At 30.1% G+C, this 72,089-nt stretch overlaps 3 protein-coding genes and 1 long non-coding RNA gene across 4 annotated transcripts; 2 read left to right on the top strand and 2 right to left on the bottom strand.

Annotated features, from left to right (window-relative positions):
* Positions 1-5,720: 5,720 nt before the first annotated feature.
* Positions 5,721-6,738, bottom strand: LOC101217391 (osmotin-like protein). The gene has a single exon (XM_004150133.3). It carries the CDS (start codon positions 6,686-6,688, stop codon positions 5,921-5,923), a length of 768 nt encoding a protein of 255 aa, XP_004150181.1. The 5' UTR covers positions 6,689-6,738; the 3' UTR covers positions 5,721-5,920.
* A 5,056-nt stretch (positions 6,739-11,794) lies between these two features.
* Positions 11,795-13,492, top strand: LOC116402686. Its single transcript, XR_004215184.1, has 3 exons — positions 11,795-12,419; positions 12,511-12,638; positions 13,429-13,492. It is a non-coding gene; the product is annotated as an uncharacterized LOC116402686 (long non-coding RNA).
* Positions 13,493-39,405: 25,913 nt separating this feature from the next.
* On the top strand, positions 39,406-45,628 carry LOC101217152 (ubiquitin-conjugating enzyme E2 7). The gene is made up of 6 exons (XM_011659756.2): positions 39,406-39,580; positions 39,717-39,819; positions 40,128-40,225; positions 40,314-40,414; positions 42,145-42,222; positions 45,081-45,628. The coding sequence occupies exons 1-6, from the start codon at positions 39,535-39,537 to the stop codon at positions 45,156-45,158; spliced, it is 504 nt and encodes a 167-aa protein (XP_011658058.1). The 5' UTR covers positions 39,406-39,534; the 3' UTR covers positions 45,159-45,628.
* A 742-nt stretch (positions 45,629-46,370) lies between these two features.
* LOC101219035 lies at positions 46,371-51,287 on the bottom strand. Its single transcript, XM_004150140.3, has 3 exons — positions 50,707-51,287; positions 48,715-48,882; positions 46,371-48,176 (listed from the first exon to the last, which is right to left on the bottom strand). Exons 1-3 carry the CDS (start codon positions 51,220-51,222, stop codon positions 46,464-46,466), a joined length of 2,397 nt encoding a protein of 798 aa, XP_004150188.1. The 5' UTR covers positions 51,223-51,287; the 3' UTR covers positions 46,371-46,463.
* Between the last annotated feature and the right edge of the window lie 20,802 nt (positions 51,288-72,089).

Genomic DNA, 72,089 nt, shown 5'->3' with positions numbered 1-72,089 from the left:
TTATGCAATACTTTCTTACAAGACTCTAATGGAAAGTTAACAGACATGTAGCGAGACTAATAGCAGGTCCTTTACTGAGTAAAAATTTATACTCATTCTTTTCTATATTTAATTTTTCAAACAAAGGTAGAGGTAAAAGCAAGAATGATAAGAAGTGATCGTGGTTCACCATAGGAAAAATTTTTAGTTTTCTTTCGCAATTAGGTTTTCAATGTTATAAATTTTTGAACTCATGTTTACTTTTAGATATTTCTTTTATTTTGTTTGATTTTATTATGTTTGTAATAGGGCCCAAACTAATAGTCTATTTATTTACGTTTCTTTTTTTATACTTAATTATTAATTTTTAAATGAATATTTGAAATGTTTTCTTTAACTTTAGTAATTTCTTTTATTTTAGATGAAAATTCTCTATTTATTTTAATGGTAATGACCTCAGCTTAGGATGTGGTTCAAGGACAAACCAAGTAAAAGTTGGGTGGGCATGTAATACCCAAGATTAGGAGGGAGACATGAATGAACCGAGATCACATTTGAATGAGAGAGATCCTGAGGACATGAAAGTAATGTTAAGAAAGACTTAAAAGAATTAAAAGTTAATACCTATACCAATAAGATGCACCATCTTTTTCGGTGACTCGATCATAGAAACTCCAAAGTTAAGCGTGCTTACCTTAGAGCAATTCTATGTTGGATCACCTTCTGAAAATTTTCCTAGGATGCATGTGAGTGAGAACACAGCATGCTGAAAGGACTCGTGTTGGTTTGTAGGAAGAACTTTCACTCTAATAAGCCTTTAATGATAGTAATGATGGTGTGTCAAGGTTGCAAGGGATGCAAGAGAATATCGGGAATCCGAATTCCAAATCTTGGTCTGAATCTTGGGCTTAGAGCGTTACATGAGAAAATAGGCAAATGTAGATATGTTTATATCTTCATACACGCATCGTCACCCCTCGATCAGGCATGGAGAGGAGGAATAATAATATATATATTTTTGCTAAACTATTTTCTTATTAGAAACATTTTTGGTAAATTAAACACTTTCCAAAACCAAAATCGTTTCAAAATAAATAGTATTATTTCAATCGGTTTTTTTTCTCTTTAATAATGTGACCGTTGGTCTCTCCACGCTCACTATATATTTATATCAGTCTCATATGCTTTCTACAAGATAGAACATAAGAACAATTTCTCTCCCAAAAATTCTCTTATTAGCATTTCAGGCATTTGAGTGTTTATCTCAATATGTTGTGAATTTCAATTAGTTACTCCAGTGCAAAGCTAATCGAGGAACGAGACTTTCTTATTCTAGGGACAATGAGGCTATTGAAACTGTTTTGCACAAAGGAGCAGAACTGCAAAATGTCTTAAAGAGAACGAGCTAGATCAGCGATTCAACCACTTCTTAACCAGTTTCTATTTTGTAGTACACGTTTTGATTAGGCGACTTGATCAGGTGAATTAACAAATTGGCGTTTTGATCAATAGGCAAACTATTTAGTAGGCAATTTGGTCAGTTGGCGATATAATCATTACGCGAGCTGACCATAAAACGTGTTTTGACGAGACAAGATACCTATACTTTATGCGAGACACAAGGCAAGGAAACACATTTTTCTAGGCGTTAAAGCTAAACAACACATCACGCCTTCTAGGCAATTTGCAATAACAGTGTATCACCCTAACACGATGGGGTTGTCCTTATCGCGATATATATTCTCTTTTCTTAAACAAAAATAAATTGCGATAAAAATGGTCTATCATGTTATGATGATGCACATGGTTATTCCTAGTTCGATACGTTAAAAAAAAGAGCTGCAAGTGAGTTATGACATATGCAAAATGTTATAAAAATACAAGTCTTTGAGAGTTGGGTCTCATCAATCATAAATACCATCTACACAAGGTGAACAATATACAATTTTTCCTAAATCATCGCGTCATTTCTCTCTTAATGACGCAATTACATATTGTCTAATTTGAGATTATGAAAGTCAACGTGTATCTCAAATTGAAATTGAAGACAAAATTGTGATAGATCCACATTTTCAAGACATCAAACAAGTCCTAGGTTGATTCAAAATACAAGATACAAGCAAAAGACCAATTCAACAAATCAAAGTCGGTCTAGCATTCAAGGTCAACCGAGTCAAAGGTCGATTCAACGTATAAGGACAAATCAAGGGTCGATCTACTATATACAAGATCAACAAACCAAGTTTTCTTGTATAAACCCTTTAACCTTTGAGTCAGGTATACATAAAGCCAAAGAATCAAAGGCTAAATATTAGATCAAGTTCACACCCACACAAAAATCAATAAAACTAGAGTTCAATCCCAAAGTATGTATAAAATATTGTACTTTAAGTAAAAAAATGCTTATGAACTTTCTAAATTTTCTGGACACCTTTGAATTTTCAAAAAGAGTTTAAAAGTAAATTAAAATTAATGTAATAAAAATTCAAAAATACCCTTCCTATCTTAAACGGAATTGTTATGGATAGAAAAGAAAAGGACAAAATATAGAAAAAGAAAAAAACAACTTTAATAAAATAGGAAGAGTTTTATAAATTTTGTTATATTTTTTTGAGTAGTTTCAATATTTTGTTATTTTTTAAAAGCTCACGTATGAACAAAAAAAACCTATAAATAACTCATTGTAAAAGAGAAAATTGCATCAAATGACAAAAACGTTAAAAATAAAATAGCTCATGACACATCTTTTTTGTATACTACGAATATGACAAATATGACAATTAATTAGTGATATCAGACGGCTATCGAAGGGTTGTCACATGACTATCAGAAGGTTACAGATTTTAAATTTGCTACTCTTGTAATTTAGAAAATGTAGACACGAACCCTATTATTATAATTTTTTTGCTATTTTTGTAAACGCCCGTTGTAAAAATCCTTTAAACTTTTCAAAGTTGTATTAGTACAATGACCTTAAATAAAGGTAAAAATGTTATTAGTATTTATCTACGTTCGTGTCTCTCTTCCATTTCCTACTTCAATATATGATCTAACACTTTTTCTACTTTCTCTATTTTTTCTACCTGTTGCTCTTTTTCTTTATAAAAAATTATGTAAACTTTTTAAACTTTTGATTTTATGCTTTTTGTTTTAAAAAAATTGGTGAAAGAATTGAACAAATGGAAGAAATACGAGAGTTTCTATAATGAGAAGAGAGAATGAAAGAAATAAAATGCCTATAATTTGTTTTGAAATTGAAACTTGAGAAAACTTGAAAGTAATTAAATGGCTATACTTAGGTAGACACATTTTTAAACTTTTTTTTTTTTTTTTTTTGTAAAGTAGTATTAATACAACACTTTTTGAATATTTAAGGATACTTTTGAATTGAGTTATTAATTGTTTGTGTTATGTACTATTGCTAAATTTATTTTTAAAGCTAAGAGTACTTTTTTAAGTGAAATTTGAATTCTCTTTAGGAATGTTTTCAAAAATTTTGAAAATTGAAAAATGTATTAAAATAAAGAGTTGATCACTTTTTTTCTACCCATAATACAAAAATCAATTTACGTAAATAATACTAAAATTGTTGTAAAAACAAGGCACAACCCATATCGAAAAAATATAGTATTAAAATAAAATAATACTAAAAAATTAGAAAAAATAATTAAGTAATTAGAAATTCTCAAAATTTTCAATTTCTTCCAAATTATTTGGATTTCTTCAACGTTGGTGGGTACAAATCCACCAAAGCTCTCTATTTAATTTATAGGAAAAGTGACAAGCACTAGGAAGTTACATAGTCATTAAAAAGTTTATGTTTAAATGACATATAACATAAGTGTTAAATGATTAATGGGTTAACTAAGGATACTAATGAAAATCTATATCTATATATTAATAGTATAACAAAAGAAAATATTATGTTACAAACATATTTTTTTTCATGTTATTAACAAATAAAGAAAAAAAATACTCAAAATATATTCTAAAGTCAGTTCATCTCCTATAAATGTATGAATTTAATAGGTTATAAAATGCAATTGTACATGTAGCATGTGAGCATAACGTTAATCTTTCGAAGATTCAACCTCCCGTTTATAATTCTAAAACAAGTAGAATGTGTGAATCAAATAACATATATAATAACTAATAATATATATATAAGTTATTAACAAATTTAATTTATTATATGTTTTTTGAAATCTTAGTCACCTAACATTTGTTTAGAAATTATTACGATTATTTTATACAAATCAGTAGAAGTTTTCAAATAAATAAACAATTTAATATTGCATTTCACAAAAATTAAAAACATCAGCCTGAAATTAAAAACAAAATATGACCATACTATACTTGGTTTATTGGTCGTATACAGATTAAAATTTAATATTTAAAAAGTAAATATACTAACATGGAATAAGATCCAATATTTCAAAATAAAAGAAAATGAGAAAAACTATTGTAAATGATTTTATTTGTTTAGTTAGTTTTGACATTGATAAAATATAATAGATAATCTCTGGGATGACGGTAGTTAGAAAGACATATTTTGTTACTTTTTAAACGAAAAAGGATTTAAGACCGGATAGGTAATGCGAAAAAGAATACACATATCATATATATAATCATCAAACATATTAAACAACGAAAAACCTATTTTTATAATAAAATATTGATTGAATTGATAAAAAAAAACTTACAAATTAAAGAGCGGTTCTACAATTGTTTAAATTTGATTTTTTGGTTATCAATTAGAAAGACAACGAAACTATACAAAAAAACAAATAGTATGAGAATATATTATTGTTCGTTGTATATATATATAACATAAAATCAGAAAAATAGACTTGTTCGTCTTTTTTTTAATAGTCACGAAATCTACTAATATAAAATAAAAAACTTGTGAAATTATATGCAAATAATTTAGAAAAGAATGAATTTAACGAAAATAAATACTACACCTGGTAGTGGGAAGATACAGGCGAGTTCAAGAATATTTTTATATAAGAAGTGAAATATGAAAATCCATTCACCGTTATTATTATTATTATATTTTATAATTGGGCGAGACTCGCCCTTTCTTTCTTTTCTATTTCTTTTTAAAAACATGTAGTTTTGATAATAAGTTTTTAAAAGTATTAGTTTTGATAATGTATGGATAAAAGCAAAAGAAAAGAGGACAGCTTCGCAGAATAGGTGGCAGTAAATCACGTGATACACAAGTGATGGATTAATGGAAATAATTTGATTAGCCGGCAAAGTTTTTCATTGGTGCAAATGACTGTCATCCTATGCACCTTTCCCTAACGCACTCTCTCTCTCTCTCTCTCTGCTCTTCCCCCACCTTCCCCCACCTTCCCCCCTTTCCCCATCTTCATTTTCCTCATTTCTATCCTCAAAAATTGTCCAAATCAAACTTTCTTCAAATAAAAATCTTATATTATATATTAAAATCTCTTTGTTATTCTACCAATAAGTTAAGAATACAAATATTGATCTCACGTGATATCAAACCTATTTAAACGTGGAAAATATAAACGCAAACTTTCACCTTAAGACAAATATGCAAGCAACAACACAACAGAACTCAAAAATTATATCCAAATTCCAAGAAGAAAACAACAAGTCTTTTAAACACAATATTCGAATTCCAATGTAGTAGTAGGTATAAAATCTGGCATGCATCAACACAATCACTTTTTCAAAAAGCAAAAGACCAAACATAAAAATAATAAAAGTAATGATTAATAATTTAAATTCACTTTATTTTAATTAAAAGTAACGGATAGATAGTACATACTTTTTTCCATAGAAAAGACATCTAAAATTTTCAAACCCACTAGAAAAATCTACATACCATACAACAACAACAACCACGAAGACACGTCAACAAAGTTAGACCCAGGAAAGCAGACGTGGGATATCCACGTAAGCAATATTAGTGGCAGAAAATAACTTTAAGCTCACGTGGCGCAGCACACTCATGCATAAGCGAAGGAGTATCGTGAGCATAAGTAAAAGTGGAAGGACAAGCGTCCTTGAAGAAACGCGAAAACGACGACGCATTGCAAGTCTGTGGGCTATTATAATGCCCTCTACAGCAAAACGCGTCGCTATTAAACGCTTCACACCCGCTCTTACAAGCTATAACTCCGCCGTATCGGCCCGGCGCGTGGACTTGAAGCTCGCGTGGGCAAGTCAGGAGGAGGTTGGCTTTACAGCCTACGACCGGACACACGCCTTGGCCTTCGTGTGGGGTTATGGTTAAGGGGATATTGAAGCCGTCGACGAGGCTGACGCCGTAAGAGGAGAAGTCTTTGTGGCCATGGTGGAGGCTGAACTGCGCGAGTGTGGCTGGGGTTTTACCGCCGGCGCCGTTACATTCTAATTTACCGCCGCAGTCGCCGGTTGCGCAGGTTAAGTGGTTGTGGTGACCGGTGCAGCCGGTTCGAGCCCAGACGCGGCCGGACCAGTGTTGGTAGGGAGCAGGGAAGGATCGGTGGGAGAGGGAGGGGAGGTAGAAGCCTCCGCGTTCAGGGACGGGATGGCCGGCGTTGGGTTGGATGGCGGGCCAGATCGGGTAGGGGCAGTTGTTGACGAGGGTCATGATGAGGCCGCTGCCCGGATATGTTGCGGCGGAGAGAGAGGAGAGGGAAAGGAAAGTGAGGAGGAGAGGGAGAAAGAAAGAGAGGGAGATGGTGGCCATTATAGAGGAAATGTAAGGTGTGGAAGAGTGAAGGTGGAGGAATGGAGGAGGGTTTGGTTAGGGTTTTATAGGGGAAGAGGGGAAGAGAGAAAGGATGGGGTAATGTGGAAAGACGATATTGTCCTTGGAATCTGGGGGTGTGACGTGGAGGGATTGGATGGGAAGTGTGTGTTATTTGTGGGTTGAAATGAGGAAATTGTATTTGACTGAGAGAGGTTCAAAATAAACTACTAACCTAAATACAAATGAAAAATGGTCTCTCTCTCTCTAACAAACAACTAACAAGTTATCGCTCACACAACTTGTAAATAAATATTCCGTCACTTTATACATAGATAAATGTAGTTTAAAATGCATTGGTTTATATGTACATTTCTTAGTGGATTTCATCACACAACTTATATGAACCTACAATTTTAATGCGCTAATAAAGCTTATCAGATATTAAATTTAGATTAAGTATTCACCTTATATTAAACTCCTAGTTTTATTGATAAGTATTTACATGTGATCTAATAGATCAGTTAGTTTCTAACCATCTTAAATTTATTTAAGAGTCGTTGATACTTTTTGAAACTCTAACAGCTAAACTTATATTTTATGGCAAGTGCATTTTTTGTCATTGAAGTTTTAAAAGTAACATTTGAGTTTTCGAACTTTGAAAAATAATTCTAAATGAATTTTATGTTAAAGTTGACTATTAGTTGACTAACAGAAAAATGACATGGCAAGATGAAAATCTATCAACATGGAGGAGAAGAAACCTTTGGGTCAAAGAACTAGAGGACGAAAAATAAAGCAATAGAAATAAATTTAATATTATTAAAATGCAGTGTTTTTGTATAGCTAACTAACTATCACTTTAACATAGGAACCATTTAAAATTATTTTCTAAAGATCGAAAACTCAAATGTTATTTTTGAAACTTCAAAAACCAAAAAAATAATAATATCAACCCTCGGTAATCAAAAGTGCATTTTACCCTACATTATTTTAATATATACTGTTAGTACTCTTAAAAGTATAGTTTCACAAATCTAATTAAACAACTAAACACAATATATGGTTATTGAAAAAGATGGTGATTTTAAATTTATTTAATAGAATAGGATGATTTTGTTTACTTTAAAGTTGTTCTTTAAAGTTTCAATAGCTTTATTTGACTCACATACAAATTGCTTTCATTTTTTTTACAAAACCATTCTCTTTATTTTAAGAAAATAATTATTAATTATCATATTATATCATATATTTTCTTTCCACATTTTTAGCAATATTAAATTTAATTAAAGGATAATATTTATTTAAACCTTTCATTTGTAAAGTAATAAACTATTATATATAAATAAAAGAACATAACCAACTTATATTTATCCATATTACAAAATAGCTAAAAAAATTTATCAAATTAATATTTTATATAGAGTTTTAACCCCTATGACTTCATACATTTGTTAGAAAGATTATTGAAATGTCATGAAGATTATTATCACAATAAATAGAAACTCATACATAAATTATAGATTTAAGCCTAACGAATTCATGTTGTTTTCTTAAGATAAATTTACTCACTCTAGTGTTTGAATATTGAGAGTAATTGTCTCCCAAGATAGAACAGATCAACTTTATTCCAAGTGTAGCACTCCGTACAGAAAATCAACGAACGAAACCTTGTGGATCAGCTACTGAACGTCAAGATTGTAGATACGAAGAGAAATTCGTTTTTAGAAGACAAAAGATTATTGATATTTTTTCTCTCAACCAAAAAGACTTATTTATAGACTTATTCGTGGCTATTCGAAAAGCTATGTCCTTTCTATAATTTAGTTATTAATACTTTTCATGAAATTATGCATTCATTCATAAAGAATCACAAATAATAATATATCGTTTATTTCAACAATTCCCTCGTAAATGTTAATTAACAAATAGAAGAAAATAAGTGTTCGGTATATATTTTTCATTAGAGAACCTGCATGAGGATAAGTTGTATAAACTTTGAACTTTCCCTAGTGAACATCAATTGAGTTTACTTGGTTAATCGGTAGACATGATGCCTTGAACAGTCAACCGTTCTACAGTAAACTAAAACAATAGATATCATACAACTTCTCATTATAACAAAGTTTGTTCTCATGGTTGTGTTTGTTTTGGCCTTGAACACCGTCCGATCTCATGAGTGTTTTAGAGAATTTTACCTTAAAATTCTCACAGAAGCAACCCCTTCACACTCACATAGGTGATTCCTGTACAGAACATCGTATATGCTCTTTTTATTAATAAATATCACTTATAGAAATCATTATAAGCATAAAGCTTACCCTAAAACCATAATAGCACTACCACATCATTCGTAGAATTGGTGAAATCTTTTTAATGTAGTGCTCGTTATGTTATCTAGAGATCAATTTTTTCGTTGAATCTAGATCTTGGGACCTCCAGTCAACTAGGTTGGGTTGCCTCTTTGGATTACTTCATATTATAGTCTTTAATCCTATTCTTTTTTCTTTCTTTCTTTTTATGAATTTTCAACTCTCTAGTTAGGCCTTTAGTAAGTGGATTCGCTATATTATCTTTTGACCTCACAAAGTCAATTGTGATAATTCCTCTAGAGAGTAGTTACCTGATTGTATAGTGTCTATGTAGTATATGTCGATACTTACCATTATACATAATATTTTGTGTCCTTCCAATAGGACGCCTAGCTGTCACTATGTATACATATTGCAGGCACTGATTTAGACCAGTTGGAAATATCTTCCAAAAAATTTCGAAGTCATTCTGCTTCATTTTCAACCTTGTCTACAACTATAAATTCAGATTTCATTGTGAGTCTTTAGTGCTTGATATCAAATTGACATCACTATAACCTTCAAGTACAGCAGGATATCAAGTATAGCGTAATACATAATTTTTAGTATGCTTTAAGTATTCCAAAATTCTCAAGATAGATTTCCAATGATCTTGACCTGGATTACTTGTATAGCGACTTAACTTGCTTACAACATACGCTATATCAGAACGTGTACAACTCATGTTGTACATCAAACTACCAATAATGCGAGAGTATTCTAATTAGACTATATTATCTCCATTATTTTTACCTAAATGAAAACTAGCATCAATAGGGGTCTTTGCAATCACACAATATCATGTTTTGTATATTTCTTCAATATTTTATCAACATAATCTGATTGAGACAACACTAATCCTTGTGGGGTTCTAGAAATTTTAATACCTAGAATAATATATGCAACATCCATGTCTTTTATCTCAAATTTATTGGCCAAAATTTGTTTGGCTGCCTTAATAATGTTGATATTGCTACCTATAATTAGCATATCATCAACATATAGGCACATAATGACATGGTCATTTTCATTGCTTTTGACATATACACATTTGTCACATTCATTGATTTTAAATCTAGTGGCCATCATTACACTGTCAAATTTTTCATGTCATTATTTTGATGCTTGTTTTAGTCCATAAAGAGACCTAATTAATTTGCAAACTTTCTTTTTTTGACTAGAAAAAACAAACCTTCCAGGTTGTTGCATGTAGATCTCTTCATTTAACTCACCATTTAAAAATGTTGTCATGACATCCATCTGATGTATCTCAAATCCATGTAGAGTTGATATTGCTATGAGCATGTGAATAGAAGTAATTCGAGTAAATGGTGAGTATGTATCAAAATAGTCAAATCCTTATTGTTGCTTGTAACATTTGGCGACAAGTCTTGCCTTATATTTATCTATTGACCCATCGGTCTTCATTTTTCGTTTGAAAATCCATTTGCAACCAAGTGGTTTACTTCTTAATGGAAGATCAACTAGCTCCCAAGTATGGTTATGCATAATGGACTCAATTTCATTATTCACAACCTCTTTCCAATATGGAGCTTCAGGAGAGGACATGACCTCTTTAAATATTTGAGGTTCATTTTATAACAAATATGTTAAAAAATCAGGCCCAAATGATTGTGAGATCTTCATCCTTTTACTTCATTTGAGTTCCTTATCCTTGTTTAACTCAACATTTGATCTATTAAGAGATTCACTCGTTATAGCATCAAAAGAACATTTTTGTAACCTTGCTTCACAAGACATTTTATGTGGAAAAACATTCTCAAAGAATGTTGCATTTCTTGATTCCATTATTATATTAACATTTATATCTGAAATATCTTATTTATGAACTAGAAATTGATATGCACAACTGTTACTAGCATAACCAATGATTATTCAATCAACAGTTTTTGGTCTTATTTTAACCATTTTAGGTTTAGGCACGACAACCTTTGCTACACCCCTACACTTTTAAGAATTTGTATGAAGGTTGTCTTTCTTTTCATTTTTCATAAGTAGTATTTTGTGACTTCTTACGAGGTACTTTGTTTAATAAATAATTTGCTGTCAACAAAGCTTCTCCCCACAAATTTTGTAGTAAACATGAACTTATAAGCATTGCGTTCATCATTTTCTTAAGTGTTTAGTTTTTTCGTTTATCAATTCCATTGGATTGAGGTGAGTAAGAGTCAGTAGTTTGGTGAATAATGTCATGTTCTGAACAAAATTGTTCAAAAGGAGGACCATATTCACCACTTTGATCACTTCTTATTGCCTTAATTTTTGTGTTAAGTTGATTTTCAACCTCTTTTTTTATAAAGCTTAAACACTTCAATTGCCCCATCTTTGCTTTTCAACAAATAAACGTAACAATATCTTGTGCAATCATCGATAAAAGTAAAAAAGTACTTTTTTCCACCTATAGTTTGCACAAATTTCAAGTCCCAAATATCACTATGAATTAACTCTAAAGGTTTGGTAATTCTCAGAGTTGAATGAAAATGTACTTTAGTCATTTTTTATTCCACACACCTCACATCTATGATTTGTGTCAAAAGTAAATTTTGGAATCAAGTTCATATTAATTAGTCTTCGCAAAGAATGGAAATTAACATGTATTAATCTATTATGTCTGTAAAGTCCCAAAGGTAAAAATATATATATATATACATTTTTTTAATTTTTATATATTTTATATATTTTATTTAATATTAACAAAATATATATATATATATATATTTTTTTTTCTTTTCTTTTCTTTTTTCTTTTCTTTTCTCTCTTCTCCTTCCTTCCCGTGCGACCCTCCTTCCCTTCTCTCCGTTCGTGCAGCAACCGCCCCAACCGTCCTCTTCTCCTTCCGTTCATGGCCAGCCGCAGCCCAGCCGCAACCACCACCTCTATCTTCTTCTTCTCGTCCCGCCGCAGCCAACCGCAGCCAGCCGCCGATCCTTTCCTTCCATTTTCTTCTTCCGTCTGCAGCCCCGCCGCGAAGCAAGACCGCGCCGCTGCCAGTCCAGATCTGCGGCGCCGTTGCCCAACCGTCTCAGCCGGTTCTGTCTCCGTCGAAGCCAAGGCCGCCGCGTGAACCTGTAACCGCCGTGTCTCTCCGCGCCGTTGTCCAGATCTGCAACGCCGGGTCCCCACCGGTAGCCCCGTCCCAATTGTTTTGCCGACGCTTATCGTTCAGATACGAGCCGTGTAGCATCCAACAGTTGTGCATCGTGAAGTCCTCATCTATTGCGCAACTCCTCGTTTTCCAGTCGCGGGTCCGACGTCCATCTTTATTGTAGTGCATATCTGTTTTGCACGCATCAGTTTCATTCGATTGTCGCTGATTCTGTTCTGTCGTCAATCGTCAAAGCTATGTTGTGATTTCATTGGTAAGGAGGAATTGTGGATTTAGTAGTATTGTTCTGGGCTAGCGTAAGTTTTGAAATTGATTAATTGATTTGGGTATTGCTTGATTTTAAGGTGATATTGGAGAGCTGTGCTTGGATATTTAAGTTTCGAAGTGAACTTCATTGGAATTGTTGCCTCATTCTACTTGGAATTTAATTTATTGGATTTAGTACGATTGAAGAACTTTACGTAAACTCGAGGTAAGGGATTTTCTACTAGACTCACCTAAAGTTTTGAGTTGTGTTGGACTGTATGGATGATGATTAAGATGTACATGTTTGATTGCAGACTAAATGTTTAGTATATGTTGTATTTGACTGGAAACATATATATATACATTGATGTGTGAATTGATGTGGATTGCCGAAAGTATACATGTGAATGACTGAAATTATGCTTATGTGTACATGATGATATTAATAGATTGTGCTGTATAAAGATTGGATGTGAACTAGTGAATTTGTTTCGGTTGGATGTGATTATACTGAACTGTGGTTTGTGCTGGTGAACTGAGGGGTGTATTGACTTGACTGTATAGTGGATTGACTGATGTATTAGCATATTATTGACAGACATATGATTGTAGTAAAATAAGTTGACTGTTAGGATGTTGAAAGAAAGGACTTTGTGATTTGAAGTAACTGAAAGATGGGTTGAATGGAATGAGGGGATAAATTGTTAGGTTGTATTGGGATGTTTACCTTGTAGGTGTCCCACGGGATCACCAATTTATTTTGCACCTTCGGGAGCATTTGACTGATATGTGTTTCTGTAGAACACTTGACTGATATGTACGTCCCTCGGGGCGTTAGACTGATATGTACGTCCCTCGGGACGTTAGACTGAAATGTGTATCCTTCGGGATCACAAAACTGCGACTGTACAGGGTGTCCCAATAGAACTTTAACAATTTATTTTCCCCTGACGAGACCAGTAGAGGGTCTCTTACTGAGTATTGTTATACTCACCCTTCTTATGTTTAATTTTCAGGCAAAGGAAATAAAGGTGGCAAACCGGCGAGGGGTAGGAAGGAAGCGTGATTGCCATAGGGAATGTGTTATTTTGCTTCCGCTTATGATTTCTTTTAAGGTTTAAGATGTACTAAAACTTAATTTACAAACTTTTATTTGTAAATAGTGTTATTGTTAAGTTTTCTTGAATATTTGAAAATCAGGCCTGACATGTTTTGTTTTTAAATTGACTTATGTTTCAATTTGTATCAACCAAAGTCTTTTGTCAAAAATTAACGACCTCTACTTACCCAGAAAAGTTGGGTCGTTACAATGTCAAACAAATGACTCAACAATATAAGCAAAAGTAGATACTTTATTAATAATATTTTTTTGGTACAACTGTGAGTACATTTAATTTAAAGAGGCCATCATTAAAATAACTCTTTCCAATCTACGTCCCATTCTTGGAAAGTACAAACTTATCAGATACAAACACCAACTTAAAATCATTATTACTAAGCAATGAACCAGAAAGTAAGTTATTCCGAATGTCAGGAACATGAAGCACCTTGTTGAAAGTGAGTTCCTTGCCAGATGTCATCTTAATTAAGAATCACTTTGTCTTGTCCCTCAACCTTTGAAGTATATGCGTTACCCATAAATAGTTGTTCTCCACCAGAGACTGGCACATATGATGTCAACATATACTTGTTGGCACAAATATGACGAGTAGCCCCAGTGTCTACCCACCATTCCTTGGAGTTATCCACCTTGTTGCATTCTAAAATAACTACACAAAGGTCAATATCTGCAACACCATTTGATACTTCATCAACTTCTGTGATATGAGCTTGAGCATGTTTTTTCTTAAGGTTCTTTGGCTTACGACAATCTTTTGATTGATGTCCCATTTTGTTGTAGTTGTAACACTTGCCATTGAACCTTTTTGTGAATCAGGTTTTTTATTTGAACCTTCACCAGAAAACTTCATTTTCTTGTTATTTTATGGTCTATTTTTCACAATGTTGGCCTTTGGATCATTATACTATCCATAGTACACTTTTTCGCATTTTGATTATTCTCTTCAATCCCAAGTCGGACCATAAGTTCCTCAAGTTTTATATCTTTGCGTTTATGCTTGAGATAACTTTTGAAGTCATTCCATGAGGTTGACAATTTTTCAATTATTGATACTACCTGAAAAGACTCACTTAAAGTCATATTCTCAACATGTATATCATGTAGAGTTACTTGGATTTCTTGAGCCTCACTGATTATAGTTTTGGAGTCTACCATTTTGTAATCCATAAATTTTTCAACGATAAATTTCTTTGCACCATCAACTTCAGTTTTATACTTCTCTAAAAATGTCCATAGATTTTTGGCCGAATCAATACTATTATACACATTGTACAATGTGTTGTCCAACCCATTCAAAGTGTTATTCTTGCAAAGATATTTTGCATGTCCACGCATCAACTGCAAGTTACTTTTCTTTGTCAATTTCTTCCTCAGGTAAAATTGAGAGCATTCTCTATAACAATCTTAAGACAAAAAAAAAAAAAAATGTGTGTTTTAATTTATTTTATTTGGCAACACTTGCACAGTGGCAATTGCATGTATTTTTATTTTGCAATAAAAAAATTAAATGTTTAATATTAATTAACATTTTGATAATCTTTATTACAATCTTAAGACAAATTTACTCACCCTAGTGTTTGAATATTGAGAGTAATTGCCTTCTAGAATAGAACATATCACCTTTCTTTTAAGTGTAGCATTCCGTATAGAAGATCAACGAAAGAAACCTTGTGGATCAGCTATCGAACATCAAGATTGTGAATAAGGAGAGAAATTCGTTTTTAGAAGACAAAATACTATTGATATTTTTTCTTTCAACCAAAAAGACTTATTCGTGGCTATTTGAAAAGTTATGTCCTTTCTATAATTTAGTTATTAATATTTTCCATTCATGAAGAATTACAAATAATAACCGTTTGTTCCTACGACATTTTCGTTGCTCAATTATAACATATTGTATGTTTATCTTTCAATTTTACTTTAAAGGATTGTTAAAAACTTTTTATATTTACCCATAACAAAAGTTTAGAATTTTAACTCATTAATTTACTAGCGGTATGACAAAATACCAAAATGGATAATTATTTTTCTTTATCTATTTGGCTAAATATAAATTGGTCACTATGTTATATATTAAAAAGACATCTTTATTTATGTATAACAATTTATTAGTTTACAAATAAAGTGTTTAAATAAGTAATATTTTTTTAATTAAATTTTATATTACTAAAAAAATATGAAAAGAAAATGTATAGTATAACATGACAAACAAGTATATGTATATATAAAAAAAGTGATAATATATACATGGGTCTTTAAAAGCAAATGGTTTTATAAAAATATGATACTAATTACACGTGAGTCCCACCTTAAATAAGCATTCCAACTTTTCGAAACAACTAATTCACTTAAACAAAAAAACAAAATCACCATATTCTCCTAAATAAGTTTTAAACCTTTCATTTTCATCAAAAAAAAAAAAAAAATCTCGAAAAACCATCTCATTTACCAATTAATTTACAATATATAAATTATTCTTTATGGAGCTACTTGACATGATTAGTTGGTATAAGTTACATAAATAATTTAAAATTATTAGCTTGTCCGAATTAGAGTTGAGATCAACAAGGCTAAATTAGTCCATTTTTCATAAGCTTGTTTTATTCTCTAGACATAGTATCTTGTTCACATTTAATGTCATCTCCTTTAACACAAACATCACCCCATACTCTCATCATATATATATATATATATATGACATATGAGTACAACATATATTGGAATGTGTGTGTATTACCCTAAAACAAATGCATGCAATACATGATGCTCAACAAAAGCACAAAACTAGAAGTCAATTGTCAAATCTCCCAAATCATGAATTACCTATATGAAACCAAACACTTTAGGAGTGCTCATCAACAAGCATGCTCTTACTCATCCTTTTTTATGCCCAATGTCCCCTCCTCAACCAATGATGCAACAAAACGTCATTCATAAATTTGGTTTTATATATACAACTTTTGATTCTTTTGAAGTTATTAAAGTAGTTTGCCAAAATAAGAAAAAGAATTTAAAAAATTATGTGATGCGTTAGATGGAGATAGACATAGTTAAGGCTACTAATCATTAGTCTTTGCAAAATAGGATGTATTACTTATTTTTGAATGCCAGATAATGTTTCAACCGTATAGAAGATAATTGGAGGAAATATAGTCTGTGTTTAGAAAAAAAAAATGTATTATGCTTCATCCTAAAATTAAAAAATTTGACTAAAATTCTTCATATAACAAACTAGGAATCAAACCTAAAATAACAAAGATATAAATTATAAATTATGAGATTGATAGTATTGATGACCTAAAGAATAAAAAAGAAGAAATTAAACTTTGGATTAACGCTCTCACGCAATCATCAAAATATAACATAAGAATTAATTGTTGTACAACCAATTTTCATCCATCCATTAATCATTTGATGAGCTTATACTCACCATTCAAAACTATATCTTTAAGAATTTTAGAGGTCGGAGTATTTTTTTAAATCTAAAATACCAAATAAACACCAAATAATTTAAAGTTCTTAAAATTTATTCCACCTAAAATATATTTTTTAATTCCACCCTCTAGACTTCATCCAAGAAACTTGATAAGCATATATATATATATATACACACACACGCGCGATCATAATATATACACACACTCATACTTCTCATTAGTTTCACATTAATAATTTAAAAAGGAAAAAGAAAATTATTATTAGTCATGATCAATGTTCTTGGTTGAGTACTGCTTTCAAATACATCTTTATCCACATGCAATTCTAAATGTGTGTATATATTCAAAGGCAAATACTTTCAAAAGAGAAAAAGAAAAAGTTAGACATCAACTTTCTACATGTCAAATATACCCTTGGAAAGAAAGAGGGAAGCCTCAAAAAGTAGAACTAGTTAATATTGATTTGAACTAAATTTTGTTTGGTTTAATAACGTATTCATCTCGGTTTCTTATTCTTTAAGGATTGATATCTTATTTGACCCTAAAATAATGAAAAATTTATTGTATAATAATGAAATGGTTAAAAGCTCTAAAAAAGACTATGCATCTAGATTTAAATCATTTAAGCCGAGTTAGAAACACTTTAAATTTTATTGTGTTAATTCTAATAAAAATTTTATTTTTTAGCTTCACAATGTAAAAATAGTTTGAGGTAGAACAAAAGCTTTGAAATTTTTTTCTTATAATTTGGAATAAAAGAAAGAATTATTCAATTTTCGAGTAATGAATTTGTTTAATTTTTAGTGCGGGGATTATTATTATTATTATTATTGTAGTTTTTGTGCTTTCTACATAAATTATTTTATTTCTTAATTTTGTTGTTTTCTTTTCATTTCTCTCAATTACTTTTGTTTATCTCCCTGCAATAGAAATGGGATGTTTTTCAATAGTTCTTATTCACGTTTCTTGAAAAAATGTAATAAATTTATTTAATAACTATTTATTATTTTATAGTCTAGAGTTCTTAATACAAAAATAAATAAAAAAAAAGAGATATTGTAAAAAATAGTAAATCTACTAAAATATTTACAAAAATAAATTTCTACAAATGTTTAGTGAAATTTTGTTATATTTTTGTAAATTTTTCGGTTTGATTTTTAACCATTATTTAACAATTATTTGAAAAGTTATAGTAATCGGAAATGAAGCTTAATATCACTAATTACAACTAAATACATTAGGTTCAGGGGCAATTATATTTGCAAAACGGGGAGCTCAATAGAAAGAAATTAGAGTTGTTTTGTTTTCCAAATCTCTTCAACCACCACTTACAAAATGCTACATTATTTCATTCCTAAATTTTACTAACGATTTTTGTTATTTTACTTCTTATAATGAGAAGGGAATTAAGTTATTGTAAATCATAAAATTTAGGGTCGTGAATGAGTTGAGTTGGGTTGACGGATTATTTAGTTATTTTCTTTGTTTATAGTATTTTTTTTATTAACTTAAAATATTTAAATTTGTCTATAACACATATTAATAATTAAACTTTCACGAAACTCAAATGTTAAATATCAAAATCCAAAATATCGGTTAGATTTTGTTAGAAAAATGGAGGTTGGGTTAGGTCAACCTGGTTTTTTAAAATGTGATCCAAACCCAATTCAATCCGAAAAAAAAACATAAAAAAATTCGACATAGTCAAATCCAAAATAAAAACTAAACTCAACCAAATCCAACTCTTACAATTTGGATTTGGTAGTCTAGGTTATAATGTTGAGTTATTTAAACATTCCTAACAAAATTGGTGAAAATATTTATCAAATATAACAAAATTTTAGATTCTATTAGTGATAACCATTGGTAAGTTTCTGTCAATATCTATCTGAGTCATTTTTTTTTTCAAACATGCTTTTTTCTATTTGTTTGCTTGTTTCTAATTCAATTTGAGGCAATGGCTATCAATATTTATTAGTGATAGAATCTAAATTTTTTTATATTTTATAAATATTTTGATTCATTTTACTATATTTAGAAGCGTTACTATAATAAAAATGGATGAAAAATCCACGTTGTACATAGAAAGTAGGCTATTGGGTTTTGAAGCAAAACAACATACTAATTTCTTTTGTTTGATGGCTTGATATGTTTCATGGAAAAATGCTTTTTTGTTTTTGTAAGTTCTAAGAAAAAAAATATATAAACCCGGAAAACATGTGTTATGTAGCCTAAATTTTTCTATAAAAAAAAAAAAAGAAAAAATTCAGTAAATAACATAAAATTTTATAAATATATCATTTTAGGAAAAGAAAACAAATCAATTTACTTTAAAATAAATCTTTTAATATTATGAGCAAGAAATTTTGACCAATTAGATTTCGTCACGTTATCACATAAAATTGTGATATTCATAATTTTATTGTGTTTGGGTAGTCACGTTTTCTCATATCCAATTCAATTCAAGCCCCCAATATAAAAATTAAACAAAAAAAAGGATGAATAGACTCAAATCCAAATCCACCAAACAGATGAGTCCAAGTCCAAGCACAATAAGCAAATGGGCTCAAGCCCACCTAAAGCCTATGAATATTCTCTATAAATAGAGACATTCTCATTCATTTTGGGAGATCTTTGGTTGAATGAATAATTGAACCACTAAAGTTTTATAGATGTTTGAATCCAAACTTCTATAAAGCTCTCAAAACGTACAAGTTCTTATCAACTTCGAGATCAAAGATTGAAGACTTGGAAGATCAAACTTTCCTTAAATTTCAGAAGACTGAAACTCAAATAGACTTGCAACTACAACATCCTAAAGACCGAAGATCAAGAAATTCTAAAATTTTAAGTTGTATTTGAGAGAAAGCATCAAATGAGTAAATATTAGAGACTATATTCACTATAAAAATCAATATATAAAAAATTCAATTTCACGAATTATATTTTCCCAAAATCTCGTGTGAAGAGTTTGTCACGCCTAGTGGTACCATCCCTACCTTTCATCTCTTTCTCTTTTAAAGAACATCTAAAGAAATCATGACATCCCAAGGCAACACTTCCAAAGCTCCAAGCGACTTCGACAAGTAGCTAAATACTCGCAGCTGCTCAAGGGAAACTCAATTTTATGAGGAAATGTCATCCTTTGAGGTCGCAAAGGATATTTGGGAGCAAATGTCCAAGCCACCAAAAGGTGGAATTGTAACAAAAAAAAATCTTGTGATTGGCGAACACAACTCGTCCTCTAAACGTTCAAATAAGGAGATGCATCATCCAAATATTATGTCAGCTATGGTGACTGACGTGGATACAAGCGAAGACAAAATAGAAGAGCTTGAAAAGAAAATCAACATGCTCATGAAGGCCGTTGAAGAGAGAGATAACGAGATTACATCTCTCAAGAGTCACATTGAGAGTCGTGATGCTGCTAAATCAAGCTATACACACACTACTACAAAATTGACCTTTTTTTATGTGCAAAACACGTCAAAAAATGTCTACCTTGATGGTCTTTGCCCATCAAGTAGGCAGACATAAAGAAAGCCCGACCATCAAGAAAACAGTTTTCTTGATGGTCAAAACATGTCATCAAAAACTCTTTTACGATGGTATTGGCCATCAAGAAAGGAAACTTTGATGTTTTTTGCCCATCAAGAAAACTGAAAAGTCCATCAGGAAGTCAATTTACTTGATGACCAAAACATGTCATCAAAAATCTTTACTCCCCCTTTTTCTTTTCTCACACTCACCTTACCTCCGTACTAATTAGGGTCTTCATGATCTTGATATTGATTTCCTCCTCAATGATTCTTGTACTAAGAATTGTAACGTTGAAATCTAAATTTATAATTTGAAACCGAAACTTCTAATTTCCAGGTACATACAGGTGCCAGTTGAGCTGAACTCATATTGTCCAACTTTTACAGCTTCTACAAATTTTAAAAATCCTAAATTACAAACTTTCAATTCAACTCATTAAATTTGAACACAAAAACTAATTTGATTTTATAAAGTCATTTATTTCAATCTAATTATAATTACAACCGTTAACTTTTAAAAATGTAATATTTTATTATTGATGAATAGAAAGTAATAATTGGAAAAAATAGTAAATATTTAAGAATATTATTGATGAATATGGTGTTTTCTGAGATCATTAACGAGGGTTCGGATTTCGTGCTTAGTGAAAAATAGTTTTTTTTATGGGCAATTTTTCTTCATGGGCCTTGTCCACGATCTTATCATAAATCCAAAATTATATATATATAAAAAAATTGATGGGCAATGTCCATCAAAATATCATTTTTCTTGATGGACCTTGCACGTGATCTTTTTTTTATCTTTGTCCATCAAGAAAATCTAGACCCATCAAGAAAATTCTAAACCCATAAAGAAATCCAAAACAAATGTCTTAATTTTTTTGATGATGACCATTGCAAATCAAGAAAATTCATCCTTTGATGGTCCATGTCCATCAAGAAAACCTAACTCACTTGATGAGCATTGCAAATCAACTTATAGATTATTTTTTATGTTTATTGTCCATCGAGAAATAGTTTTCTTGACGTTTGTGAACCATCAACAAAACTAGGGAATCTTTGCCCATCAAGGAAAACAAGAATCCATATTTTTTAAAAATGTTTTTTCGTACTTTTCAACAAAATAAGGGGACTTTTCTTGACGTACACTACTACAAAATCTACTTTACTTGACACTAGGTACTTTTACATACTTGACGTTTTTATTAAAAAACTGTCAAGTATTGACCATTTTAAAGAAAAAACGTCAAGTATAGTTTTTAAAAAGTGGAGTTTTCACGGAATTTTTCAAACTATTTTAAGTTAGCTTTTATTTGACGTTTTTTTTTTTCGTTAAGTATAAGGGAGATTTTACTTAACGTTTTATTTGCGCCAAGTATAATGAACTTTTACTTGACACGAACAAAACATCAAGTATAGTTTAAAGAAAGCAAAATTTTCATGAATTTTTTTAATTATCTTACATTAGCTTTTACTTCATATTTTTTTTCCATGTCAAGTATAGTGTCGAATTTACTTGACGGTGTTTTAGTGTCAAGTATAGTTCAACTTTTACTTGACATTTTTTTCACGTCAAACATAGTTAATGTTTACTTGATGCAGAAATAACGTCAAGTATAGTTAACATTTTTATTTTATCAAGTATAAAAATATAAAAATACTTTTTATTTCCCTCCTTTCATTAAATAATTAATTAAAATAAAATTATTACAATAAACTTATTAAAATATCAAAAGTAATATATATTTCTCTATTTTCTAAAAAAAAAAAAAAACTTTTCCCTTTTTTTTCCAATTATTTTTTTCATCCCAAAATTCTAAAACTTTTTTCTCTCTTTTTTTTCTCTATTTCTAAAAAAACCCTAACTTATTTCCCAAATTTTTTCCCCTCCCCTTTCCCTCTTTTCATTTTCCCTCCTTTTTCCTATTTTCTCTCACATGTTGCCTCTCTTCCCTTATCACACGCAACCTTCCGATTTTTTTCACACTAAAAAGCCCCCTCTTATTTTCTTCACGTCAGACGACCCTCCACCAAATTTCTTTTCTCGCCCCCCTCTTCTCACCGAACGTGTCCCCCTTCCCTTCCGATTTTCTTCTCACCGAAAAGCCCCCTTCCCATTTGATTTTCTTCACGTGGAATGGCCCCCACCGAATTTCTTCACCACCGGAGTTCTTCTCGATCTCCCTTCTTCTCTCTGGACACGCCCCTTCTGATTTTCTTCTCACCGAAAAGCCGCCCCCCTCTGATTTTCTTCCTTTTTTCGTTCACTACTGAATGTTAGAGGATGAGAGTTTTTCTTTTTTGTTTTTTGAGTTCAATGTATCTGTTTTCTTTGATTGATTTCGTTGGTTTTTTATTCAGGGTGGTGAGAGTTCATCGATGATTTGGTTTCATTCAAAGAATTTGTTTTGATTTGCAGAATGGTAGGTGGAATTTCCAGGTGAACAATATACACATTTCTATTCAATAATCTTCAAAATATTTGGTGTATAATTATTTTGTTCTTTTTGTCTTGAACCCAGATTCTCTGCAATAAATAGGTAAGCAATAGTGTTCTCTTCGTTTATTAGTGATTTAGTGGAGCTTGATAAATGTGAATGTTGTAAGAAGATCAAAGGAAGTTCGTTTTTTGTCTCTCCCTTTAGTCTTGTAATGTTTTTCTTTGCAGATGCCAGGGGAGGTGTTGAAGCACTTAACTCAGTTGAATAGGTACTCTTATGTATTTATGATTTGGGAAAACTTGCTTAAGTTATACGGTATTCTTTTAAGTTAATTTTTAACTGTTTTTGAGCATTAACAATATTTATTTAGTGTAGGTTTTCTAATCTATGTTTGTACTTAGTTTCATATAGGTTTAAATATTCATGTTTAGGTTTACAATATCCTCCCTTACAATGTAGAATTTTTTTACAAGGCGATTATTCTTTTATGATGGAAATAAGTTACTTATCTGATTAATTTTTATTTTTAACAAAATGTCTACTTGATTTTTTATGTTTTATTAGACTGATACAAGAAGTTTCTACTCACAGCTTGAATTGGATGAAGATTGAGCGGAGTGGGCTGAATTTTTAGCTTTGTACATATGATAGACATCTCTTAGATGTGATCTTATTAATTTTGTGAATGACTAATATATGGGAATGCCCATAACTTTTTTTTTTTTTTTTTTTGTAAATGTTTCGTTCATAGCTATTATGCTTATGTACATGCAATAGATGTAAAGGGGATAGATTTTAGTTTTGGTATACCACACATGTTTTTGGTTATATAAGATAATTATTTTGTTGATTTTGGAATAGGCCACCTATAGGAAATTTTAGTTGACTATATTGGATTGGAATTGTGTAATTGTTGACGATGCTGTTGAGAGTAATAAAATTATTGTTGGTTTACTTATACTAAATTATTTGTTGTGTAACTACTAGTTGGAGAGTTTATTTTGTCGATGAATATGTTTTATTGAAATGAATGTACGTAATGCAGAAAACAGGAAATGAAATTTTTTATATATTTAATATATTAATAAATGGTATACATGACGTTAGATACATGTCAAGTATATCATCTTAGTTGACGGATACATAGTGCCAAGTATACAATTTTACTTGACGTGCAAAAATTGACAAGTATACGACTTTACTTGACATGTAAAAGGCGTCATGTGTACGATCTTACTTGACACGTAATAAACATCAAGTATGATATAATACTTGACGTTAATACAGTCTCAAGTAAACGTATACTTGACAATATTTTAGTGTCAAGTAATGTGACTATACTTGACAGTCGATTACTTGATGTTAATACAGTGTTAAGTAAACGTATACTTGACAGTTTTTTAGTGTCAAGTAATGTAACTATACTTGACAGTCGATTACTTGACGCTTTTAAAAACGTCAAGTATGTTGGCTTTTTGGCCCTTAATCTCAAATTAATTTATTTTAATTATTCAATTAATTTATGTTTTGATGATAACAAATCTGATTTTTTTTATTGACAATTTTATTAATTTGAATAGACCATATCGTAGAGCTTGGAAAAATGATTCTAACGCCTCTTGAATCACCCAAATCGAAGTTCAAATGAAGAAAATATTGCTAAAAGAAGCTTAACGAAAAAATACCCGAGATGGTGACGTGGCGACCAAGCATTCAATTTGAACCAATTAGAGAAAGCCACTTGGAGCAATGAAGGAGTAACAAATGTGGCTTTTTGTTATGTTTTATTGGCTTTTATAAAGAAAATGAATTTAAAAGAAAAATGATTTTAATATTATTATTTTTTCTTGTGTCTAACGGCTAGTTTTTTTAAAAGAGGGTGAAGTTGCTTTATTGATTTCTTTTTAAACAAAATATTTTGAAAAGACATATTATTATATTATTATTTGTATTGTGTCTAACGGCTAATTAAGTTTAAATCTCAACCATTCATTTTTCTTTTACTTATATCTAATGACCCAAATGATTTTGAATTTATCTTTCCTCTCTTTTTAAATACTTCACATTTACACAAGATCACAACATCTTTACAATCCTCAAGCAAAAAGCCAACATTGTTATTCTCTCTAAAGCTTCCAATTTTTATTCTTTTCATCTTATTCTTGAGAGCTTCTTATTGTATTGTGAGGATTAAATTTGTGAGCTTCAAATTGTATACTCACTCTTTTAGAGAGTTTTCTTTTGTGTGATTTAAAAATTTCAACATATTGTAACGGTTGGATCCTAACCCGTGGAAAGGATCGGGTTTGCTCTTGAACCCGAAAAAGGAGCAAGAATCGGTTCGGCTCAAATCCGTGGAAAGAGTCCAAAGAAGATTTTCAATCAAAATCCCAAGGGGTGCTTGGGAAAGTGGATGTAGGTTGAGTTTAACCGAACCACTATAAAATTACGGTGTCTTCTTCTCTAACTCTTTTCTAATTATTTTTTAATTTAATTTTAGTTACATATTCTTATTGGTTGAGTTTGATTGCATACTTCCATTCATATCTTTTTATCAATCTTGTTATTTAACAAAGTTTACAAAGTTCTTTATTTAAATTTTAGAAAATATCTAATTAGTTGATTTTACTTTTTATTTGTCAAAAAGTTTATTTAAACCCTATTCACCCCCCTCTAGGGTTGCCATACCGATCCAACAATTGGTATCAGAGCGAGGTTGCTCATCTTGAAATTTTAATTTCTTGATAAACTTTATTGTTAGAGCATTATGGCAAACCTATTGGCAAATGGTATTGTTGAAGGTCAATCTACTTCTAGACCTCCTTATTTTGATGGTTCAAATTATGCATATTGGAAAGCTAGAATGAAAATTTATTTGCAATCTATTGACTATAATTTGTGGTTAATTGTTGCTAAAGGTCCTTATGTACCCATGAAAAATGTTGATAATGTTGATACGCCTAAATTAGAAGAAGAGTATGATGAAAATGAAATGAAAAAGTGTTCATTTAATGCTAAGGCTATTAACTGTTTGTATTGTGCCTTGAGTAAAGATGAATTTAATAGAATATCCATGTGTTCTTCCGCTCAAGAAATTTGGAATACTCTTGAAATTACTCATGAAGGAACAAATCAAGTTAAAGAGTCTAAAATTAGCATGTTTGTTCATAATTATGAATTGTTTAAGATGGATGCTAATGAGACTATCACCGATATGTTTACTAGATTTACTAACATCATAAATGCTTTGAAGGGTCTTGGTAAAGTTTATACAACTTCCGAAAATGTTAGAAAAATTCTAAGGTCTCTACCTAAGACTTGGGAAGCTAAGGTAACGGCGATTCAAGAAGCAAAGGATCTCACCAAACTTCCACTAGAGGAGCTTATTGGCTCACTCATGACTCATGAGATCATCATGAAGGAGCACTTGGAGGATGAGTCCAAAAAGAAGAAGAGCATTGCATTAAAGACTATCTCCTTGGAAGTTGATCCCGAAGATGAGGATGGCCTTGATGAAGATGACATTGCTTATTTCTCACGTAAGTACAAAAATTTCATAAAAAGAAAGAAATATTTCAAGAAACACCTATCAACCCAAAAAGAGTCAAAAGGTGAGAAAAGCAAAAAGGATGAGGTGATTTGTTATGAATGCAAAAGATCGGGTCATATAAGAACGGATTGTCCTCTCCTCAAATCATCTAAGAAATCCAAGAAGAAGGCAATGAAGGCTACATGGGATGATAGTAGTGAAAGTGAAAGTGAAGTTGAAGAAATGGCAAATCTTGGTCTCATGGCTCATAGTGACAAAGATGATGAACATGATGATAAGGTAACTCTAGAACCTCTTTCTATTGATGAATTATTTGAAAATTTTGAAAGCATGCAAAATGACCTAGAAAAACTTAGTTCTAAGTATGTTGTGCTTAAGAAGAAATACAATGTTTTAATTAGTGAAAATAAGTCTTTACTTGATACAATTGCTTGCTTTAAAGAGAATGAAAATTTTGAGCAAATTGAAGAATTGAATGTCTCTAGTGATAAGCATGTTTGTATTGAGAAAGATGCTTTGCTTGATAAAGTTAGATTTCTTGAGCATGATAGTTGTGAAAAAGATAACTTGATTAAAGTGGCTTAAAGAAAATGAACTAAGTGTTTTACAAGAACTTGATAAAGCTAAAGAAACTATTAAAAAGTTGACAATAGGTGCTCAAAGATTGGACAAAAATTATTGAAGTAGGAAAATCTTATGGTGATAAGAGAGGTTTAGGCTATATTGATGAATCATCTACTCCTTCAAGTTCTAAAACTACATTCGTTAAAGCATCACCTATTGTGCCTAAGTTTAACATGTCTAATCATGTGTCTAATCATGTTAAATCTAGTTTTGTACCCATATGTCATAATTGTGGTGTTGAAGGTCACATTAGACCTAAATGCTTTAAATTGAAGTATGCTCAAAATACTTATTCAAGAAGAAATTTTTCGCAAAGAGCAAAGTTTTACATTGCTCCAAGGAAGAATTTCTCCAATAAAAGTAGAGTACATAAATTTGTTATGAAAAATAAATCTTTGCAATAATGTTGTTTGTTTTTCTTGTGGCAAGTATGGACATAAAGCTTATTCTTGTTACCTATCTAGATCTAGTGCTTGTAATGTTTATGAAAAAATGAAATGGATCCCTAAATATGTAAATGCTAACATTCTAGGACCCAAACAAGTATGGGTACCAAAGGATCAAACTTGAAATTAGTTGTTTTTAGGTTTGTTTGAAAGCCTCCAAGAAAAACAAATGGTACTTGGATAGTGGTTGCTCAAGACACATGACGGGAGACCGATCCAAGCTTATCTCTTTCTCCAAAAAGAATGGAGGCATGGTAACCTTTGGTGACAACAAGAAAGGTAAAATAATTGGTAAGGGTAATATAGGAAATGATTCATCTACTTTGATTGAAAATGTTCATTTGGTTGATGGTTTAAAGCATGATTTGCTTAGTATTAGTCAATTGTGTGATAAAGGATTTAGAGTAATATTTGATAAAAGAAATTGCATAATTGAAAATGTTAGTGATAGAAAAGTTTTGTTTGTTGGAAATAGGGATGAAAATGTGTACACTCTTGATTTGAATGATTATCCTATTATTGATAAATGTCTTTCGGTTTTGCATAATGATTCTTGGTTATGGCATAGAAGACTAGGACATGCTAGCATGCACTTAATTTCAAATATTTCTAAAAATTGTTTGGTTAGAGGTCTTCCTAGTTTTAAATTTGAAAAAGACAAAGTTTGTGATGCTTGTCAAATGGGTAAGCAAACTAAGTCCTCTTTCAAATCTAAAAATGTGATCTCTACTACTAGACCCTTACAACTATTACACATGGACTTATTTGGCCCTTCTAGAATTGCTAGCTATGGAGGAAATTATTATGCTTTTGTGATAGTTGATGATTTTTCTAGATTTACTTGGGTTTTGATGATAAAACATAAGGATGATGCTTTGAAAAGTTTTATTAGTTTTGCAAAAAGAGTACAAAATGAAAAAGGATTTTTTATTTCCAAAATTAGGAGTGATCACGGAGGAGAATTTGATAATGATGCTTTTAAAGCTTTTTGTGAAGAAAATGGTTTTTCCCATAATTTTTCCTCTCCAAGAACTCCTCAACAAAATGGTGTAGTTGAAAGGAAAAATCGTACTTTGCAAGAATTTGCTAGATCAATGTTGAATGAGTATGGTTTACCTAAATATTTTTGGGCGGAAGCCGTTAACACCGCTTGCTATGTTTCAAATAGAGTTTTAGTTAGACCATCTTTAGATAAAACTCCTTATGAACTTTGGCATGGAAAAATTCCAAATATTGGGTATTTCAAAGTTTTCGGTTGTAAATGTTTTATTTTGAATAACAAAGAAAAACTTGGAAAATTTGATTCTAAGACGGATGTTGGTATTTTTCTAGGATATTCCTCTACTAGTAAAGCTTATAGAGTTTTCAATAAGAAAACTTTAGTTATTGAGGAATCTATTCATGTTGTATTTGATGAATCTTGGAATAATGTTTCTAATGAGTCTATTTGTAGTGATGATTTAGAAAAAGATTTTGGAGATTTACTTGTTAATGACAAAGGCAAAGAAATTGTTCCAAGTATGCAAGATGTGAACATCATAGAGAAGAAAGAAGAGGGTTCTTCATCCTTGCCTAAAGAGTGGAGATATGCTCTATCCCATCCCAAGGATCTAATTCTTGGCAATCCCGAACAAGGTGTCAAAACTCGTTCTTCTCTTAATTTATTTAGTAATCTTGCTTTTGTGTCTCAAATTGAACCTAGAAGTTTTAAAGATGCCGAATGTGATGAGTTTTGGATTTTAGCTATGCAAGAAGAATTAAATCAATTTGAAAGAAACAAAGTTTGGAAATTAGTCCCTAGGCCTTCTAATGCATCTATAATCGGAACTAAATGGGTTTTTAGAAATAAGATGGATGAAAATGGAAATATCATTAGAAATAAAGCTAGACTTGTAGCTCAAGGTTATTGTCAAGAAGAAGGTATAGATTATGAAGAAACTTTTGCACCGGTTGCTAGATTAGAAGCTATTAGAATGTTGCTTGCTTTTGCTTCTTATAAAAATTTCATTTTGTATCAAATGGATGTAAAAAGTGCTTTTTTAAACGGTTATATTGTGGAGGAAGTTTACGTAGAACAACCTCCGGGCTTTGAAAGTTTTGATTTACCTAATCATGTTTATAAGTTGAAAAAGGCTCTTTATGGCTTAAAACAAGCTCCAAGAGCTTGGTATGATAGACTTAGCAAGTTTTTACTTGAGAATGACTTTAAGATGGGAAAAATTGATAATACTCTATTTATTAAAGTTAAAAATAATGACATGCTTATAGTACAAATTTATGTGGATGATATTATATTTGGTTCTACTAATTCATCTTTGTGTGAAGAATTTTCCAAGTGTATGCATAATGAGTTTGAGATGAGTATGATGGGAGAACTTAGTTTCTTCCTTGGTCTTCAAATCAAACAACTCAAGGATGGCATCTTCATAAGTCAAGAAAAATACACAAGGGATTTGCTCAAGAAATTCAAATTAAATGAAGGTAAAGTTGCAAAAACTCCTATGAGCACTACCACTAAGCTTGACAAAGATGAAAAAGGTAAGTGTGTGGATATAAAGACTTATCGAGGTATGATTGGATCTTTACTTTATTTGACCGCTAGTAGACCCGATATCATGTTTAGTGTATGTCTTTGTGCTAGATTTCAATCTTGTCCTAAAGAATCACATTTCCATGCTGTTAAAAGGATACTTAAATATTTGCTTGGAACTATTGATGTTGGATTATGGTATCCTAGAAATGTTGAGTTTAATTTGGTAGGATATTCCGATGCGGACTTTGCCGGTAGTTTACTTGACCGTAAAAGTACTAGTGGGACTTGTCAATTTCTTGGTAGTTCCTTAGTATCTTGGTTTAGTAAAAAGCAAAATTCGGTTGCCTTATCCACTACCGAAGCGGAATATATTGCGGTTGCTAGTTGTTGTGCACAAATTCTTTGGATGAAACAAACTCTTTGTGATTTTGGATTAAAATTTGATAATGTGCCTATATTTTGTGATAATACTAGTGCCATAAATTTGACTAAGAATCCTATTCATCATTCTAGAACTAAGCATATAGATATTAGGCATCACTTTATTAGAGAGCATGTACAAAATGGTCATATTACTCTTGAGTTTGTAAGTTCCAATAATCAATTAGCGGATATATTTACCAAACCTTTGAGTGAAGAAAGCTTTTGTAAAAATAGGCTTGAGCTTGGAATTATTCGTTGTGATGCATCTTGATTTTATATCTTACTTGATATTGTTACCGTAATGCATATTGATAGGGGGAGAATTAGACATTTTGTATGTGTTCATATATTTTTTGGGAGAGCTAACTTCATTGGTATTGTTTTTGATGATTCCAAAGGGGGAGAAGTATAAGAAAAATATGTTTTTATCAATAATTGTTTCTATTGAATAATGCATATTTTTTTTAGAGAAAAAAATTAATTAAGGACAAAGAAGGTTCTTCTTATCAATTGTTTTCAAGTATGTTCTTTGTGGTGAAATATTTACATGAGCTTTTATGGTTATACATCTTGATAATAGAATTACTTGTTGATCATGTGTGTTTCAAGTTATTTTTCTTCAATGATTTGTCATCATCAAAAAGGGGGAGATTGTTGGCTTTTTGGCCCTTAATCTCAAATTAATTTATTTTAATTATTCAATTAATTTATGTTTTGATGATAACAAATCTGATTTTTTTTATTGACAATTTTATTAATTTGAATAGACCATATCGTAGAGCTTGGAAAAATGATTCTAACGCCTCTTGAATCACCCAAATCGAAGTTCAAATGAAGAAAATATTGCTAAAAGAAGCTTAACGAAAAAATACCCGAGATGGTGACGTGGCGACCAAGCATTCAATTTGAACCAATTAGAGAAAGCCACTTGGAGCAATGAAGGAGTAACAAATGTGGCTTTTTGTTATGTTTTATTGGCTTTTATAAAGAAAATGAATTTAAAAGGAAAATGATTTTAATATTATTATTATTTCTTGTGTCTAACGGCTAGTTTTTTTAAAAAGAGGGTGAAGTTGCTTTATTGATTTCTTTTTAAACAAAATATTTTGAAAAGACATATTATTATATATTATTATTTGTATTGTGTCTAACGGCTAATTAAGTTTAAATCTCAACCATTCATTTTTCTTTTACCTATATCTAATGACCCAAATGATTTTGAATTTATCTTTCCTCTCTTTTTAAATACTTCACATTTACACAAGATCACAACATTTTTACAATCCTCAAGCAAAAAGCCAACATTGTTATTCTCTCTAAAGCTTCCAATTTTTATTCTTTTCATCTTATTCTTGAGAGCTTCTTATTGTATTGTGAGGATTAAATTTGTGAGCTTCAAATTGTATACTCACTCTTTTAGAGAGTTTTCTTTTGTGTGATTTAAAAATTTCATCATATTGTAACGGTTGGATCCTAACCCGTGGAAAGGATCGGGTTTGCTCTTGAACCCGAAAAAGGAGCAAGAATCGGTTCGGCTCAAATCCGTGGAAAGAGTCCAAAGAAGATTTTCAATCAAAATCCCAAGGGGTGCTTGGGAAAGTGGATGTAGGTTGAGTTTAACCGAACCACTATAAAATTACGGTGTCTTCTTCTCTAACTCTTTTCTAATTATTTTTTAATTTAATTTTAGTTACATATTCTTATTGGTTGAGTTTGATTGCATACTTCCATTCATATCTTTTTATCAATCTTGTTATTTAACAAAGTTTACAAAGTTCTTTATTTAAATTTTAGAAAATATCTAATTAGTTGATTTTACTTTTTATTTGTCAAAAAGTTTATTTAAACCCTATTCACCCCCCTCTAGGGTTGCCATACCGATCCAACAAAGTATACATTTACTTGACATTGTATTAACGTCAAGTAAACCAATTTCTGTAGTAGTGGTACTTGACCGTCAAGATAAACATTGTATCAAATTAAAATTTGTGTGCATCAAGAAAAACCAAATTTGTAGTAGTGACATACTGTCAAGAATATTTACAAAGGGAAGACAATTATGCAAGAAAGTCAACCACAAAATTCGACTTCAATTGCATCGATGTCTGTTCAGCAGTTGCAACTGCAAGAGATGATTGCAAACTCCATCAAAACTCAATATGGTGGACCTGCTCAAACTCTCTCTTTGTATTCCAAACCATATATGAAGAGGATTAACAATCTTCAAATGCCGAATGGATACCAACCACCCAAGTTCCAACAATTTAATGGTAGAGGCAGCCCAAAACATGTTGCTCATTTCATCGAGACATGTGAAACTACTGGTACACGGGAAGATTTATTGGTAAAACAGTTTGTCAAAACTCTCAAATGAAATGGCTTTGATTGGTACAGACTTGGAGTCGGAATCCATCGATAGTTGGGAGCAGCTTGAGAGAGACTTTTTCCACCGTTTCTACATCAATCATCATATTGTCAGCATGATAGAGCTAACGGCCACCAAGCAACAAAAGGGTGAGCCAGTCATCGATTACATAAATCGACGGGGAGCTCTAAGTTTGGATTGCAAAGACAAGCTCATAGAATTGTCTACATTGGAGATGTGTACCCAAGATATGCAATAGGGACTTCGCTATATTTTGCACGGAATAAAGCCACACACGTTTGAAGAGTTGGTGACTCGTGCCCATGATATGGAATTGAGTATCGCCAATAGAGGATCAAAAGATTTCTTGGTTCCAAAAATGAGGAGTGACAAGAATGAAATTAAAATTGATGACACTAAAAATGTCACAAATAGTGTCATAAAAGAGTGTATGATTGTTCATGCAACTCCTACAAAGTCTTTTTCTAAAAGAAAAGAAACAAAAATTGAAGGAAATCATGATGGCGACAAAAAGCGACGTCCAACTCTTAGAGAAAGATAAGAAAAAGTTTATCCATTTCCTGACTCTAATGTTGTAGACATGTTAGAGAGCTGCTAAAGAAGTAACGTATTCAACTGCCAAAATGCAAACGACCGAAACAAGCAGGAAAAGTATATAGTCCTAAATACTATAAGTACCATAAGGTCATTAGTCACCCTGTTGAAAAGTGTTTTGAATTGAAAGAGTTGATTCTAAAGTTGGCTCATGAAAAGAAGATCGAGTCAGATATTGATGAAGTAGCTCAGACAAATCATGTTGCGGTCGAGATGACTTCAAGTGTTCCACCATTAATACAACTTCATGATCAAAGGAAGAGTTTAATTCAGTTTGGGACTTTTAAACCTATAATTGTCCAATTCCAATAAAGGATCATGATGACAGACTCCCAAAACAAAGAAGAGCCTACTGAAGATGATGACGAAGGATGGATAATGGCGACTTGTCGAAAAGGGAGACAATCAAATTCTATTCAAAAGAAGTCGTTATTCCATCAAAAGCATGCAAAAGGAAGCATCTCCCATAAAAAGAAGGAGAAAATAAACAAGAAGATGTGGAAGTCTAAGTTTATCAAAGGAAAAGATGATGACTTCCTCGACGATCAATAACTTTAACAGAATTTCTTCCAAGAAGCTTTCTTGATGATCATTCCAAGAAAGTATTAGAAGTCAATGCATGTCATACTGTCAGTATAACGGAAGTCGACAACAACTATGCATCTTCTGAAGAAGTCAACAATTCAAATTAAATTAAGCAAAGACTTCTGTCTTTGATTATACCAAGTCTTCAACTACTCAATTTTTAGTCTTTCAAAGATTGAGTATGACCATGAAAGAAGAAGAAAACCAATGTCTAACGTCTACTTCCATTCGAACTTTAGCTTTCAAAAGGCTAAGAATCTTCATATCGAAGAAAGATCAACCTTCAACATCTGTTTTTGATCGACTAAAGATGACAAACGTTCAACATGAAAAAAAGATGAAAACTTTGAAGGTAAAATCACTTCATAAAGAAAACAATGACGAGAAGATTCACAGTCGTGTCACATCACGCACGAAGAGGAAGTTGTTTGTTGACACATAAGGTTCCTTGATCGTGAAGCCAAAGACTTATTATATTCACCAATTCTACAAATCAAGAAGGTGAACAAATTTTTGATGAAAATATAAGTTGTTAAATGTGCAAAGCTCCTTATTGTAAGAGTTGTCCACAAGAACTTAGAAGATGAATGGAAAAAAAAAAAAAAAACTCATGTGAACTACTTTATGGCTTGATCCCTATGTTATAATAAAAGGATACGTATGCAGGTTAAAGTAACTTTAAGCTTAGTCGCACAAAAAAAAGAGAAAAAGGGGGCAAAGTCAAAGTATCGAGTTCTACCTTTTCTCCCAAGTGTTGTGGCTAAGAGGATCTTATTCTCCCATGTGTTGCAATCTAGATGATTCATCTCTATCTTCTTCCACGTGTCGCAGTCGATAGAATTCATCTTCATCTTCTTCCATGTGTTACAGTTGAGAGGTTCATCTTCTTTCGTATGTTGCAATGTTGCAATCGAGACGTGTTGGAGCCAAGAGGATTCATCTTTCTTCTTTCAGTATTGCATCCAAGAGAATTCATCTTCATCTTCTCCTACGTGTTACAGCCGAGAGGATCATCATCTTATTCATCTTCTCCAATGTGTTGTAGCCAAGAGGATCTTCATCTTCTCCAATGTCTTGCAGCCAAGTTGATCTTCATGCTCTTCAATGTGTTGCACCATCTCCATCTTCAATGTGTTGCAGCCGAATTGATCACCATTTTCATCTTCTTCTCACATGTGTTACAACTGAGAGGAGGATCTTCATCTTCTTCTCACATGTGTTACAACTGAGAGGATCATCATCTTTATTTGCTTCTTCAACTTGTTACAGTCGTCATCGTGTTGTAGTCGCATCTTTGACGTACTACAGGCGATAGAATCTCCATCTCCAATCTCCATCTCCATCTTCGACATATTCATCTTCAATGGGTTGAAGTTGAAATAGTGGGTGTCATGATAGAGTTGCATCATCTATCATCTAATCATATATCATCTAAAAACGTAAGTCTCATTTTTTTTAGAAAAAAATTGCAAAAAAAATGTTTATAACAAAATAGTTTAAAAAGAAAAGAAAAACAAGAAAGAAAAAAAAAGTTAAAAAAGTATTTAAAAAAACTGCTAAAAGAAAAGATTTTTTGTTTTAGAAAATAAAATATAAAATATAAAAGAAGGGAAGAAAAAAAAGGTGTGTATACAAAATAAAAAGTAGTTGAAAAAAAATAAAAAACAAGGAATAAATTTCAGGATAAATAAAAAAAATAATTAAAAAGAAGAAGAAAAAAGAAAAGGAGAAAATAAAGATTTTTCTTTTTAGTTTTTTTAATAATAAAGAAAGTAAAAGAAAATTAAAAAATTGATAACCGAAAAGAAAAACGTAAAACTAAAAAGGAAAGAATAAAAAAAAGTTTTCTTTAGAAAATTAAAACAAAAAAAAAAAGTAAAAAAGAAGAAAGGAAAAAGGAAAGTAAGAAAAGAAAAACCGGGAAAGAAAAGAAAAGAAAAGAAGAACAAAATGAAAAAAATGAAAAAAACGAAAAATAAAAAGAACAGAAGAAAAAAATAAAAAATAAGAAATGAAAAGAAAATAACTTTTTTTCATTTTTTTTAAATGTTCTTTTTCTTTTCCATTTTCTTTCTTCCAAAGCATGAAGCAGTCAAATAAAAAAAAGTTGGAGGAGAAGATGATAACTCAGAATTGGTTTATTTTCTCGCTATTTATAAAGAAGAATAGAAGTATAGCAAATCAAATCTTCAACTTTCTCAACAAACAAACAATTTAGATTGGGTAGAAATATGGGTAATTCTCCTCTACTTCTTTAACTTTTTTAAAAGAAGTTAATTAAAAAATTGACATTCATTTTATATAATTTCTTTTTTCAAAAATAGAGTTGAGAAGTAATTTTGAAAATACAAAAATTGACATTCATTTTAAAGGCTTCTTCTTGGATAAATAAATATATTTACCCAAAATCATAAATTCAATTAAATTAAGTAAAAAAATAGCAAATTTCTCAAATTTTAAGTTTGACACAAATTCATCTAGCACAAATTTTGCAACAAAAAAAAAATCAAATTAGGGGATTTAAAAAGAAAATCAAAACTAAGCCTTTTATGAATGGACAATATTCCAATTCTATCATTTTTTTTCTCAATTATTCCATTAAATTCATTGGTAAAAAAAAATTGACCATATTCCAAATAATTTTTTATATAAAAAAATTTGTGAATTAAATTCAAAATTCACAAAACTTAATATACCATTTTAGCCACACTTATTTCTAAATGCATAGTGTGATTAATTTGACATATTAGCTGAAACCAAAGTAAATAACAAATCATTTGTATTTTTAGTTTCAGCTTATAGTTTTCGAGATTCAGGATACAAATCTCGAAAATTGGGTATTGGTTGAACAAAAAATTTCGACTAATTAAATTTTGTCACATCATCGCAACATAATTTAATTGGTTCAAGCCCAATATAAAAAATGGACAAAAAAAGATGAATGGGCCCAAGCCCACCTAAAGCCCATGAAAATTCTCTACAAATAGAAACATTCTCATTTATTTGTTCTTAGACTTGGAATATTTGGAATATCAAACTTTTCTTGAATTCAATTTAATAAATTATAAGTTTTAAATTTGTATTAGAGACTACATCCACTATACAAGTCTCAATTCCACCAAATCTCGTGTGAACAATTACATTTAATTGATTAATGGTGAATACGGTCATGATCATCATGGTTAATCGTGAAGATTGGTTAATATTTGTTGTCATCGGTCACCAATGATTAATATAAGAGGTTGAAGTGAAATTTTTTCTAAAATACATAACATTCAACAAAAAAAAATAAAAACACATATTCCAAACCTATAGATTAGTTGCTTAATTTGATAAGTTTTATTTGAAGGGTCTAAACACGAGATTGGCTTCAAATGCCCAACCTTCTCATTCCAAACCATGGCCAAACACACTCTAATATAATATTCTCCACCCAAGGTTTGGAGAGAAGGAAAGAAATGTAAACAACTGTGAAAACAAAATTATAGCTTAATAAGTTTATAAGTTATTTATTACTATTAGTTTTAATAATAAATTTTATATTAATTTAATTATTTATAATCATTAATTTAATTATGTTGAGTTAATATGTATTATTTCATTTTTTATTTTGTTGACTAAATAACTAACTAACATAACAATACATTACTTTATATTAAATTTAATTCATACCTAGCATTTTTAGTTAAAATAATTATTTAATTTTATTTGTTCTGCAAAAATGTTTGAACTGAAAACATATATATTCAACAGAAATTGTTATAAATAAAAAAAAATATTTACAAAATATTCGAAAAAAACTTTAATAGTATAAATTTGGCTATATTTTATAAATAGATTAAATATTTTATTACTTTTGAAAATATTATAATATTTAACTGACATATACATTAATTATTTCAAACTTTAGACATTGAAATCTTAGATATTTAATATTTATACTCACAAAGCAAGCTATCCAAAGTTCTTAAAAAGTTATTGAAAATTATTTAAAATTTTTCTGGTCAAATCATAAACTTATAATTTAAAAGTAAAATCATAGCAAAGGTGTTGAAGTGTTAACAAAATATAGTAATATTTTAAATTCATAAACATTGATAAATAAAATTAATTTTTTTATTTATTTTATAAATATTTTCACATGTTTTTCTATATTTAAAAATATCTCAAATTTAAATAAAAAACAATTTGAAAATAGGAAGTGAATGAATATTGTTTTCCTAGAAAAGAGTTTGTTTTAAAACAACTAGATTTTATAGATCCTCACAAGATTCGAGAGATAAATTACTCATACCATCAAGTGATATTTTTATTTTCTATTAATAAACAAAATCAAATTCCTACATAACAAAATAATTCCATTCATTTCAAATCTTTCATGCTTCCTTCAAGTTTATTTAATTCTAAATAAAAAACACTATTCAATTTTTTTTTATCTTTTTCATATAAATCCAAACAAACGTTAACAAAAATATGAATCCAAACATGGTCGAAATTTATTTTCATTCCTATACTTTTAACCAAGTATTAGTCTCTATACTTTCAATCATCCAATTTTAGATGCATAATTTTATCGAAGAAAAATTTAAAAAATAAAGCAGAAAAAGTGCTAAATAGAATTAGATAAATTTTGTTTTGTTTTTTAAAATAGTTTTTTTTTTTTGCAATATTTGAAAATGGCCTTCTAATAAAACCCTCAAAATTAGTTTTTACAATGAGTTAAAATATGAGAATATATTTATAAAATTTATAATAAAATCAACAATAAACTAGTATTAGTGACTAAATTTAAGATATTAGATATGTGTATCGGTGTGCGTGCTTTATAAGCTAAAATTGAGCAAAAATAGGAAAACGAAAAGTGGAATTTAACAAATATATTGTTATTTTTATCAATAAATAAAGAGAATGGAATATACAATACGTATTATATATAATATATATATGAATTGACAAATTTTGCAATATAAAAAAATGAAAGTAATTTTGAAAAATACAAAAATTGAAAACGAAAATTCCATAAGACGAAAGTCATAGCCTTTAGCCTCTTCACAGAACAAATTGAGAATCACTTCGATTAAGAATTCCGTGCAGTAGTCACAGGATTAAAATAGTAAAAAAAATTGCCAGCCCACACCGTTTGACATACGTGGCATAAAAGTATTGGTTGAAATCACGAACTTGCCATACATGCACCCGTATAGAAATAATGAATATTATTCTAGTTTTATTATTAATTTCCATATTTATTCAACAGTATCATCTTAAGGGGAAAAGTCCACATTCCGTAAACTCTTTCTTCTATATAAATACCGTAAAGTGACAGCTCCCTTAGACTCTCTTATTCTTTTCTTTTTTTTTTTTCTTCTTTTTATTTGGGTTTCCTCTTCCGCAATCGAGGAGCTCGAAGGGCTCGCCGAATCGAAGGATTTTTACAATCTCCCATGGCTGTTTCTCAAGCTAGTCTTCTCCTTCAGAAGCAACTTAAAGGTCAATTTCTGGTTTTTTTATTTTTTTTTTATTTTTGTTTTCTGATTCTCTTTTAATCATCATCGATTCGTAGGGTTTTCCTTTTCATCTTCTTCCTGCTCTTTCTAACCACTCCTATTTTGTTTTCTCCTTTCAGATCTCTGTAAGAATCCCGTTGATGGATTCTCCGCCGGTCTAGTCGATGAGAGCAATATATTTGAATGGAGCGTTACGATTATTGGTCCTCCGGATACGCTTTAGTATGTCTACACTCCTTCAATTTGTAGATTCTATCGTTTCTCTTAACTTTAGGGTTTTTACTTTTTTTTTTTTTTCTCTCTTTCTTTTTAGTTGTTATTGAATTGAATTAAGTTGGGTTCAAAGGGTTTCTTTGTTTTGTTCTTTGTGTTTTGATTAAATCTGTGAGATTTACTTTTTTCACTTTATTCTTTATTCTTCTTCTTCTTCTGTCATTCTGAAAATAAAACTCTTCGAAATTTGAGTTTTTTGATGTTTGGTTATTATCTTATTTTTGCTAGTCTTGATTATGTATATAATGTGATTGCAGCGAGGGGGGTTTCTTTAATGCGATTATGAGTTTTCCATCAAATTATCCAAACAGTCCTCCTTCCGTGAAGTTTACTTCTGAGATTTGGCATCCTAATGGTTTGTTGCTCTTGTTAGTTTGTTATTTGGTATTATGTTTTTTTTCTCATTGAAGTATTTGAGATTTAAGTTGTTTCCTGAATTGTAGTTTATCCTGATGGGCGTGTTTGTATTTCAATCCTTCATCCTCCTGGTGATGATCCTAATGGCTATGAGCTTGCCAGTGAGCGTTGGACACCTGTTCATACGGTATTTTTTTTCATTTTATTTATCAATTTTGAAATTATTTTGCCATTTTCAATTTGTTTTAAAAACTGAAATTTTAAGATATGGATGTTCTTTATTTTTTATTTCCTTCGTACTTTGACGAGAGTGCTTTTGAACGGAGTAGATGATGATTAGTTAGGAAGGTTCATTACACAATTTAACTTAAAAGAATTGCCTTCCTGTTCTCTATTCCATAACTTTTTGATAATCCTCCTTTTGGTTTGAGCTGACACTTGGGAGTACTTATTTCCTCCAACAGCACTAACTCGTACTATAAATATTACGGAGTTCCATCTTTTTCTTCCTTTTGGATTTGAGTTTGATAATTTCACTGACCACTCATGTATACTTCAATGGAGAAGCAGTATTAGACAGTGAATAACATGACCACTAGTGATCAACAAAGGCCAAGAAAATAATAATGGGCTCTTAAGGGAGGATGAGTTAAGCCATGTTAAACTCTTATTTGGAATTTAATATTCTATGAGTTACATTGACAATCAAATATAGTATGATGTAGTGGTTGTCCCGCGGTGCAAGTTCGTCTGAACAGCAGTACGATGTAAACAAGCTGTACCTTGAGACCAAGAAATCTAGAAATTTATCTGGCATTTATATTTCAGATTCTTGTTTAGATCAACCAAAAAAAAAAAAAAAAAAAAAGAAAAAAAGACTTCAATAGTTTATTGCACGATTGTCAGATTGCTTTATCTTGTTATATATGTTCTGCTTCTGCATGCTCAACAAACCATATTTTTGTTTGCGTAGACATCCCTTCCATGGTTTAAGAACTTTAACATTTGTCATATTTGTCTCAGTACAAAACAAGGTGTGAATGGGATGAGACACGATATGGATGGAAAAGTCTAAAAATTAGTGAAATGCCTTTACTTAATATAGTGTAGGTTCAACACTAATTTGGACTTTGAAGGTTCATCTGTATTGTTGACAATGTGCTCTTAGTATGTTGTAATCCTTCATGAATAAGTTAACGTCATCCACTTTTAGTCCTCTAATTTCACCCATTTGGTCTTCCTGTGGTGTCCACAATTTTCCCTTTCTTCGATCTTCACTCTTGCGCCCATAATAATCTTTCCGTATAATATAAATTGTTTCTGGTTTTGGGTGTGTAACATGGTCTTGATTATATGTGGAATTTGCACTAAACTTTAGTGGTTTTAAATAGTTCCACTTTTCTCTTGCAATTTTTTGGCCTTGTCTATCGAACAAATTAAAATCACTTGTGTTACTACAGTACTGGATTTTTGGCATCCTGTAAAGAAATCCCTTTTCTCTTGTTCAATCTTGCTCAGAACTACTATGTGGCATATCATTCTTAGGAATCTCCTGGGACATTTCTTTCTCAGGCAGTTGCCTCCTTCCAACAGGGAGACAAAGAAATCCTTTTATCTCTTGAGTGATTGTACTGCCATTTATCTGAATCAAGACACTGCAATAATATGCTCAATGCTCAAATTATTTATTTATGGGTCTCAGACTTTTTTACTTAACCTAGATCAGTCTTAACAATGTATATCTTCTAGAGGTAGGTATCCTTAATTGGTTCTTATTTATTGCCTGCAGAATGTCCATTAATCTTCTGATTGAGCCTCCTGACAGTGATAGCATCAATTCAATGATGTGGTGTAGAGATTCTCTTTTCCTTGGGATTTTTGTAAATGTTAATGAAAATTCCGTTATTCTCTGTGTAGGTTGAAAGCATAGTTTTGAGTATTATATCAATGCTATCAAGCCCAAATGACGAATCACCTGCAAATGTTGAAGCTGCTGTAAGTGATCCTTCCAACTTTACCAACTTCTGTTCTATATTTATGCTTCACTTATGGCAACGTGTTCTTGGTATTGTTTGAGTACTTCACAATTTGATGCATAGTCGATTATATTAGTGGGATTAGAGAAATGACCAGCAACATTGACTTATGAATTATACTCCTCTTTTTTCTTGATTCACATGTCCTTCCCGATTTTTGTTTCTGCACTTTTTCATTGTTTTCATTGTACATTTGTCCTTTTTTATAACCTTCACAGTTTATCGCTCCTTTCTGTTTGGTCCGTGTTTTCTATCACACAGCCTTTTTGTCTCATTGTTTGTTGAACTTATAATCTAATCTTTCTTTATCTTCTTTTTTTTCTTGTTTTAGATATATGCATCATGATAATTCATAATTAAATGTTTAATTATTTGTGTATACTTGGAAAAGAATTGAGGATGAAAGGGGTACACAAATGAAATAAGAAAGAGTGCGGGAGAAAGTGAAAGTCAATTTCTTTTTTCTTTTCCATGATGACCCCAGAAACACTTATGTGCTCATTACTAACTTAGGAGACCAAGACTATAAAGTACTCTCACGCTTAAGTATAGTCTTTATTTATTATTTCACATTTCCACCCGAAGCTTTAATTCTTAACCAACAGGGTGAGTTAGTAAGTAAAATAGAAGGGCTAGGGAATGAAGGTGGTTGGAAGAGAGAAATGGGAGGACATACGAGTCAACTGAGGGTTAATTAGGTTATGGGATACAATGTCATTGGTTGGACTAAGAACAGAGGGGTCAAAATTTAATGTGATAGGGGCATTAAAACAAGTGTTTGAGGCATGTAACAAATTTTAGACCTTTTGCTTGGACAGCTACTGTCCAAACACATCTATTTGACTAACATTTTATTATTTATGCTGCTTCCTTCAATCCAAAATTAGAGAGTACACGGAGTGAAGAACTCAAGGTCCATCATTTAGGTCTAACCTAAACCCCCCCCCCCCCCCCCCCCCCCCCCCTTTTTTTTAATAAAATAAAATAAAGGGTAGGGTTTGGGTTAGACCTCAATAATGGACCCTTTATTATGAAAGGACATTAGGGGAAAATGAGATTAACATTTGAGTTTAAGGTTCTGAGAGTGAAGTGCTACCTACAAGTGTAGGGTTCTGCTTTTCATGTTTTGTATACATGGTGAGTCATGATAGTGGTCCCCGCCCATGATTGTGTGGATGAAGTTTAAGGTCGGGAGGAGGCACCTACGGACAATTTCGAAGGAGAGTTTCTTGGGGGCTTCAAGTGTGTGTGGCATTGATGTATCTCTGTGAAGGAGGTGTAGTATTCTAGAAGATAATCTCTGAATGCTCTTAGGGAGTTTAGATGTTATCTTGGGAGACATCAATCAATGGTTAATATGGCTATATGGAATCTGCTAGTGTGGGCTGGAAACCTTTTATGAATGTCAAGGTGATAGTTTGCTTTTGAAGGTCACTTGGTCTTTCCCCTTTCACACTCGATTTCAGAAAAGGTGGGTGGGTGCTAATGTGCTGATTTTCCTGAACTTCAAACAAAATCCATCCGGAAATAGCTCTTCCCCTTTATTTTGTGTTCTTCATTGGAAGACTTTGAAGTTGAAAACGCTAACTCATTTCCTATTTTCTGAAAGGAGCAAACTCAATGGTCTCTTTAGATTAATGGTAGTTATTTTTGAGATGATCTTCTTGAATAATGATGTCGGCATACAAGGTTATGGTATCAGGTTCTTTAAAAAAATCCTTGGAAAAATGACTCTTTAGTTTTTCATTGGCCTATTTTGTTTAATACTTTATAGATGATGGGCTTGGATGCCTATTTTTGGGATGATTGTTGGGTTTGTGGAGAAACCCTTTGCTTGTTGGACATGAAGTTAAAATTTACCGCCTCTGTTTAGCTGACCTTTGGGTGAGTCTTCTTTGGTTTTGGATTTTTTTTGCCTCTCATTGATTAGGATTTACTTTTGCTTTCAAGGGACTTCTCCCTTCACCTTTTGTAGGGTTTTTCTTCTTTTCTTTTTTAGCTCAAGTTTTTCCTTACTTTCCTCTGTCATCCTCTTCATTTCCTCATCTTTGGAGGGTTATGATCCCCAAAATAGGTAAACCCCTCCCCTAGGCTGTTGCATTTTTTTAAGGAATATTTATTTTATTTCTTATAAATTAAAAAAAAAAAGATAACCAAGAAGGTAAGGTTCGTTGTCTAGTAAGTCTTATAGGGGAAGTTCATTCTTTAGAACATGTGTAGAGAAACTTCTTATTGGAACCTTGGTGAATGCTCCCTTTGAAAACATTTGCTGGAGGGCCTCGATTATATTGTTGGAAGTTGGTAGATTGGTTTGTTGATTTGAATTTTGATCTAAGATTCTTGGATGCTTTTTGGGTTTCAATGGTGAAAAGAAATTGCTATGATATGATGGAAATTTTGGTGGATCCTTTTTTAGAGGGGGTGAGAGAACTGAGGGGATTATTGGACCTACCTCGTTTTGGGTAATTGGTGGCTAAGACCTTCAACAATTCCTTGTTAGCTTTTATTCTCTTGTTTGAGTTTATTTTTGGACCTTATTGGGTTGTTTTTACGCCTTCGTATGTGTGTATATATTTATTTTTTTCAATGTCTTCCTGTTAAAGCTTGGTCTCAAATGAGGACTCCTTATTTGAGTCGTGATATGCTTGGACTGAACTTGATTTAAAGAATTGTTTGACTAAGTACACTATGGTTTTCGGTACCGTATTTTGTGGGTTTATTATATATATTTGTTTGAACCCATTACTACTTGAAGTCTAATATATATATATTTACATGGATAGTTATATATAAGATGAAGGTTATGTGTTTGTGCAGAAGGAATGGCGGGACAGGAGGGAAGATTTCAAGAAAAAGGTAAGCCGCTGCGTGAGGAAGTCACAGGAAATGTTATGAGGCAAGTGCAGCTTTTGGTTTGTCTCTTCTGCTTTTTGTGGCAGTGGGTGTTTAAATTTTATCTTTGCTAAAAGGGGGACTTCACCTGTTCACTTGGTGTTGCCAGTGGGGGTCTTGCTTGTAGAACGTCAATGGAGCTATCACCCATATATTTCACTCTCTTGTTTTTTCTTTTCTTCTTTTCTTTTTTTTTTTTCTTTTCTATTTTCTTTGTTTTTTTTTTTCTTTTTTTAGTTATAAATTTTTATTTTTATTTTGTTCTCTCCTCTCTCTGCATTTTTAAAAGTAACTATTAGGATGAATTTGTATAACAAAAGCATTTTGTTTAATGCTTTTCGTCTTTGTTAAAAGAAAAGAAAAAAAGGGAAACCTTTGTCTGTTTGGTGACATATTCAGCTTTCCGATACACTCTGAAAATGGTGCCTTTATACTACTATTCTATGCCTAAGTTGATTTACTATTTTCGTTTATCTTTATTCTGTTAGGGTTTGGTGGGTTATGATTGAAGTGAAGATTTCCAAATGTAATAATAATGAAAAATGTTGATGTGAGTAGTAGACACATTATTTTTTAGGGTTTTTGGATATGAACCTTCTAATGAATTATTATTATTATTTATTTCGTTTCTGGGGGCAACTTTTTTGTTGGCCTGAGTACAAGCTATTTGTGTTCTATAAGATCAATATTTGGAATTTTATTACCCCTTTTGTCCTCATGTTGGTTAGAGATTAGTTTAGAACGGCTATTCGAAGCCGAACACAGCCTCCTGATGTTAATGGCTTATGGTTGGAACCAACTCATTTCAGGATGCTCCTAGGTGTGTATGTACATGGGATTGATCGGGTTGGGTTAGGGATAATCTTTTCGATTCTGTAGTCATGGAGGACACATGGCAACTAGAGTAATAAAAGAATTTAAAAACTACTAAGGCAAAAAGGGTTGGTGTTGGGAGGTGAAAAGATTGAAACCTGAAAGGTGATGAGCAATGGCTTTATAAGATTTTGCGTGGTCATAAGATAGAAGGAAAGATTGAGAGGAGAATGGTTGCGTGTAGCGATTGATCATTGGAGAGGAAAAAAAGAAGTTTAGTATAGGATCAAGATTGTTAATGATAATCATTTTAAATAACGTTAATGAAAGGATCAAGAGTGTTATCGAATGGTTAAAATGTTGGGTTTTAAAATTTAAGAATCTAAATTGTAACTTTTTAAGTATTGACAGAAATGGTTATTTCTTAACTCATGAAGTATAATATTTTATTAAATCATATCCTTTTTCTTTCTTTAAATTAATGTTTGTACATTTTTACTTCACACCCTTTTGTACAACATGAATCTTAGATGAGATTTCATTAAAATCAACATGACTTGAAGGATTCTCTCGTTGAATCAATTCTCTTGTTGCTTTCCCAATTTCTTCAATCTCTTTCATCAAACTACTTAAACAAAAAGCCAAAGCACTAAAACTCAAAAGTGCTTCTCTTTTACCATCTTCACTTTCACCACTTTGCTCAATAACTTCCACATAATGCTTCATAAATGAACAAAGCAGTTTTTCTTTCTCCATTTCCTCCATTTCAATGACCATTTTACTCTCACCCATTTCAACATCCTCAAAATCACCCTCTCCCTTGTTCTTTTTCTCTACTTCCTTCTCAAGCACCTTCAATGACTTCAAAGAACTCACATCCACACAGCATCTCACCAAACCACTCGCCATTTCCTTAAAATCCTCAACATCCTCTTCTAAATTTTCACCTATTTTCGCCCACGACAACGGATCTTCCAATACCAGAAGATTCTGTCCTATCCCTTCAACTGAACGATTAACGAAAGCAAACAAATCAACTGTTTTCAACAGTGACTTCAATAACTTCCCATAACAACCACTTTGAAATGGCAAAAACCAAAAGTTGGGTTCTACGTTAGCCTCATCAATCAACTTCTTCAACTCAACAACGTGGCTTCCCAATTCTTTTAAGCTCCCTTTAAGATCTGGGGGTTGAAAACTCATTGAATCGATGCATTTTAGAAGCACTCTTAAAGTGGAAGTGAGTTGAAATTTGGCTAGTTTAGAAGCTCTAGTTGGATGTAAAATGATATCAACCATAATTGAAGATGAAACTCCAATGATAGTCTCAACAATTCTTGCAAAAGCAAGTTCTTTTGGTGAACCGTAATTTGTTCTTCCTAAAATGATGACAGCTCCAATAATGGCTGAAACTCCACCAGCTGCTCCATACATTTTGCTTCGTTGAAGAAAACTTGTGAACACAAAACATGGGAGAAGACAGAGAAGTCTTCCAATTAAAAACTTTTCAAAGATAACAAAACACAACACTCCATAAACTGATCCAATGACTGTTCCTTGAAGCTTGACATTTGATATTTTGAAAGTTGCTTCTCTTGTGCAAGCAATACTAACAGCCACTCCTAAACTTGCCCAAAATCCATTCTCTTTGCTATAAATCAACCCCAAATAAACAGAAATTCCTAATGAAATTGCCGATTTTAAAGCTCCCATTACCTTTTTGCTGCTCAAAATGCCACTTGGAATTGCCCATTTTGTTGTATTTGGTGTTTGTTTTTGTTCTTCTGATTTCTGGGGGTTGGGTAACTTGTTGTTTTGGGATTTTTCTTGAAGGAGTTTCAAGCAAAATATAAAGAAAAAGGAAGGGAGGTTCTTGTGATTTGTTGGGTTGATTAATTGGATGGTGTTCATCACTGGATCTTGATCTTGATCTTCATCATAAGGGTTTGATTCAGGAAAAGTATGTGAATCGGACGGTGAATAAGCAATGCCTTGGTTCAAAGATTGGACGATTTGATTCTCTAAAGAATTTATACCATTTTGAAGTGATTCAATTTGAAGTGGTTGCAATATTGGGTATGAAGGAATGTTTGATAAAGCCAATTCCATTCCTCTTATGGGTCTTTCCAAATCTTGCAATTTTTGACTATTGCCCAACCATCCCAATTTGCAAACTTTTAATGGAATCCACTCCCATTTCATGCTTTCCTGTCATCGTAAATTATAAAATCATATTATTTATCAGCGAACGTAATCAACAACTATAGGAATGGAGACTCAATTTCCAATTCCACACATTGCTAGCAAGTTTTAGTATATCAACTTAACAAAATTTCTAACAGGTCTATATGTACACTTTCGAATTCTTGACTTATAGATCATTAAAACAAGGGGTCAATTAAGTTTAATGTAAATCATGTTTAAAAGGACTATTATTGAAAATCCTAAAACTAAAAGTGGTTACGAGGGAATGCACTTAAACCAGTGCTTCTTCCCTGTTAGGAAGGAAATATGCTTCCACTTAAAGAAAAATCAATTATCATTATTTTCAATGCTCATCTTCAACTAATTAAATACGGTTTTCAACCATACACATAAGTGGTTTTGCTGATGTAAGATTTAAAAAATTAAATATTTGTACGGAAATTAATTTTGGACTGATACAAATTTGTCTCTTGTTTGTAAAATCTTCAAACAACTACCTATCCATTTAATTTCCAAATATATTTACATTTAGAAAGCTTACTTGGTATTGTTTGATGGGTTGGAGGAGTTTGGTTGCTGAGGTGGACAACAGTGCAGCTTTAGAAAGGGACCCAACAGCCACTGTGTCATTGTCAGCAAGAAATGCTTTCACCAATACCCTTAACCTCTCTGCCACGTTCTCCACCATTGCTTTGCTCTTCTCTTTCACCTTCACAAATATATAACAATAATATCTTTATTATTATTATTATTTTTTAACTTATTATAGATTTTTCTAGAAACATTTTTCATTATTTATATCCATATTGCAATATGACATCATTCATACAAACTACCTTTGCCTTCCAATGATAAGCTAAGTTATCTATTTGTTTCTATATTTATAGCCTATAGTTTCATTCATATATTAATGTCACTATTATTCCCTTGACTCTCAATTCTCATGTACGTCTAGTATTTAATTTGAGAATTCATCGTACCCATTGGTTTTTTATTACGAGAAAAAAAGAGTAAAATTACAAGTTAATTATTGATTAACGGTTGAATTAGTTATAGTTACATGACATTGATAAAAAATAACCTTTCAAATTAACCTAAAAAATTTGAAATAACACATTTAAAAGGCTTAAAAACTAATAATTAGGATTTAACAACTAAAACCCATTCTTTATAGTCAATAAAATTTAAGTTTTGATTAGAAAAATAAGTATTTTTGAGTAAAATAAGTGTTTCTGGAGGGTTTACAAATTCATTTCAAATGTATTATAAAAGCTTAACTCAAATAACATCTCAATGTGTTAGTAACTTTGTGGTTTGAATCATAAGTTGGAAGACAAGATTATTATATGATATTTGCTATGCTTTTTTCCTTATTTCTTATTCTTTTGATGTTAAAATTTAAAAAGCTTAATCTTTGTTATTTGTTCTTGGCATGTACTGGATTAATCGAAGATCTAGGAATAAAAGTACTTTTATGGAAAGGGTGATATAACGTATAGTTTTTTCTAGTGTAAGATCTAAACTTTTAAATATTCAAAATACTCTTAGCATCATCTCTTTTAATCTTTGGGCATCTTTTGTTCTTTTCTATAACTATTGTATATATCTCTACTTTTTTTTTTTTTATAATAAGTGTATCATACCATTATTTTTTTTGCATAAACAAATTTTTTTAATTAAAAGAATTATTAAGTACAAAATTCAAATATTTAATAAATTTGGTCAAGGATACCTTATTCGTTTCAATTAAGTTATGTTCAATTGGCATATAAAATATGAAAGAATATGAAAGAAAGATGATAAGAAGGATTATGCGTTTGTTTCCATTAATTAAGAGAAAAACTTACGTGCTAAAGAAAAGGGATGTAACACATATTTCCTCAAAAACATATTTGTAACCTTTTTTATATGAGAATAGGTCCAACTTGCTCATTAATTAACTACAAGAGTAAAAGATAAAACTAAATTTTGGAATAAATCAAATAGTAAATTAAGTGTACATTTTGTTTATCTGTTTGTAAATGATGTTATTTTTGACAAATAAAAAGAGACATGTTGAAAGGTGAAGACTCAAAATGTCAATCATAAATACTGTTTACTTCTTTCTTCCCACCCTAATAATGAGATATAGTAAATCTTATAATTAATTTTTTACTGATTGAAGTTCAAAAATGACATGCAAAGGTAAAACAATAAACAGCCTATCTTTTGGTTCTTTCCCTCATTTTCTTTCAAGGTAGAAATTAAAATTTTGAAACTGATAGTTAACATAATCCTAATGAGTTATCTTCATTTCAACAATAAACTACTTAAAGATTTGATAACACAAATCTAACTCAACTGTATTTTCTTTTTTATCTTAAGGTTTAGACATTCGAACGTGAAAAATATATTTTTTAATTTCTTTTTTTGTAATGTAACAATGATATGTAATTGGAATGGACCCATGCATTTCTCTAAAATATATTGATGATGGAAAATTTTGAAGATTCAATTCTCTTTTGAACCAAAAAAAAGAAGAAAAAAAACTAACCTCGAGAGAAGCGAGACGTGGAAAGGGAAGAAGGGTGGCGAGGAAGCTGGCGGCGACACCCATAGCGGTCGTGGAAGCGACATGAACAGGGTGCATGAGAGGGTGAGTTTGAACACCGCCGATGAAACCGACCACATAAATAATCACAATCTGACCCAAAGCAATCCGTTTAGCCAAAACATGGCTAGAACTCGGCAGCACCACCACAATCGATGCCAGCGCCACTGTCAAAGCGATCGTCTCGTACGAGAACTTCGTCGGTCCAATAAACCAAAACACCGCCATGGCCGGACAGACAGTCTGCAAGGTGGCATAGAGTGCCAGCCAGCAGCCACGGACGGTGTCCCCAAGAGTTGCATTTGTCACGATCAAGATGGCAGTGACGTAAGAAAATGCCGGGAACGTCACTTGACGTCGTAAAAAAAGGGGGCCGTACACGGTGGCTGCAGCAATAATAGAGCATGCCACTGCCGTGCGGCAACCGGCGGCGAAGCACGTGAACCACAAGGACGTCATTAGGGAAGATAGTGTAAAAAAATGTGGATTTGGAGTTGAAGGTTTGTGGTCGAATATGGAGAGGGTTAAGAGAGGTTTAAGTAATGAAATGGAAAAGATTGTGGGTTTCGTTATTGGAAGCCATGTGGCCCTACATTTTTTTTTTTTATTCTTTATAATTCTATATTCAAATATCAAATATCCATTTGATTTTGTTTATTTAAAATTTGTTCAATTTTAGTGAGTTAACTCTTTTTTTTTTTTTTTAAATAATACTATCTATCACTATAATATAACATTATCAATCTAAATATTTTTGTAAAATCTACCATTTTTTTAAAAAAATTCTTTCTATTTCATACATTTTAGGTTTAGTTTACATTTTTTTTAAAAAAATTAATAATTAGATCTCAAAGTATTATACATTTAGTTGAAGTTTGATTTTTAATTTTAAAATGCTATCAATTTTATTTTTGAAATTTAATCTCCTTGGCTAAGTTTGAAATCATTAAATATTTGCTTTATTAATTAGAGTAAATTTCTATTAATTAAGTTAAATAACTCTAAAGTTAAACTTCAATTAAATTTGATTTGAACAATGATGCAAAATAGTGATAACTAACATATCAATTATAAACCTACGAATAGGGACTTATTATTATTATTTAATTTATTAAAAATAAAAACTAAAATATATGAGCTAAAGTTAGAAAGTTTTGAATGCAAATTGATATTTTAACATTTTGATGAGGATTTTTAATATTGTAGAATATTGTGGTGGCTCTCAATTTTGGTGGCCATTGATTTAACAAAAAAAATGAATCACACTTTCTTATGTACTTCTTTATTGTCCTTTTATTCCAATATTTGTTTACTATTTGCACTTGAGTGAAACAAGAACCCATCAACAAATTGCTTTATATCTTTAAATATTTCTCTTGCATATAATCTATATAGCTATAGCTATATATATATATATATGTTTATGCATAATGCTTTACCTAACTAATTCATGGAAAATAATAGGTTAATATATGGTTTGATTTTGATTACGACAATGGAAACTTTCTTTAGATCATGTTTGAATTAATTCTTTGTTTGGTGTGAGGTTTTGTTTATTTATATATAAAGAGATATCGATAATGGTTTTTAGCTGTTTAGTTTTTAATTATGATATATAATTAAGTACCTCATCCAGCAACTTGTCCTTTGGGTAAATGAGTGGTTACATACTTTCTTCCTCAACTTCTTGTGGTCGTTTTTGGTTAACAAACAAACAAAGTTTGAATTGTAAATTTGACAAAGGATACTTGCAAATATATACTATTAAATTATAATATGTGTAATTTTTTAAAAATGTCATCATACACTTTAGTTATTTATCTAAAATTGCTATTTATTAGAATTACTCAAGTTACAATTAAATCTATATGATCTAAAAAGTTAGAATTTAAAGCATGTTTGAATTTAAATAGTTTGATGAAGCATCCTAAATAGTTTTAATGTGATTCAATAATTTTCATTTATATATATATATATATATATATATGAAGGTTTTATTAACTAATCAAACTAAACTCTAATTTTAAATTAGAGGCTTATAACTATGTTCTAACATTTTTCTTTTCAAATTATGGAACAATAAATTTGTCATTAAAAAAACTTTTATGGTTTCTAGAGAGCTAATTTGATGTGGGTTTTCTTGATGGGGTAAATAATTAAGATGCTATGCAATTAGAGATTTTAAAAAATAAAATTGAAAAGTTCTGAAAATATATATTTTTCTATGTTCTAAAGGAGACATGCATAATGCTTTTAAAGAAAGCACATGGTTAAGACTAAAATTAAAAGTATAGAGAAAAGTGTTTAAATTAAAATCGACAATATTAAAAAGAATTCCAATTTCACAGATTAATTAATTACTATTTCAAAAGCTGTTTATTTAGGGTTAAAAGCATGTACATAGCTGCCTCATTTTCTTAAGCTATAATGATATTTTTTGAAGATATACTTAGAGAGCAATCAAAGGATCGACTTCATGCTATTTAAATAGCATTGGCTAACTTTCAATTTTGAACTTCAAAATGCATATTATGTTTTTTGAAATATTAATATTGGAATTTTGTGATTCAGCAATAAACTATAATATTGATCAAAATAGGTTTCTCAATAATTCAATTACTTTTCATATTAATGTTTAACACCATTGTACTTTTTAAAAATGAATAATAATTAATATCAATATTATTATAAAATAATCATTTAAAAATTTCATAAGTTTTAAATTGAAATTAAAATTTTTCAATCTAAAATCATCAAAATTTTAGAATATTGTTTGGATGAGACCCATGAGTGAAATTCTGTGATTTTATATAAATTAATAAATAGTCAAATTTATTGGAAGATTTTTTCTATCATTTTTTAAAAAAAGTGTGTCATTAGAGTGTTTAATCTAGTTGAGATGTTTAAATCCTTTTGAAACCACTTGCAATATTAATCAAGTTATATTTTAACTTAAATCGTTGTAATGTGTATGTTTGAGAGATGCATGTTAACAATCAATTACATGCAATTAGAAGAGATTTAACTTTTATTTTTAATTTTTAGTTTTTGAAAATTAAGCTTATCTTTTCTCATATTTCATCCAATAGAATGATTTACATCTATCTTAAATATAATCGTTATATTATTTTGTCAAAACAAAATCTAGTTTTAAGAGCTGGATTTTTTTTGTTTTCAAATTTTGGGATGTAATTTTAAACCAACGAAAAAGAATAAATAACATAGGAATAAAGTCGAGGATGAAAATATAATATCATAAGCTTAATTTTAAAAATAAGAAAAAGATTAATCAAGGTAACCTAAGAAAATATGAACATAATTCTCAAAATTGATATAGTTTTAATTTAATGCATCAACTCATAAGCATGAGCCTTAAGAAAATGAACATGATTCTCAAACATGTTACTACCTTATTAGAAAAAGTTTGAGATTTAAAAGGTACATAAGCATTGATTTTCTTCCCAAAAAATTGTTCTTATAAGTTCTATAGGGTCGTCCTTTGTAACAATCAAAACTGATAAGTCCATCAATCTACAATATTTTCTACATATTAACAGTAGAAGATTCAACAATACTTTTACAACCACCCTATTTCTTAGATAGAACTCTCAGTTGAAGAGTTGCTCCGACTCGAAATTCTTCCAACACATCAGTAACTTTGGATTCATATCCATAAGTATGATAAGTCAATTTATAATTTTTTTAACTTCACGTAGTCACTCATACTTAACTCTTGATATTTTTTGTTGGAGAAAAAATTGATTAATCATTAAGAAATAGTTTGACATATGATTAACAATTGACAACCTCGTTACAATTTTAAAGTTATTTTTTTTAACTTAACATATAAAATAGATGATTCAACATTAAATCTCGAAGTTGTAGTATGAATTTCACACTAGAGGACTTATGTTCACGTTGGCTACTCTTCTGAAGTTATCATTCGGAAAAGAAGGCTACATACATACAATAAAGCTTATAAACAATTTCAATACATTAACAACCAAATTTAAAAAAAAAAAAAAAAAAGACCTTAAATGTTAGTGGCCAATTAAGTTTATGCTTTCATGTTAAACACACTATATAATTATATTCTTAACATATATTTTCTTTTGACAAAAACTTTTTCTCCTAAAACTTCTATCTCTATGATCACTTTCTCCCTAACTTTTTTAGCACACATTTTCCTCATTTAATGTGTGTTTTCTTAACCAATTATCTCTTACTCTAATCTAAACTTAACCAATAATTTAAAGCATTAGAGATGACTACAAGTTAGAAATTCATGATTTAATAGACTATTTTTAAATTATAAAGAATTTGAGACATCAACCCTAAAAAGCCTTAGTATATATCTTAAATTTTTGAAAAGTGCCATAGTTATCATGATCATTCTTACCTCTAGATAAGCTCTTAGTACATAATCCTCCTTAAAATAAAACTAGTGATATTTAAAAAACCAATCACCTACCATTAATGAAGCCCTTTCTATGCATGTGAGTTATGCATTATATGTTATTATTGAGTTTTGATTAAACTTTTCTTTTCTATACATTTTATATATTGGGATAATCTTAACTTACTTTAAAATGACGTTGATAAATATTACATTACATTCAAGTTTTTGATTTTTTTTTTATTTGTTTAATCATATACGTCAGAGCTGATTTTGATTTGGAGTGTAAAATATATTTATAAGAAAATAATTTTAATTGGAGTTTAACTTTTGTAATTTACGTACGTGAATTTGATAAACTTTGATTTATGTGTATAGTGATGATAGGGATTGTGATAGAAATTTCTTTATCATGAAGGACAAATGGGATTATTCTTTAAGCTTAAATACTAGAATGGGAATAATTCCAAGGAAAAAAAATAGTGATGGAAAAGTTAAAAAGGCATTTCAAGTGTAGAAGCTCTATAACAAATTACAAGATAGGAGAGGACTAATTTGTAAATAAATGGCCAACTTATTAACCTATATCGTTTTCCATATGTATGTTTTATTATAAAATAGACCTATGATATTCTATTTTCAACAAATTAATTCATCAAAAGAGTGGTTCTAAAATATAACAAAATAATTTAGCAAAATATTAATTTATATAACATAGGGATGATTACGTGTCTATAATGACACAAATAGAAGTTTTTCTTAGATATGCTGTGCTATTTTTTTTATATTATTTGTAAATATTTTTTAGTAGTTTATTATTTTAAATAATGTTTTTGAATTAAATTACATAGTTTAGTCTTAATTTTCATGGTTTTCTGGTTTATTTTAGTTTTGTGTTGGGTAAGTCTTTAAATTTTTAAAATATTAGATGAGCCCTAATTTTTTAATTTTGTAACTAATAAGTAATGGATGTGAATTTGGGTTTAATAGAAGATTTAATTTTGGATTTAATAAAAAAAAATGGTTTGAATAGGTCAAATGACAAAAAATTTAAAACTGATTAAACACAAAATTAAAATGTTATTTAAGTTTTATTAGGCACTTTCTATAGCGTTCAAAACATATTAACACATAAAAATTGAAATTTATAATTATAACTGTTAAAATTCATGAATTATATTTACCACAAAATTAACATTAGAATTAAGAATTCAATTACTTGTTCCCATCGTTTTCTTGAATACTTTTTAACGTAGTTGGAGATTTGAGGTGTTAGCAGTTTCTACATAAGCTTGAATTTTCTTTTCCAAATTATTAGAGTTATTTTCCTTTATTTGATTCGAGTATTTTAAAGGAAATTCTGAAGCTCTTTTAGGGTTATCGGTTGTGTTTATTAACCAAGCAGATTTAATTTCATTACCAAACAAAGCCTCAATTGATTATTGAGCAAGAGTTCTTCAACATACTACGACCATTGTGTTTTTGCTCATTGCTCATTGTACTTCATTGTGCTAGTTTTCATCATCCTTTGATTGAAAAACACTGAAAATATTTAGGGATGTTTAAATAAATGCTGTCGAGAAGGGATGATTCACAGTCTTAATGGAAGTCTAAGACTAAGCTTTAGAGAAAGAGCTCTTATTCTAGAGAGTCTAAGATTCATTGATCGATTTTAATAACAATTTTGTTTTTGATTCATAGTTTATCAAAATTATGCACCTATATTTTCTTTTGTTGTTACAATGTGGTATGCATCATTTTTAAGTATATATAAAGAGTTAAAATCTTAGTCAAATTTTATATAAAAAAAATCAAGTTTTTAAAACTACTCTTTTTTAGTTCGTAAAATTTGGGTTGGATGTTCAAAACACATAAAATGTAATCAACAGAACTTAAAAACTAATAGTTAAAAATATTTGTAGACCTAATTTTCAAAAGAAAAAAAAAAAAAAACTAAAAACCAAAGTAGTCCCATGAGAAGCTAAGTATTTTGTTGAATAAATAAACTAACCCTTTTTATTGCTATGTTACAAGGAACCCATATATTTCTTATCCTTTGACACATACATAATCCTAAATTCCTAATAAAATTAAACTTCCATTTTCCTTTTTTTCTTCTTCTGGTTTTTTATTTTTAAATTCGTTTATTAATTAATCATTTACATAGATTATTACTTACGTATACCATCTTAATCATCACCAGCTTATAATTAGTGAAAAAAGGCAATCAATTTTTAATTAGAGAGCAGCCCCTTTCTCTTGGAATTAATCTTTAATAAATTTGTTTTAGCCATGAAATAGTATAATAATTAATTAGGGACAGGTCAATTTATTAGCTTTTTTCTTTGATTCTTTTTTATTTAATAATTTTCAAATGAAAAAAGAAATTAATTTTAAGTCTCTTCTCCACAATGGGTTGGTGGATTAAATTATAGTAATATGTACACTGTAAAATCCATTACCTTTACATTATGACTTAGTGCCATTCAACTTTAATTTCTCTTTAATTGTAGAAAATTAGGTCAACATTATCATTCTTTTGGCCGATTTTCAAGTTATTTTTTTGTCATTTGATTTTAAAAAATTTCAGCCACTAAAGACATATATATATATAATGGGTGTCATCTGAGAGGATGCTGACATAGATCAACTTTCTTAAGTTGTTTTAGATAATATGCCTTAAGGTTGTCATGTGGAATTCTTTGACATGTAATGGCTGTCATATATATTATACTTTGTCTATATTATATGATTCATTTTTTAACTCTCTCTTTACTTTCTAAACTTTTAAATGTGCCTACAAATTTATATAACTATTAACAAAACATTCGCTAACATCAGTTCATTTCAATTTTGGGTTAATAAGTTATTATTTATTTAAAAGTCAAAATTTTAAAATTTTAATTGATTAATGAAAAAAATTAAAATTTTCAATTTTGTACTCAATAGATTAGATCTATCAACTTTATTTATTTTATAAAATGCAGGGATATAATGTGTAATTTAGAAAGTTCAACCATTAACAAATACAAACATCAAATTAGTTTAGGCACTAAATTTGTAATTTAATATGTATATATAAAAATAAAGAATGATAATTAATAATATTCTTAGGGCAAATCCTTATTTTTGAATCCTAATAAAAAGTTGAAGAATAAAATTAGTTTAATTAGGTCTTTTATATTTTCCAATAAATTTGTAAGCTTGTACAGAAGAGAAAATCACATGTGCAAAAATTGGAAAAATAAGATGAGAAAGAACACGTGTGATTCTACTTTTTGTTAAATGGAAAAAAAGAAAATATAAATTTGAAAACCCTAGGTTTTATATTCTCCATTATTCTTTAATTTTGAGGCATCTACTTTGTTTCTTTGTATTCTTTTCATTGTTTTATATATATTAGCTTTTTGTATTTTTGCGTAAAATTCTACCTACAATTTTAAAAAACAATTACAAAAAAAAAACAATAAAATAAAGTTGACATTTCAGAAACAAAATGATTAAAATATATTAAACCTAAAGTTATATAAAAATTCAATTACTTGATAAAAATTTAATTACTTCATTTTGTTTGGGAGTATAGCCAAATGAAACAAAATATTAAATATATATATAACAAAATTTTAGATTCTATAAATTAATAAAAGTTTATCAATCATGTTTGATTTCTTGATAAAATTAAAATAAAAGTCTATCAAGTGGAAAGTAAAAAGTAAAAAGAAATGAAAAAAACAAGAGGTAGGAACAGTAAGACGAAAAGTTAAGTATGAAAGTAGTAAAGAAAGAGAAGATAAGTAGTTTGTATTGGTTAAGTGTTAACCATGAGAGTAATCCAGAATGTTTGGATTTTGATACTGTATTATAATGCTAATTAAAAATGGGATTAAGAAAAGGGGAAAAGAATCAAATTAATTAAGGATAGATAAAAATAAGGAGTGAGGAGGAAAAAGTAGAAGCCTAAAATAGGAAAGAGAGCAACAAAAATGCATGCATATAACATATTGCATAGAAAAACTACAAAAACGCATGCGTAATTATTGAAGTGGTGGAAGAAGAAATTAAAGGACAATTAATTATGATTTTATTTAATAACAATTATAATTATGATTATTGAGTTGAAGCATATATATATATATATATATATATATATATATATATATATTATATTAGAGACTTAGAATACATAATAATAATAATTAAAAAAAAGTAAATAAATAAATAAAGGGAATTGAATGTAATGCATGGGGGAAGGGAAGGGGTAAGTTGAAAATAAAGGGAAATGGAAGTCCTTGTTGGAATTTGTTGAAATGGAATCCTTTTAGATTTCCACTAAAATCCTTACTTTTCGGGGCCTCTTTTGTTGCTCTTTCGCTACATTTTGGGTCAAATTATGTACGCGGAGCTTCAAAATTGTCTCTCCCACCCTAAACACACACATATATATATATTCTTCTTTTTAAAATATCAATAACCAAACTCAAATTATTTATTTTCCATAACAAAATTTTCTTCTTAAATATATCAAAATATAACAATCTATCACTCCAATTTGATCTATCTTCTTTATAGATAAGCGATATATATTATTTTGTAAATATTTTTTTGTTTATTTTACTATATTTAAAAATGTCTCTTAAGTATGAATTTATTAAACATAAATTTTAAACGTAAAATTTTATTCTTTAAATTCTTGTATACTTTTACAAGCGAATTAATTTGACGTTTAAGGTTAAAATTATTTTAGAAGATGGTGAATACATTCATTTGATTGATGTGACATTGGGAGAAAATAATACACGTTAAACGTAAGAATTGATGTACTGGTGATTTTCAATGTAATTTTAGTAAAAAGTTTGTATTGATTCTCTTGACAAAATTTAGAAGTTTAATCTTTTTTAACAATAAACATAAGGTAGACAGGTCTAGTGGTGGAGTAGAAAGGTTGGGATGTGAAACTTAAGAGTTAAATTGATATAATGGTAGGTATTATGTATTTCAAATGAAATATAAAAGAGAATGTAATTAATTAATATATTATTTATGAAAATTTTGGGGTTTGAATTGATACAACACATGCAAAACTTGATGGTATAAATTTGATATTATTTCTCTATTTATTTTCTTTATAAAATACTTATAAATTCACAAACTTTTTAGGTTGCTATCTATTTTGATTTGTGGACTTGTAGAATACCTTTCCTAATTTTTAAGTGTGTGGGTTTGATTATCTATTTTGAAACTTAAAAGTTGGGTTTTTAATCTCAGTCTAAATGTAAAGAATATAAAACCAAATCCAATTTCTTTTCTAAAAAACAAATATGACCTAAACCTTTAAGAAAATATCTAGGCTAAACTTTAAAACGTAAAAGATGATATATAAATATATACACAAACATTATATATTTTTCTAAGATTTTAAGCATAATTAATTTAAAATGGTTTCCAATCAAAGTTGAAATATTTAAATAAAAGAAATATTAAAGATAAATAATTTTGAAATGAGAGTTTGGCCTTGTATTAAAAATGAACACACACACACACACATATATATATGACATCAACTAATTAAATGTTAATTTATGTTCTTATTTTGACGTTATTAATAAAGTTATAGGGAATGAATGAAAATGGCAAACATTTAGAATAATGCAATACAAAAAAAGCTTGTTTGCTTGCGTATTTTTGGGCCACAATCTCTTGTTCTCTCTCTATCTTCTTTATTAAGTAAATAGTATTTGAAAGAAAGGAAATTAAAAAAAGATATACAAACATTCACACAGCCCCAGAAAGCACTTTTGAGAAAGCTGACATCCAAAAACAGTCTCTTATTAATCAATGAAGATATAATATTTAAAGAATGGGAGATTTGTTGGAGAATGGTGTGCAATGCCAAACAATGGGTTCCTTAGCCATAGAAGGTGAGATCTTATGTAATTAATAAATTAAGGAACAATAAATTAGGTCTTTCCACTATTAAATTAATGTGATCATTACATTCTTCTTAAGTCTTCTCTTATTAGATTGCATTAACGTAATTAATATTCAACAACCCTAATTGTTGACCCTTAGGGTCTGGTTTGCCCTTTCATTTTTTTTATTAATACATAAATTAGGTTTTGTTCAATCTTAATCCAAATTTCGCGCTTTGGAAAGTGTATTTAAACATTATCAAAATACATAGTTTTTTCACCATGCTTTATGTCCTCATCCAAATGCATTCTATGAAAATTCTCACAATGTCATTCACCAGAAGATTATTCCAACTGAAACACGTTTAACTTTGGAGTTTTTAAAATTAAAGTGACTTAGAAGATCGAAGGCGCACCCTTCTTGTTGATATAGGTAGCAACTTTTAATTTTTTTAAGTCTTTATTAACCATATTTTTATGTCCTCAGATTTTCTCTCGCTTAAATGTAGGAGAGGGACATGAATGAACCGATATCATTTGTAACGTCTCAAGATTAGGACTCAAACAAAAATACAAAACCTAGATTTGGACACTTATGGCCTTGATACTCCTTTGTGTTCTTTGCAACCTAACAATGTCATCCATGATCTAAATTGTGACCAACTTCCAACTTAGTATAAATTACAATATCGTTAACTTTAAATAGATAATTGATATATTTTGTATTAAGTTTATCACTAATGAAATTGATATACCTAATAAGTACCACTCATTTGATGTTCAAAATTAATTAATTTTTTTTAAGTGGAAATGATCTCATCTTAACTTGAAACGTTTTCAAATATAACAATATGAACCAAAATATTTATGAAATATAACAAAATTTTAAATCTTCCATTTTGATAAACATTTATAGATTCTATTAATATCTAACAATAATATTGATATACATTTATAGAAGTTAATTTATTATTATTGTCGATTGATAGAGTTTAAAATTTTCCTATATTTTGTAAATATTTTTAATTAATATCTTTAATATTTTTTTAATTTTATAACCATATTTACATTATTTTGATTTTGAATTTTGTATTTTACATTATCCACTAGTTTTGAAGTTTACTTGTTTAATTTATTTAGTTGTTGGATACTTATTATTTACCTCCCTTTCTTTTAAGTTCATGTTAATATTAATTGTAAACAAGTGTTGTAGTAAAATTGATTGAAATTTAATAATTTATAAAATATATTTTAAAGAATGTAAATGTAATAACAGATATGACACTGAAATATAAAGTATGAGATGATTATAGTGATTATAATTCATAGCACTAAGAAATGGTTATAAAAAACTATCATAGCATTAACAAAAGCTATGGAAACATATAAAAACGTAAAAGAAAAGGGTTAAAAAGGGCCTAATAATATTATATAAACAAACATTGTAACAAAGTTTATTGCTGTAAAATTACTATTAAAGAATAATTACAAATTTTTTTATTTACAAAAAATTAGGGATTTTTAATTACATCCAATACTACAATGTGCCTAAAAACAATATGATTTCTATAAAACATTTTTTAACATTATAATGGCTTTTTAAAAACATTGAAATTTCTTAGTAACATTCAAAATGTGATAAAAAAATAGACCTTTTACTTTAGTGTTGATGTAAAGATTTGGATAGAAGATAACACATTTGATCTTCACTTGACAAAAATGGTAAATTTGTATTTTTAGAAAGATAAATTCTTAAAAACGAACAAAAGGAGTTTCGATATTCAAAGTCAAAATGAAGACTCTATAATAGAGAAGAAGTTCAAAGTTCAAATTCTAAATCTTAGATTAAGATAGCTCATATATGAAGATACAGTAGCGTATTCATTAAGGAGAATTATGAGATAGCGTTTACTTTTTTTCTCATACGGTAAGGTGAGATGAATTTTTCAAATTCTAATGAGTTAGTATTATATTTGATTAGATAATTGAAACACTTGTACTTCTTTTTTTTTTTTGTCATATGGAAACACTTTGTACTTATTTGAACCAAGTCCACTCACCTTGTTTGATCTTTTCTTGAATTTTTGCAAATCTTGTCAGGTTCAGATTCACCCGTAACCGTTAGCATCAATTTTTTTTTTGAAAAAGTCCAAGAACTTTAATAATATTGACTATGACAATGTTCTTAAACTTTGTCGTAAGGATATGATAGTATTTATTCTAACACTATTCTGCTTATCTTTTTCAAGAAAAAAAAAAAGAAAAGAAAAAAGGGAAAAAGAAATTATATCTGATGACAAAAACATTTAAAAAGAAACAGTCAATGACACATCTTTTTGTATATTGCAAATATGACAAATAATTAGTGATATCAGACGGGTATCAGAGGGCTATAAGAGAGTTATCGACTTTTAAATTTGATACTTTTGCAATTTAGAAAATGTAGTGACATGAACCTATTATCATAATTATTTTTGCTATTTTTGCAAGCGTCCTCCAAAAGAAAAACATTATGGTGTTTGATATTTTTTAAATACTATACTTTGGTCATTTTAACTTTTAGTTTGGTTCACGTTAGTTCGTGTAGTTTCAAAAATGTTCATTTAGTCCTTGTGTTTTCAACTTTAGTTCATTTTTGTTTCTATACTTTTAAAATGTTTATTTTGATATTTTAGTTCATGAAAGTTCAGTTTAGTCTCTATATTTTCAAAATGTTCATTTTGATTCTTACACTTTAAACTTTCAAAAAGTCGTAATTTTGTTTCCTTAAAATGAGAATAAAAGAACAAAACAACTACATTTTAAAAGAACAACGATAAAAAAGGAACATTTTGAAAGTATATGAACTAAAATGAGTCAAAGTTAAATGTTTAGAGGCCAAAATTAATACTTTTAAAATATAAAATAAACAAAAATAAAAAATATAGGAACGAAAATAATATTTAAACCTTTATTTTTTATTTGCAAGGAGTGACCTTAGTTGATGGGATGGAAAGATATTTCAAATATTCCTTACAAAAGAAAAAAAAAGTACTTCCAAACTTTCATACATAATGTTTCCTTTCACCCAAAAAAAATATCTTAGAGCATATTATTTCCATAATGTTTGTTTAAGAGATATTTTAGGATTTTATTCGTTTATATATATTTCAACTCTAATTTGGATTCATTTTGCAGCATTTAATTTGTGATTTATTTTCGTTTTTATATTTTCAATAACAAAAATTACAAAAACAACAATAAACTATGTATATACAAACAATTAAATATTGTTTTTTGTTTTTAGATTTTCTTTTCAAATATATGAACATGATATGATACACTATTACATTTTCAAATTTATAATCAAACACAAATTTTTAACTTTTAATTTGAATTTCAAAATTTTAAGTTAAAATCATACGTGTTTTCGAATAACTAAAAAAAGAATTTTTTTTTTATTTTTCAGAATAATTTTTGAATCTCGAACAAACCTTACTTTTTCCTTTTCTTATTTTTTTTCTTTTCTTTCCAGAACTTAAAAATTGGGATTTTGTTGTATCATTGTTTTAACCTTATGAACTGCTGCACAAATCTCAAGGTTTAATTTTAACCTAACAGTTCAAAATTCACTTTCTTGTATTCTTTGCTTCTGTTTCCTATGTTTGGAGTGGTCAACTTAAAAGTGTTTGTGGAGCAAAATGTTGCTCTTGCTTGATTAGATGTTTGCCTTTAGTTTTATCAGGACCCAATTTACCATTACCACTTCAACTTCAAATTGTATAAAACAAAATCATATCAATTACCAAAAGTGCTTCTTTCCAACATTATACTAAGGTAGAACTTTTCTATTACAAACATATATCCCAATCCTTAGTTAATATTGGGCTTAATAATAAAAGTTGAATTCAAGTCACACCACACCACTTTATAAAACTTAGTTATATACTCCCAACAATGTTTTTTCTTGGGCTTGTTTAGGTCCAATATTTCAAAAGTAATAAATAAAGGTCACTTCACATTATAAAGTTCTGTTGCTATGTTTATATTTCTTTATGAGTTGAACTTTGCCATTTTATTATTATTATTGTTATTGTTACTATTATTATTTTTTGTACAAGGAGGACACTCACTAATTCCTCTTTTTTACGATATGTGTGCGTCAAGAGTTTCTAAACAAATTTCGACGTTGTATGAACGTCGAAGATGCTATCAGTATAGGGTCAGAAATTGTTTAGGAACTCCCGACGCACATGTGCGTCCGAAGTTCCTCTATTTTTTTAAAAAAAACTAACTTCCATTAATTCCTAAATTGAATTTGAATTTGAAATTCAAACTCAACTTCAACACTTTAACCTCAACTTCAACACTTTAATCTCAACATTCAACACCTCAATCTCAACTTCAATACTTCAAATTCAAATTCCTAAAACCTACAACTAATTCAAAATCCTAACAACACTTCAAATTCAATTTCAATACTAAAACCTACCACTAATTCAAAATCTAAATACTAAAACTAATTTAAAATTTAAAATCTAAAACCTAAAACTAATTTGAAATCTAAATACTGAAACTAATTAACTAAAACAAAACAATAACTAAACTAAACCACTTACCCACGACGACGACAACCGGGACGACAATGACGATGACAAGAGGGACGACAATGCTCTCTTCTTCTCGATATCCCTCTCAGTCTCCCTCTTTCTCTCTCGATTTTCTTTCTCTTTTTTGTTTGCATTCTATAAAGAATGAAGTTAAAAAAGACAAAGAATTCCCTACGCATAACAAAAGCGTCGGGAATATCACCCTATTTCCGATGCGATTAGTGACATGTCAGAAATTCCTAAACCTATCCTCGACGCGATTAGTGACACGTCGGGAATCCCTAAACCTATTTCCGATGTTGCTGACACCACGTCAGAGGAAGGCGTAACGTACAATTAATGATATGGCATTCCTCCGTCGCAACACTGATATGCCCTTCCTCTGTCGCAACACTGTAGACGTCGGGCATAGGTACCCATTTTCCGATGCACCTGACACCACGTCAGAGGAAGGCCAATTAACTGTTTTCCTCTTCTGATGCTACACTTTCCAAGTAGGGAATAGGGGTTCATTTTCCGACGTACCTGACACCATGTCAGAGGAACCCTAAACAATTCAAGCCAGTTTTGATACTAATGTGTCTGCGTTGGGGGGAATGTCTTCTCCCGATGTGCATAAAGATGCGTCGAAAAATACCGGCTTCTAACGACATCATGTTTTCTGACGATTTTTCCTGCGTCGGGAAACTCTCGATTTCTTGTAGTGCAGGAGAACCCTTATTATTTAATTTTTGTGTTCACAGAACACAAAACACAAAAGAGAGAAAAGAGTAAAGAGAAAGACTAAACAAAAGAGAGAAGAGACTCGACCGTTCGTGGAGTCGATAACCGTCGATGTCACCTACCATCCTCATTCGTCCACTTACTTCGTCATCTTTATCAATAAAAATGTTCTATTTTTTTTCTAAATAAATATATATTAATATATTTTATATTGTAGATTAGCTTGTACGTATATTGTATAATGTCTATTTGTATGTATAATTTGTAGATTGTATATTGTATATTGTATATGTAGATGGTTAACAAATATCCATGAGTTAGTTTTAATTGTACATGTGAATCTCCATTTTATCTTCCCTGTCTTCTTTATTTTTGATATCCACTCATATTTATCTTCTCTGTCTTTCTTATTTTTGATATCCACAAATTTCTAGTTATATTTTTTATATAAACACATATGCTAGCATTTAGTTTAGTATTTAGATTGTTTTAGTTAATTAGTTTTAGTTTTAGTTTTTAGATTTTAAAATAGTTTTACATTTTAGATTTCAAATTAGTTTTCCATGGTAGGTTTTAGTATTAGTATTGCATTCTAATTTAGTGTCATTTGGATTTAAGGTTGAAGTTGAATCTGTACATTTTTTATTAAACTTTTTACGATCTTTCTATCTATTGTCATAAAGTTAGCATTTTATTAACATATCTTGACATTGAATTACATAAATTGTATATGTATAGATTGTATATTATATGTATGTTGATATTAAATTTGTTGTATATTTCAAAATTACAATCTACTATTAAAAATATGAAGAGTATGGTCATAGGGACATGGGCAGAATGTGCAAGGAGGAAAATTGAACATTATTACGAGGTGTGTCGGGGAAAATACGAGGTTGCTTCAAACAGAAATGGTCCTTGCTCTGGTTGTTCTGAAAATTGATTTGAAAGGGAGGAGCAGAAAATGACATGATCTAAAACCGAACAAGTAAGTCATAGAAAGTTCCTCACTTGCATATTAAGTAAATATAGTTGATTGTCAAAACGGTTATCCATATTGTCGGTTGTTCATTTTTGTCGACGACCAAGATTTTGACGTGTCCCACTGTTTTCGTCGGCAACCCACGAGTTCACGCGTCTCCACCGTTTTCGCCAGCGACCCACAACCATTACCATTTTTGTCGACAACCCACAACCACGAAGAAGCTCTTTAACCCATGATCATTTCTGTTTCGGCTACCACAATTATTTCTGTTTTGACCCACTATATTTCAAGTTTTCTTTCTCCTTAACCTCATGGTCTCTTCTCAACCTAAAATTTCATAGTAGATTATTGTTGCTCTAAGTTTTTATTTGTTAGAAATTATTGAAATAAGATAAATTGTTTTGGTTACTTTGGTATTTGAAAATGTGTAGTCTTTAAGCTTAGCTTGTATTGTTTGCTTGTAATTCTTGTTTTTGATATTGTGAAAGTCTTAAAGTCTTGATATATTGTTTGTATTTGCTTTTTTAGTTTCTCATTGTATCTTGATATGTGCCCCTCATTGTTGTGTGAAATAAAGCTTTAAATATATTGTTGTTTCTTTTCTTAAGGAGGTTCCAACCATCCTTTAGAGAACAATAATGAGTTTTGTTGAGGATAACATTTCAAGTTAATCACATATTTTTTGTCTTATTTAAGCTTCTATCATGTGGATGCATATCTAAATTAATTGTTGTTGGCTTCGATCCATTATTTTGCAATTTACATATGACTAGCTTTGATTCTACCATATGGATTTCTAACTTAGGTACTTTAAACGTTATTATACTTAGTATGGACGGAAGTTGGATAAATTTAAGAGATTGAGCTTCTAATGAATATTATGATGGTGTTGCTAACTTTATCAAAACAACAACTAATTTTTTAGACAAAGAGGGAAGAACAAGATGTCCTTGTTCAAATTGTGGGAACATAAACTGGAATAGATTAGATGTGGTAGAATGTCATTTGTATAAATATGGTATGTTCTCGACTTACAGGCAATGGACATTCCATGGAGATACTATTGATCTTTCTCCATTTTTGAGTTCTAATTCGAGGTTTCTAGGTACAAGATTTTCCAATTCATGAATGTAGAGAAGAGATTGTAAATATTAGAGAAGATAATGTAAATCTTAGAGAACATATTAGAGTTGGAGATATTATAAATGATGAGATGGTAGAGATGATTCATGATCTACATGGACCAATTTTTGAAAAAACTACAAGAGAATCAAAAGAGCAAGATGAGTCTGATAGAATAAGTGGAATGTTTCCTGAAGTAGAAGAGGAGTTATATCAGGGATGTCTAAAGTTCACTTCATTTAATTTTTTAGTGAAACTTATGCACATTAAGGTGCTTAACCATTGGAGCGACAAAACGTTTGATATGTTGCTTGAATAATTAAATGAAGCATTTTCGAATGGTGTGAAGCTACCTGGCTTCTACTATGAAGCTAAGAAAAGACTACGTGACCTAGTGGTAAATACTTTATCATACCTATAATTTTTGTTGTAATGTGTAGAAAGAAGAGGGTAGTGACATTGAATTATTCCAACTCACGCATTCCAATGAGAAGAAGGGGTGGGTGGATGAAGCTAGAGCAAAATATGTACGTAATGACACTCATTGTTGAAATTTTTCTTAACCTATATATAACACATTTATACTATTATGTAATTATGGTGTAGGATGAAATGATGGAATTATAAACCACTTTATCACAAGAAAGGAATGAAGCACTTCTAGAAAAGGAAATATGTAAACGGACATTGGGTAAGCGGTCGGGGCATGTGAAAGGACAAGGTTGGGGACCAAGACCCAAGAATGCTAGAAATGAAGCAATTCAACAAAGCACCAAAGAAGCAAATGCACAGATTTCTCACTTGCAAAGTATAGTTGAATCACAACAAGCTACAATTGAAGCGATTTTAAAAAGGCTAACATGTCAAGAAGTTAGCTCCAACATGGAATGAAGTTTTGAACAATCAAATGAGAGTCAACAGGTATATTTTTTAACGTAATTAATTTGATATAAAGTGTTAGATTAGAGTAGTATATACAAACATGGTATAATGTGAATTGATATGACTATCCTGCAGGTATGGTAGTCATAAATTTGTTCTTATGATGAGTTTGATTATTAGAACGTTCTAGAGTGTCATTATGATGATCTCGTGCTTGTGATTTTGGTTCTTAATGTGGATATGTTCCCTTTCTTCATTATGGAGTGTCATTTAATTTTTTTTTCTTGATGTGGATATGCCCCCCTCCCCTCCCCTCTCCTTATTTTGGTGCTTGATGTGGACATGCCCCCCTCCCCTCACTCATTGTTTGAATTTTCAATTTAGACATGCCCCCCTCCCTCACTCATTATTTTAGAATGTTTAAGTTTCAACCATTTGAGAGTAGTGTCATTATGCTTCAACCATTTGAATTTGTTGGTTTTCATGTAGACATACCCCCTTTCTTCATTATGGAGTTGGTTGCTTTCACTTTAGACATGCCCCCCTCTCCTCATTTTTCGTGCTTGTTATTAGAATGTTATGGAGTGTCATTGTGATATTTGTTCTTGATGTGGATATATCCCCCCTCTCCTCCCTTCATTTTGGTGCTTGATGTGGACATGCCCCCCACCCCCTCTTCATTGTTTCAACCATTTGAGAGTAGTGTCATTATGCTTTAAAGTGCTAAGTTTCGTTTATTGAGTTTAATCATATATTGAATTTGTTGCTTTCCATGTAAACATATCTCATTTCCTCATTATAGAGTGTCATTGTGATTTTGGTTCTTGATGTGGACATGCCCCCTTCTGGCCTCCCTCATTGTTTTAGAATCTTTGAGCTTCATTCATTTGAAAGTAGTGTCATTATGCTTTGAAGTGCTAAGTTTTGTTTATTGAGTTTAATCATATTGAATTCATTGCTTTTCATGTACACATTTCAGATTTGACGCATAAATGATCTTCTATACAAGATTTTGAAGTTAACTTTGGATGAATATGAAAAGAGTTTAGGGTTCATATCTTATAAATTTGTTAGGAAATATCTTTTCATGATTCCAACACTTGTAGGAATTCTTTGTTATAACTTTTTGTTAGACTTGTTGGAATGCCGAGACATGGAACTTCTTGATGTAACTACATGGCTGTAACTTTGGAACTAACTTTGGACATCCATTTTATTTATGTAACTTTTCACAGTTCTTAAATTTATTACCTAACGATTTCGTAGCATAAAGGTTAAGAGTTTCGTTTATTGAGGTTATGAGTTTGAAACCTAATAGGTGAAGAAGAAGAACATGATGAAAAGATAGTTCTTAAAATTATTATATGACATTTAATACGAGGTTTATATAATAAATTGGATTATATTTTTTTATATAATAAAGAATTTTTACGGACGTTTACAATAACGTTGCAAAAGCATTAATTTAAAATATATATATATTAGAATTTTTAGTGGCACACTTCAACACGTCACAAAATATATTTATAACGATCCCAAATTAATTCTTAGTAACAACATTATTTGTAACATCACTTTTAGTGGCGATCATAATACGTCACTAAAACAATAAACTTTTTCAACGCATTTTTATTCTGATGATGCATGTATGCATCGGCAGAACCCACACTTCTTGTAGTGTACTTATGACATAAAACACACACACATTGATAAGGATGGTAAGTTAACAGAATTAGAACAAACAAGAGTGAAAGATAAGAGAAACCAACAAAAACAAAACAAGTAAGCTATTTAGAGAAATTTTAGATTTAAAATCCTAATTTAATTTTATAGATAAATTTCTTTTAGAAAAAAAACTTTGATCTAAGGTGAGGTAGATATTAGTTAGACAAAAAATATCTTGTAAAAAATGTAACAAAGCAGCAAAATATTTATAATATATAGAACAAATTCAAAACAGAAAAAGTTCACAGACTCACAATGGAAAATATAAAAATGTCCAATGATTAATTGACACTCAAGTCGTGTAATATATTTGGGAAGAGATTTTTTTGTACACGATGGTTTAAATCTGTGAAGCCAAATCTAAACAATTTTTTCAAAACAATTTGGTATACGATCGTTTAGATTTGACTATTCAATGTCTAACAATTTTTTTACGGTATTTTATATTTGGCACACGATCTTAAACAATCAGATAACAGTTTGAAATAAAAAAAAGTAGATTTTTTATATTTGGTACACAATCTTAAACCAAATAATAGTTTAAAAAAATAAAAGAAAGGTGCAGAAAAAGAGAAAAAGACAATGAAAGGAAAAGAAAAATTGCAGAACAAAGAATAAGGAAAGGAAGAGTGAACGAAAATATTTAAAAAATATTGCAGAAGAAGAGAAAAATTGAAAGAAAAAAACCGACGATAAAAAAGAAGGACAAACATGGAATATTTAAAAAAATGACCAGTTTTATAGCATTTTTTATTTTATTGAACGAGCTGCAAATATTTTGCATGTTTGTTATATTTATCAAAATTAACCTTACACAAAATGTAATTTAAAAAAAAATTGCATTTGAGGACAAAAATTTAGAAAAAAAACAGCCCATGACATCTCTTTTTTACATATTGAAAATTTGGAAAATATGTCTGATAATTGACGATAATATAATGGTACTCTACTTTTAAATTTGTCATTTTTTGTAATTTAAAAGATGTAGATGACAC

The sequence above is a fragment of the Cucumis sativus genome, chromosome 1 (assembly GCF_000004075.3).
Source record: "Cucumis sativus cultivar 9930 chromosome 1, Cucumber_9930_V3, whole genome shotgun sequence".
NCBI lineage: Eukaryota > Viridiplantae > Streptophyta > Magnoliopsida > Cucurbitales > Cucurbitaceae > Cucumis > Cucumis sativus.
Note: the sequence above shows the minus strand (reverse complement) of the source record. Positions and strands in the feature narration are given on the sequence as shown.

Coding starts and splice junctions, on each gene's coding strand:
- LOC101217391 (XM_004150133.3), bottom strand. CDS start 6,688: ATGGCCACCATCTCCCTCTCTTTCTTTCTCCCTCTCCTCCTCACTTTC.
- LOC101217152 (XM_011659756.2), top strand. CDS start 39,535: ATGGCTGTTTCTCAAGCTAGTCTTCTCCTTCAGAAGCAACTTAAAG. Junction 39,581..39,716: donor CCTTCAGAAGCAACTTAAAG/GTCAATTTCTGG, acceptor TTCTCCTTTCAG/ATCTCTGTAAGAATCCCGTT. Junction 42,223..45,080: donor CTGCAAATGTTGAAGCTGCT/GTAAGTGATCCT, acceptor GTGTTTGTGCAG/AAGGAATGGCGGGACAGGAG.
- LOC101219035 (XM_004150140.3), bottom strand. CDS start 51,222: ATGACGTCCTTGTGGTTCACGTGCTTCGCCGCCGGTTGCCGCACGGCA. Junction 48,883..50,706: donor CACGTCTCGCTTCTCTCGAG/GTTAGTTTTTTT, acceptor ATATTTGTGAAG/GTGAAAGAGAAGAGCAAAGC. Junction 48,177..48,714: donor AACCCATCAAACAATACCAA/GTAAGCTTTCTA, acceptor TTACGATGACAG/GAAAGCATGAAATGGGAGTG.